Below are 70,708 nucleotides of genomic sequence, written 5' to 3' on the forward strand. Positions count from 1 at the left end.
CCTTTAAATTTCTGGCTTCCTGCATTATCCTTAGTTTGCTTGCATTATGACTTGATTGTGATGTTTGGTGTTGGATTGGATTGGATACCTTCAGACTTGGTACATTTGGGATTAGATGCTCTACGTAGGTGATGACAGATAATTGGAATTGAATGCATTGTCTTATACTTGTTGGTTTATTTGCTTATTCGCTTTATTATCTAATTGTGTTAAATTTATGTAGTCGGCCGATGATGCCTACCAAGATCGTTGTTTGTACCTTCACACTTGCTGCATTCTTTTATGAATGCAGAGTATCAGGTCGGATCCACTTTCGTGACCCATGGCTGATCGACCCTTCGCCCTTTCTGTCGCTTTCTCTCGAGTTTCCAGGGTAAGCATGGCCGTCCGCTGACTTTGAAGACTTTCCTATCACATGTCCTATTTATTTCAGAGACATAGACAATTTATGTATTAGTATTCCAGATTGTATTATTCCCCTTAGATGGTCCTGTATTATTTAGACTCGACCCTGGGGGCGTTTTTGTCATTTCGCACTTTCTATTACTGATATATATCTATATAGTGAGACTTACGTATTTGATCTTTTCCGTTGCTTAATTTTCATCCTTTTTATGTACTTATTCATTATTGGGTTGAGAGTTCGCTTATCGAAGTGGGAAGGTAAGTGCCCGCACGACCTAGGCAAAATGGGTCGTGACAATTTTCCTGAGCACTCGGTGTCACGATCTAACCAGAGGGTCATGACGGGCACCCGGAGCTAACCTACCGAGCACCTCATGACATGCATCTCCTAATCATATCTAGGTGGGCCACAAAGCGAACTCGCGATGCGCGCGCGCGCGCGCACACACACACACACACACACACACACACATACACACATATATATATATATATATATATATATATATATATATATATATATGTATATTTTCCATCAAACTATGCCCATATATACAAGCTGACAAGGCTACAAAAATGATTTAACAAAATGTGGATTGAAAAGGTCATAAAACATCTAACTGTACACATCTGTCTACGAGCCTCAACATGGAGTGCATAACATCATAAGGACGGAACAGGACTGTAATGGTTCACATTTTTTGCTGGCGGGGTTATCGCTCGGAAAAAAGATACTTCGAAATCGTTGGTACTCTTTCGGACTTTGTTTTAAAAGAGTCACCACCTAATTTTTAGGAAATTAGGAAAACCGATTTTGAATGGTTTATTCATTCGCCGTGAAAAATCCTTCGTAATCCAAAGTTCTAGGTAAGGGTTCTGGTGATCCTCTAGAGAAGGTGTTAGGCACCCTAGTATTAAGGATCCGTACTATACGGTTGACCTTCAAATTCCAATGTGTGGGTATTTGCATGAACTGTTTATTTAGTGTAAGCTTCATGCAAAAAAAACCTGTCCTTTTATTGCATATCAAGTTTTTTGGAAGAATTGAGTGTAGTTCCCTTATATATGGGCTTATTTTAGGTTAGACTTATCATATCCAAATGAATGTATTTCCCTTTATATATGAGGATAAATAATTTTTCGAAAAAAAGAGAGTTATCTTATTATAGTAAAAAGTGTTATACATATATATATATATATATATATTTCCAGTTCATGCCTTATCCCACACTTGGTTCGGGTTAGTCATATGTACATCAAACCGCCTTACTTATTACTCTGCAATTACGAATATGTTTCAAATTTTATTAAGGAAAACGTTTTTAACACTTTGCTCTAAAAGTCCAGCTCGGTTCGACCTTGGGGTCGTAAAAAGAATGGATTTGCAGTAAATAACAGGCGACAACACATTTGAGAGCAAAGGATTTAAACCATACAAACTTGTGTCCATTTAAGAGGGGTTGTTACAATAATAAAATGTAATGGGCTTTGGCCTGTAAAATGCATTTTGTTTACTCCGTTTCTTAAAAAAAGCATTCAAGACTGGTCTTTGATAAAAATCTTGACTTATAGCAATTTAGGTGGGCTCTGGCCTAAAACTTAATTTTTTGTTTGTCAGGACTTAATCCAAAACAACGCCAGTTTTTTCCAAATAAATTGCAGCATTTTGGTTTAGGAAAATTAACCATGACTTGCACAAAATCTCTTATTTTAACAACTGGTTTTATAATGAAAACAACAATGCGTTCTTTTAATTTCGAAAAAGCGTAAGCTTAGGTATTTTTTGGTGAAAAACGTGACATACCAACATCTACCATTTTTCTAAAGATCTTAGTTTATTTTATGAAAAAACCAGTTGATTTACCTCTTTAAAATCCCTTTTAAAATAGGAAAACAAGAAAAGTTCTGAAAATTCGCGAAAGGAGCCTAGGGTCAAACTAAACGGCCTAAGTACCCTTTGCCTAGAACATCTAGTTTCAACCATTTGGTTTCCAATAATGTTGTGAGTTTTACAAATACAATTGTGTAGGCAAACCACATCATATTGCAAAAATAAAGCAGGTAAAGCTTAGGGTGTACCAAGCCCCTTAACCATTTTCACCCGACATTGGGCAGCCTCTTACGGACATATATATTGCCTTTCCCTTTATTTCCCATATTCATATAGATTTTTGAAAGAATTGTCACCGGGGCCTAAGGCCAAATAGGAAGGCCGTTTCCACGGCCCAAGGGCATGCGAAGAGGGGGGGGGAAGAAAAGGAAATAGGTTAGATCGAATCCTATGAAAACCCACATAATATACACTCGAAAATATACACGCGTACGTATAAACATCAAGATAAGAATAGCGAAATTGCCCCAGCATGATATTTTTTCATGGTGCATTATAGTGATGTGGGTGCCGAGAGTGTATTGGAGTGGTGCTGTGGTGGTGCCACCATCCTTGTTCCAAGGTCGCACAAGATCGAAGGAGTTCCATCGAACCCCGGGTGCATGGCAGCAATCGGGAAGGTTTGGCCAACCCTGCCGATCCTCCAACCTTACCACAATCAAGCACAAATGCCCTCATTAGAATCAAATATCATTGAACAGTTTAGCCTTCAATCCAGGATACAGAAGAAAAGTGCAAAACATATCTCCTAAGCATAAAAGATAACATATCACTGCACATTATTACTAACACTTAGTCACACCAAGGAACAGGAATATGTTCATCATGCTATGCATTTTCTTTAAGCCAAGGGTGGTCTATGCCAAATAAGCTTATTAGTTACTTTGTAATAAGTGTACAATCATAGCAGATTCCAATGTAGAATTCAGTCACACACACTGCACATATACAGGGAACCTAACAGATCCAAATAAAGGGAAGATATATACTCCAAGTCACAGTTTACAAAGACCAGGTGTAAGCTAAGCAGATAGGTATAACATGAGAAAAGGAACCAGTTTCAATTCAGCTAAACACATAAACATAGCAGCTAGGTGGACTTTCAAGTCCCAGTTAGACTCAACAAGATGAAAACAATCAAGTAGAAGCATACGAAGCTACCATAGCAGAGAATGCATAAAATCACTCATGCTCCCTTGATGGAATTTTAAAAGAAAGGAAGGACCTACATGAACTTAACAATTCTTATAACTCTATTTCTATTTCAATTCCTCACTTATTCAGGTTTCTTGTTCCCCTTTAAGTTCTTCCCTTTGTATTCTAATTCAGTCATGTACAGATGCTCCTAGGTCCACCAGTAAGCTTTCACCAAGCCAATTAACAATGCATGTCTGATTTTAGCCAAGTCTTTTTGGGTCCTAGCAACAAGATCCACATGATTTTGAAAGATTTATACAATCAGCATACACCACCATGGGCTTATGAAAGTACCATGGTGCTTTTTATACATAGGGCAAGAGGGGTTAATCCAACCTTTTTAGATCCCCTCTTAAGGCACTTTTTGAAAATGACTCTTCTAAGCCATGTGTTTTTTAGCTTATCCTCAATCTTTTCCAATCACAAAGAACAGTTGCTACCAGGGATTTATTTACAAACAAATGTCTTAACAAGTTCAAATGCATGGAACATATGAATGGGCAGGATCATTTAGGCCAGGATTAGGATCATTTTCACCACTAGAAGCCAACAAAATCCATATGGAATCATAACATAATTCAAGGTATCATCAACAAGTTCATTAGACTACTTCACAGAACTGACTTAGATCAGCCTAGGAATCCAACAGGTTATGTCATATTGCAAACTTCATTTGGCCAAACCATAGAAAATGAGCATGAGGCAGTCAAGAAGATAAGGCTAACTGGAACATCTAGGTAGAGTATTAGAGATCAAGCCCAAACACAGATTATTCAAGTAATAGACAGCAGACCAATTTCCATCTTTTGTCTTAAGCTAGTTATATTTCAACAGAACTCATGTAAGAAATCTCATGACTAAACAACATAGACTAGACTGGCAGTTTGATCCTAATATGGCATGGTTACTTTCTTTTGAAACATTCAGATCCTTCAAATAGAACACAAAAGGGAATTCAAGCAAGCAAACTGCCAAATGGCCATAAACCAACTCCCATTTTTATAAAGATACTTTATTACCTAAGCAGAACCAAACCTTTAAGTCTTTGACACAACAAGATTCACAGAAAAGGAAGAGAAGAGGAAAGAGGAAAGATAGACATCAACTGGCAAATGAAACAAAATCTCTGAACTGTCATGTAGGTGCGAAGAAACAACATGGCATCTTTATAAACAAATCACATGGCAAGCACTTTAGATCTATTCCAGTTCTGAAAGGACTAATTACTTAGCAAAAGATTGGCTCAAATCCCTTACCAATCTAGTCTCTAGACAGAGTTCTTCTTATGAATAGCATAAGGTTCAAGCTAGTTTGGGCAGTTTCACCCCCCCCCCCCCCTTTCTAGTCACGTTTTAATAAACTGAATTAGCAGAGTAATGTTATTTCAACAACTAAAGGTTCATCATTATCCTAATCCCTTTTTCCTCTAACAGTCTTGTTTCAATACCTTCCGAGACTCATTCTCATTATGGTTCTATCCCTGATTTGCCTATTCAAAAACTCTAACTTAATAATGATTAATTATTAAGGCTAAGTCCACTCAGTACCTCTTAACTTTGAACTTACATTGTCAAACAAACAGCTGGCTATTCTCATTAGTTAGGTTTGATCAAGGGGTCATAATCAAGTAAAACTCCAAGCATATTAATCTTCCAACAAAGGAAAACATCTCTTAGGTTGTTAACCTTGTTTTAGTTTAACTTGCTTTCAAAAGTGCAACAATGAGCCAGACAGATTCTCAGAAAGAGCAGGGTGGTTCCTTATTTAGTGGAATATGGAATTCTTAATTTGCCTGTGTCTCTAGCCCTTTTCACCATATTTACCAAAGTCAAAACGATTCTTACTGCACACTTATAGAGTTTAACAAGCTACTAGAGAAATAGAACAAATCACATAGAGGGTCAACTTAAGGCATTAGTACAGCAATGTAGCATCAACCAAGGAACGCATAACACATCTGCACACACACTCTTTAGGCATAGTTATAAAATGGTTCTCACTTAAGCATGGGAAGATAGGAGTAGGGTCATACTTTAAAAAAAGAATATCACAAATCAACTGATGGCAATCCAGGACATGTTCAATAATGCAAGACAAAAGGTCCTTAGACATAACTAGAAAGGAACTTAAGTCATGAATTCCTTTAGAGATAAGTATTATCACATCATGAAGCAAGTAATGCAATGATGACGCCACAAACATGTCCTAAGGACTTTCTAACACCAAGCAATATTACCAAAGAGTCATACAACCCAAATTAACTGTGACGCCCCAAATTTGGAGCGGCGTGACCGGCACTCGATGCCAAACTAGGCCCCGAGCGAACCACTTTAAATCTGAAACTCTGCTAAGGCCTACCTGCTCACTGACAATATCAACCAGCCGACGAGGCCGTAATCTGGATATATATAAACAAATGTTATCTGTCTCGTCTGAACTGGGTACACACACACCCAAAATATATATACACAACTGAGCAAGCCGACGAGGCTGCTATGTAGGCTGAACAACAAAACTGAGAGCCAACATGGCTACATAATATCCCAACTACATGTTGTCTACGGACCTCAGGTGGAACACGAGCCGGAAAGGACGGACAAAGCCCCGTCGCACCCATATATACATGTCAAAATAGCATACACCAAAGGGACGCAGACTCCGGACCCTAGTGGATTGCAACGACCGGCGGGCGAGTGGAAGGCCTGCGAGCTAAATCGTCTGTCCGACTACCTGAACCTGCGGGCATGAATGCAGCGCCCCCAGACAAAGGGACGTCAGTACGAATAATGTACTGAATATGTAAGGCAAGCAACAATTGAAATGAAATAACAAGCTATACTCTGGATATTTCAAGAAAGCAACTGAAGGTGCTCTACCTGGGTTGCCTCTCATCTCAGGCAAGATAACATCACTCTATAGATATAACTTCGTGACTCGAAGGTCAGGCATAGATAACATAACTCCATAAATAAAATGCCATGACCCGTAGGTTAGGTATAATCAACTCCATGACCCGTAGGTCAGGTATAAGCGACTCCATGACCCGTAGGTCAGGTATACTCAACTCCATGACCCGTAGGTCAGGTATAATCAACTCCATGACCCGTAGGTCAGGTATAATCGACACCATGACCAGTAGGTCAGGTATAAGCGACTCCATGAACCATAGGTTAGGTATAATCAACTCCATGACCCGTAGGTCAGGTATAATCAACTCCATGACTCGTAGGTCAGGTATGCGCAACTCCGTGACCCGTCGGTCAGGCAATAACTCCATGACCCGTAGGCCAGGCGATAACTCCACGACCGTAGACGGGCGTATACATATAATGATAACTCGAAGGCAACATAATAGCCTATAAACAACATATCCACTAATTATACCTCCTGACATTCAATCATCTCATATAACTCAACTATTCTTATACTAGCTCTTAACTATAGTGGAGTACTACACTAGGGTTATGGTAACCCAAGTATAATCTTCGTGAATAGCAGACCTTTGTGCGAATAGTCAAAAAGGTCTCAATAGTAGGAATCTTAAGAAATGGAATCATTATCATTATTGCAATCACAGAAACATCTATCTTTAGCATCACAAGAACTTTGAGAATCGTGAGCTTCGGGCTTCTTGGAAATAAGGATATTATAGAATCCATGTATGCGTTCATAGGAAAAAGAATCATGCCTTTAGAAAGAAAGGAAGTAGTCCTAACATACCTTTTTGGTCGCCTTAACTTTAACTACTCAATGCTTGTCCTCCCAGGCTCGTAAATCTATATTCAAGAAAATTTATACTATTGTTAGACTCACCTTTATACTCTTGTCTTAGTCCTTCAAATAAATCTTTCTAGAATCTGCTGAAATTTCGACAGCATCTCCCCTATTTATATGCCTAGCCCAAAATCTCAATTCAGCAACCAACAACAATAACAACAACAATACCAACATCAACAACAATATTATCAATACCAAAATATTCCATAAACATCCCACACGATGTCTTATCCAATTTCTTGTCCCATAAATTCCTTATACGCTCATTTAGTAATTTTTCCTCCGTAGATAAGCTTAAATCAATACTAATAAGGAAAGATTCATACCTTTCACCTGCTAGAATTGTAATATCTTCAATTATCACCTTGAATCCAAGCCAAGTTTCGCTGCAGTACGATATTATAATCGCAGCTATGCGTTGTCCGAACTTAAATTCAGGGATTTCACTTAATTTGCGCTAAAATTCTATAGATGGAAGTTGGAGGATTATTCTAGAGAATTTGGGAAATTTTGAGAAGTGTTGGGCTGAAAAATGAGGGGTAAAACCCCTCTTATAAGATGCCAAATCCGGGGGGTCACTGTAGCAACACTGTAGCATGTCGGTTACTGTAGTAGTTACTGTAGCACGCGTTTCTGCTCTGTCAACTGAACTTGTAACATCCATAATTCTTTACTCCAATATCGTATCGATGAGCGGTTTGTTGCGTTGGAAACTAGACTCGACGAACTTCATTTTAGGCTTTTGGAACACCTTAAAACTCTTAATATACTAGGAGATATACCCCTCTAAAGTTGACCCAAAATTCTATCAACTTTTTTTAAATTTTCGACAAATTTATTTTCTTCGATTTGCTTGGTCCCGAAGTTTCCCATAACTTATTATATGAACGTAAACCGTCATTACCATAGAATTAGTTCGCATAATATCATATATCCTTGAAGGGAACTCCAGTATCCATACTTAGAACGTCCAATACTTATAAATTTCCACGTGCGAAACTACGGGGTGTAACATTAACATTCTAAACAGCATTACAACAAACCATGTATTCTCTGATGGAACTAAACACCTCTTATTTCAATATGTATATATTAATGGTGCACTGCTGATCTTTATCGAAACTCAAGGTTATATAGACCATTTCCAGTTTCCAACAATCTCAAACACTCTTGCAAAGGATTAGCACAGACCTCGGACATCCAACTTAGTCCAAATAATGAGATAATAGATTAGGCACATAAGATATATAAGGCATCATGTTTTGAAAGGGTTTATCTTAAGGCTCATTAAACAGCACTCAAGTCAACATCCTACTACAATACCATTAATCAAGAACACTTAATAACACAACCTAATTATCAATTTATAAATAAAATGACAAAAATATAAAAGGGGCTGGGTATTACCTTTTTTCGACGCAGCCTTGGTCAAGAATGGATTCAAAGAAGCTCCTTGTGCTTCCACCCTCAAACTCAACCACAAAGAAGAGAAAAATAAATAAATTTTTGACTAAGCGACTCAGACTTGACAAAGAGGTTTTTTTTTTATGAGTCTAAATTATACTTTTTGCTTAAATTTCAAGTTCTTGACTTAAAATTCCAGCCTATCGAGTTTTTAAGTTTCTTCCAACTTCTGAAAAACTTCTTTTATGTTGAAGGTTGGGGTTCTATAGAACCCCAAGACTATGAGAAAACTCAAGAACCTCGATGTGGGATAGATTCGCAAAATGAAGATCTACGGTGGAAATCGATAGATTCAAAAACGTATGGCCAGATAGCACGATCTACTCGATCTGGCCCATTCATACTCAGCCAATAAGAATCGAACAAGAACACGACAATATAAATAGTGAAAATAAAGAACAGATGCAGAAAATGTGTAACAAATTCAAAATTAAAAGAAAAAATCGAAGGTGAAAGTGACCTATACCGTGTTTGGAACGTTTTTTGAGTGAGAAATGTACGAACCATTGATTGTTGCATGCATTTGAATATGCAAAAGCTGCTGAGGTCTGAAACCTCTGCATTTTTTGCCATTTTTGGCGATGAAAGAGAGAGACGAGCATAGACGGTGCTAGGGTTTATCGTAGAAGAGGAAAGAGAAAGGGGAAGGGGGTGTTTGGCCCCCCTTTCTAATTTTTGAAAATGGAAGTGAAGGGTTAATAGCACCCCCCCCCCATTATTTCACTTGGGTCGGGTCAACCTCTATTGGGTTGGGCTCGGTCCACCGATCCCTAAGGAGTAGATGGGCCACTTTTTGTGTATACACCAAGTATATATATGTGTGTATAGTTGGTGTATATGCTAGGCATATCTAGTAATTAATTAATTATAATTAAAGAAGATTAAAACTATGGAAAAAAAAAAGTTGCCACGTATTTTACAATAATAAAGAAAGGACAGAAATATATTCAAAGGTCGGTTTAATTAATTGATGGGCCTGAAACTTTAATAAATTGGCCCAACGTATTTATTTTAATTATGGCCTTTAAATCTAATTTTGATCATATTATTTTAAATTAAATATCAACAGGCTAATTTTTTTAAAATATAAGCTAATTCTTTTAAATGAAAGAATAATTAAACTAATTGTGACCAGGGCAAAATCAAGAAAGAAAAAGGAAAATATATATAATAAGGGGCTCAGTTTTTGCAATAATTATTACTAAATTAATTATCTAGCCTAATCAAATTATTAAAGGGCGATTATACTTATTTTTTTATAAAAAAATCAGGAGTAGTAAATAAAAGCTAAATAATTAATTACCCAAACTATTTAAATTATCCAAATTTTAGAGGTGGAAAATAAACAGGAAATGTCAAACAAAATAATTTTAAATGATTAAACAAAGATTCCTCTTCTCTCTCTTTTCCTCTTTTTTTTTTTAAAAATAATTCAACCAAATATCTTGAAAATCATTTATCATTCTCTAAACAAAACATGATGCATAGAAAAATCTTTTACTGATTTAAAAGGAAGAAATATTGATCTGGGCATTTTTTTGTAAAAATCATTTAAGGCTATTAGAGACATTCAGCTTATTTACTCATTTCCCAGGGACCCCGAGTGATTGAAATGGCTTACGGGAGGTCAAAAATTAGGTGTCAACAAGGACCTCGCCAAGCCCATATATACACAAAAGAATGGTACCGCAGGCTGGCGGCTCCGGGACAAGTGGAGCGCTCGCAGCCTGTCGATGAAGCGGACCTAGAGTCTAGTCCGTCTCCCTGTCTACCTGCGGGCATGAACGCAGCGTTCACAAACAAAAGGACGTCAGTACGAATAATGTACCAAGTATGTAAGGCATGTTAACAACATAATGAAAATATAAATATAACATAAGATAAAAGAGATCAACCTATACTTCTGAATGCCCCTTAAGGCAGATGTCATGCATGCTTGGCTTTTAAAAAAAACATTTTCATAAACATACATATATATATTACCGTACCCAGCCATATAGACTCGATGTTATCATAATATCATCATCATCCCCCGTCTGGGGCATCCCGCGTCCGGGGTAACATCATAATCTGCCCACTGCAGTGGTGTGTACACCTACTTGCCTGCCCGGCCAACTATAGCGCGGCGATGTGTGAGAAAATACATACATACCGGCCGACTATAGCGCGGCGCTGTGTGAGAAAATACATACATACTATATATATATATATATATATATATATAGATATATGTATGTATATAGATAGATATGTATGTATACACCATATATATATATATATATATATATATATGTATGTATATATATATATATATATATATATGTATATATATATATATATATGTGTGTGTGTGTATATATATATATATATATATATATATATATATATTATATATATATACATACATATATATATATATATATATATATATATATATATATATATATATATATAACTCTATCGGAGTGACGTAAGGTCGGTAAACCTCCGATTGTCACTATGGAATTATCGTCATGAACATATCTCACCTTGAAGGAACAATAATCATAAGATGAGATCAATATCAATAAACAAGATCAATAATCATTAATCCTGAGACAAGGATCAATAATATCATAAGAGAATCAAGAACATAAGCTTCTAACATTTCTAGGAATGGAGTCAATAAGGATATCATTCATATGGGTTGTATCAATGAGATCATGCCATAAGAAAGAAAAGCGACAGCCTTAACATACCTTGTCGTCTCCTTAACTACTTAATGCTTATCCTCCTAAGCTTGTAAATCTACATTGAAGATGATTCATACTAGAGTTAAGCCTTGAAAGCTCTCATAAGGTCAAACTAGAGTAATGAGTGAGCTAACGAAAATTGGGCAGCATTTCCCCTATTTCATCTACTTCCATCAAATATCAAAACAACTCCCAAACAACAATAGCAACATCAAAAATACCATAATCAACATATTTTCATTCAAATTAAACTTAATTAAATCAAAATTTTCCTTTTCAAACTCAACTTTTCCTTTTCAAACTCAACCCATAGCTATTATCTTCAACTTAATACCTTGTGACCTCTCTACTATAATTCTCTTCCTTTTTAAGGCTTGCTAAAACTTCAAGACAACTAAATAATAAGAAATAAGATGAAGAACATACCTTACACTATAAGAGCTTCACCTCACTCAACTTCTTCCAAAACCAAATTCACCACAACATTAAGTAGAAGCATGAACAATCATTTTCCATGGGTTAGCTTGATGTTTTGGAGTTTGATCTTCTCTTGTGATGGAATGGAATGTTTTCAATGATGGAGAACCTTCAAGAACACTATTATAATGTGGAGAGAAAAGTGTGGAAAGTGTATATGAAAAAGGGGACCTTTTGGAGCTTAAAAAGTGTTTAAAACCGCCCTTCCGTCTCTACTTGCGGTGGAGATGCGGCCCAGCAAGTTGTAACTTGCGGCCGCATCTCTCCACCTCATCTTGGAGTGGTCTTTGGGCAGTGAGTTCGCCCAAAATGGCAAGTTTGTGGCCAGTTTGCGGCACAGCAAACTCAATATGCAGCCGCAAACTGCCTACAAACTCCAATTTTAGCGAAAATGCGTTCTTTTCGATTCGTTTGACCTCTAATCCTTATGGTACCTGCTTAACACTTATGTAAACTTTCATTAACCATATAAGGAGCCCTATAACTCCCTCTCAAGCTAATGCTAGACAATGTATAGCACAAATGATGCAAACCTGCCAAAAACATGACACCAATTCTAGTCTCAACGAACTTGCTTCCGCCGATTTATTTAACTCCGAAACCTTAAGGCACATACTTAAAATTGTTAGATATCTTCCTTAACTTCGTAAGGGCTTCATGTCCACTTTGCGCTTACGTTAGTTTACTTATAATGCAAACGACGCGAAATTTTCCAAGGTGTAACATTCGGCATCATTTCGTGTTTAACAAAATTCAACATAAATTATTAGAATAAACCTACTTTAAAGAGATAAAGGAAGAAGTGAACATAGAACATAGTACAATCTTTGTGTTTAACAAAATTCAACAGAATTTTTTAGAATAAATCCACTTTAAAGAGACAAAAGAAGAAGTGAACACAGAACATAATACAATCTTTCTGTTTAAGAAAAGAATAAGCCCACTTTAAAGAGACAAAAGAAGAAATGAACACAAAACATAGGACAATCTTTGTAATTTTGTAAGTAATATAAACCCTCTAGATTCTTGAAGCTTTGGCTGGAACTCTAGTAAATTCGATTTTAGACTTAAATAAAATCATCTACATATGCTAGGTTTGCTTATGTTCTTTGTGATGGGCATAAAATGGGGGAAAATATGCAGTTTAACCAACAACAAACACTCGTGATTAAATAAATGTGTTTTACTGTAAAGCTTGTGGAAGAGAATGAGGATAGCGTATTAAAATTAGAGCATTTTGGTCGCTGTGAAAGTAGGTATGGGCAACAGACATTTAAACCATGAATCAAGTCGCATCCATTAATTGTGCAGTAACCGTCTGATGAAAACGTTTCAGGAAAAATAATCAATGCCGAATTGAATTGATAAATGAGGGAAAGAGACTTAAGAAGGAAAAAAAAAAAAAGGAAAAAAGATAAATAGCATTTCTGATCAGTGAGGTGTGCCACGTCACCAGGCCGATATATATATATAAAATCTACTAGCTGGGATGCCAAGTGTAGCTAATTTTATACTATATTTATTTAAAATAAAAACGTCATTAAAAATGTAGCCAATAAAATGCGCAAAGTTAAAGTAATGACTAACTTAGGACTTATAGCATGTCCTAATCTGGTACTAGAAATGTGATAATCGCCTAAAAAGAGGGACAAAAAATAGTAAAATAAACATTTTATCAAGTATGTTGAACTCAAAAAAAAAATTGAGTACAAAATTACCAAAAACGTGACGCTTGGCAGTGATGTTTGGAGGCCGCCTTGCACCTGGATAGCGTCTGTTGGAGCATTTAGTGTAACGACCCGTTTGGTCATCATTGCCTTTTCGGTGCTTTTGATCCTTTATCGAGCCTTGTTAGCTCACATTTGACCTAAGGGGACCGTTGACACACTTCCCGAGGTCTGGTGTTATGATTTGGGTGACTTTGTGGGAAATTTAGGCTTAAAGTGAAAAATAGTTGACTCAAAGTTGACTTTTTTATAAACAAACCTTTTTTGGGAATCCGTCAATTCCGAGATGTCCGAATGATCTTTTAGAACTCGTGTGTATATTCAGTTTTGTTCTCAATGCACTCGGGTGCCTTTTGGGACTTGGGTTGGGAGGTTAGTTTTGAGGTATCGGGGGTTGACTCGGTCAACGAGACCTCCGTTGGGAATTTCGAGGCCACGAGTGCGTTCGTAGCGTGTTTTTATGTATGTCTACATATATGGTTTGTGAGCAGATGGTCTCGGGTGATAGTCGAAATTTCGGGTTGAGTTGATGAAACTTGGGGAATTCTGGTGTCTGGTGTCCCGCTTTAGCGGCACTAGGATGTAACACCTCGTGCATTCGGGATAAGATTTGACTCGTAAGATGGGGATATAATGAAGCCAATATGAGTAGTGTAGAAACGGTGTTTGAAACCAACTCAAGACATAAGAAGAGTCCATGGGCAAACTAAAGTCGGAAGCTACCCTACGGAACGTGTTTTCAAGTGAGTTTGCACTAGGTCTTACTTAAATGAGTATACGGAAAAATATATTTGGAATTTGGGAAAACATCCTTCTTGAAAGTTGTATATCTTTGAAATACCTTTCCAACACTATATTATGGAGGTCAAACATATATCTGTACAAAAAGTTATGCCCGTTTTACTAAAACAGTGTTCTGCCGATTTACGGCAGAATTTAAGGGCCATAAAATTGTCCAAAAAATCCAGCAAACTTTTACATATTTACGGTAGGATTTATGGTCCGTAAATCTGATTTACGGGCCGTAAAATGGGCCTAAGGTGAGCATAAAATAGGTCCGACAGCAACTTTAAAACTTTGTTTTAAGGTTTTTTCACTTCATTCTTCACATCTCCAAGCCCTAGAACGACCATTCTCTCTTCTCCTCATCCTTATACATCAAGGCAAGTCCCTCCCATGTATTCCAAGTGAATTTTAATGATTATACATGAATTCTAAGCGAAATCCTATGTTAACAACCTAGGGTTTTCAAGAAAACCCATCTCAAGGTTCAAGATTTTGGAATTCTTCTTCAAAGATTTAGACTTTTCTCAAGTTTTTGGAGCGATTAAGGTATGTAGAGTTTCTATCTACGTGTGAAAACATATTGTTCTTCCCCATGCCACGTTCTTCCATAAAAGTATGAGATTATACGAAAACTAGGGTTCTAGATATGTTCATGATAACTTTAAGTCTATATACTATGATATACCATGTTTCTATGAATAGTTCGTTATTGTATTCTTGATATTCCATTTTGGTTATGGAGAGTCTGTCTGTAATACATGAAAACCCATACTTTGCATTCCATGGGTTCTTACATGCAAGTTATTAATTACTATGTTTATTTTCATGAAACACTTTACATGTTTACACGTTTTCATCCAAGTATATTATGTAGCTATATCCATGTATAATGCAAGTCATGTTTTATGAAAAACCATGGGCTCAGACGCCACCTATTTTCATGTTCATGTTTTTGGAAGTTGCACTAATTACCGAAAAGGCTTCAAGCAGCCTGAAACTACGTTAGCCACCGTAGGCTAAGGATCGCTCCGCCCAATAGGACGATTCCTTAATATTGATTGGATCCTTTCATGTCATATTAAATCTTATACCCTGGCAAGGTATGAGAGGCTTTGCTAGTAGGGCGCAAGTACCAGACTTCATGTTGTCGGTTATGTTTATGCTCTCCCTACTTAAAACGTTTTTACTCATGTCATACCGATGTATATTCATGTTCATGACCAGATTTCAGTTTCAGTTTCACTTCTTATCATGTTATTTCATGTCCCATGTTATTTCATTCAATCACTTTACATACCAGTACATTCAACGTGCTGACGTCCCCTTTCTATTACCCAGGTGCTTGCATTTCACGATACAGTTACGGATTTATAGGACGACTCATCTGCTCAGTAGGATTCTTCACGTATCAGCTTATTGGTGAGCCCCATCTCCTTCGGAGTTTAGTCATTCATCTATTTCCTTATGTTAGTCATGCATTAAAGGTATGCTGGGGGCCTTGTCCCAGCAGTTATGTTTAGCAGACACATGTTCATGTTAGCGGTTTTATAGACTAGTCAGTTATGTTATGTTAGATACTCAGAGTTGTTTAGCCATCTTTGGCTCGATTAACGATATTTCCGCATTCATGTTTTAAATGAGTATTTTATTAATTATTATGACTTCATGTGTTTTCGTAAAGCCCTTCATGTTTCATGTTATAATCCGCTCATGTATGCCTTATGATGATTTATCAAGCCATGTGGTTCGCTCGGTCATATACAGTAAGGCACCAAGTGTCGTGTTTCGCCCAGGCCATGGTTCGGGGCGTGACATAGGACCGCGGTAGCGGTGCCGCTATAACGGTGACCTTCTTTGCTATAGCGGCCTAGTACATTTGGCATGGACCGCATAATGGGACCGCTGAAGTGCTAGAGTGAGCGCGGAAGCGGGTGACGGGCAGTCAGATTCATTAAATGTGTGTTAAAAGCCCTAATTCTTTCATTCAATACCACTCCAAAAATAGAGCTATTGGGAGCATTTCAAGGCATTTCTTGGGAAAAATCATTGTGCTAAGTCCTTCCATCTTCATTGCTATTCCATATTCCATTAATCACAGCATGAATCCATTAAACATGCTAGTTTCCTTAAAAAAATGGTGGATTGAAAGAGGGTTTTGTGGGTTCTTCATTCTGGGCTATTAAATCTTGAATTATTGATTAGGTTAGCTTCATTAAGTATGGAATTGATGATTAGAAACTATTATTGCATGATTCATTCCTAATTAGTGGCTAAATTATGAAATTGGAAGTTAGGGTTCATACCCAAATTTGGGGTTTTGCCTTAGGTACGAGCATATGTTTGCCATTTCTGATTGTCTTTGTATATATGATTTAACCATCCGCTTTTGAATTTACTTGTTCATTGCATGTTGATACCTCCTCTAGGTTAGTTTGACCTTTTTAGCTCTGATTTTCATTGTCAGATTAAAATTCTAGGCCAGTTCCAAAAGGGAAATCATCAATTATGCAAGTCCAAATTAAGTGAAGTAAAACAAAGATCAGTGTATCTATTTATTACATAAAATTTACATGTATGATTTCAATGAGTAAAATATATTCATTCCCATTTATGTGGTTGTACATGCTTTGGATCCTTCATTACTCTATTGTGTACTACTTTGTATTACACTAGTAATAATAACACACGGCGTGCTTAACCTATTAGTTAACCAGTTGAGTTTTCGCTGAAGTTAAGAGGCATATTTGTTTAAATCATAATATAATGCCTTATCCGAGATTTTTTTCTTATTTTCCACTCTTGCATTAGCTTCTTTTGTTCTGTAACAGTAGGTTCGGACACTTTTATTGAATATTACCATGAAGGCTTGCGGAATGATAGTATTTCAAAAGGGCCGCATCTTCCTAGAATGTTCTATCTTGCAAGTACATTCTTATAATTTGTGTTGCTTCATATTTACTTTGACTAGAGAGAAAAGAGAGCAGGAAAAAAAGAGGAGCAACATGCTACTAATGTAGAAAATATGAGGAGCAACATGCTACTAACCTCACTTATCATTTAACAAAACATGTTAGCTAGCTTTAATCAATTACAATGTATAATACTAACATCATTTAACTAATGTAGAAAATAATTTATATTATCCAAACCAAACACCCCTTATATAGTTTTTGCCCTTTAAATAGTATAGTTCATGTTGATTACAGATTGCAGCTACAATAATAGTGATGGTAATATGAAATAATAAACTACTTTCTCAGATGATAATAATTAATAGTGGTTGAGAAATTTAGCTTATGTGGGGAAAGCTACATATCTTAAGCTCGAGTCCCTTTATTATGTATTCAAATTCGAATGCCAAGTCATTGAAATTTCCGGAAACTCTGGCTTTTCGATGCAAAAAATTTCTGAAATAATTGGCTGTGATCGAAGGACTGGATTGACTTGCCTCATGGTCATAGGTCAATCAGCCAACTATCTGGAAACTTCCATTTTCACAGTTTAAGAATAATATTCTAAGTTTTACTTGAATATACTCTTGATTTATCTTTAAAAAATCCTTAAATTCAGTATTAAATCATAGATGCTTACAGGTGAAAGACCTCTGAAGTCATTGTTTATGAAAGCAAGAAGACGTGGCATGACTCCGACTTCCAACAAATTCTGCAAGAAATCGATCTAATCAAAGGGAATGCTAAAAGTCTATGGGCTATGGCACTGAATAGTGAAGACTTTGAGGTTAGCAGGATTCCTCCTTATAGATTTATTGATTTTTCGTTCTAAATGATTGCATGTAAGAATAAAGTTGCGCATTATTTGTATGTATTAGTTAATCCATTGGTTCTTGACCTTATAACATTTGCATTTCTCTCTCTGCCTCCTTCCTATTTGAACTTGACAGGGTATAAAAGTTCGGCAATATTTTTAGTATTTGTTGAGGAAAAAATAGAACCATGTTTTTTCTTCGTGTTTCCCAGAATAAAACAGAGGGAGAGTGAATTCAGAAGTATGGCTTATCAAGAAGGAAAGTAGGACTTTTCTATCTTGGGACAGAATTGCAGCAATCAGACGTTCAGAAAGTAATCACTTGAATTAAGCCTTTGTTCTATATGGTTCTTGTTTAGCAGTACAAGTGCCGTTTCTTTTAGCATAGACATGTTTAGTCAACTTGATATTAAAAGTTTTAAGCTTTTTGGAATACAGGGGTGCTACCGCTCCTTTACTAACTTGCAGCCTATATATGTCCTCTCTATTTAATGAAGAGAGAAAATCGCTCCGTTTGTATAAAGTAAACCATTGGGATTATCTAAATCCTATCAAATGTACGTGCCTTTCTTAGCATAATTTAACATCCTACTAATGTAAGATTTCCTCTGATATTCTGCTTTGTTCATATTGTTTAGTTTTTCTTCGGGCTTTATGTGTATATAACTATGGATACACACTCCAAAATACACATGCTCTTCCCTTATAAATTTATAGACTTAGCTCTTTGCTTTTTGTGACATTAAGCATGATTATTGATCTTTGTTGCTTTTTGACAGGATCTGATTACCGAGTTGATGATTGATGACATAAAAGTAACTAAGAAACTTAAGGTAAGCACTTAGTTTGCAACTTATGCGTCTTTCCAAGCTTAGCCAAAGTTAGCAGTGGACCCTAAGCGTGTTTGCGGATAACCATCTTTAATTGTAACTTTTTAGGATAGTGTTGGAGAGCTTTATTTGGAGGTATAAAACCAGAAGGTAAATGGAAATGTACACTTAAATAAACAAATAGTTGTTACGCCGAAAATAGTAGTTGTTGATATAAGTGACTGGCTTACAGACAATTCTCTCGCACAGACTACTACTCTGGTACAGCGAGATCATACAGAAACCAGTCAAGAACTCGGCCTAAACTTATTCCGGAGTGTTTGTGTTTAGGCGAATAAGTAATGGTGAAGCAACTTCCTAACCAAATGATTTCCCTCCAACGTTGCTACCAATAGTCTACCCAGCATTGAACAACATTTATTTATTTTGTTTGTCGCCCAGAATCACTTGAAAATGTTGAGGGAAATTAGTGTTGTGTGGAACGTAACAGCAATTCCCAAAGGACAACCAGTGAAAGATGCTGGTGCTGCTGCTATGATTCTAATAATAGACCAAATTGAAGGTTACACTATACCTGCACGCGATTACTTTCTTCCAGCAACACGCATTAGCTATGCAGATGCACAGAATCTCATAGCCTATATAAACGCGACATCCTCCCCTATGGCCAGTGTTTTATTCAAGGTGTACTGTAAGGGGAGAAAACATGCTCCTATGGTCAGTTGCTTTCTTTTCATAGCAACTCCGGATATATTAAAACCAGATATTATTGGGCCCCAGATTCAATCTACTTGCAGCTTGCAATCCCCTGCTTCATAAATTTAATGTAAAGGTGGTGGGGGAAGTCTCATTTTCCTCTTAATTCGAATATAGGCAGTCGAGACTTATTTGCCTCTAATTACCTTGGATCTCTTTTTTTTTTTTGGATAAAGTCCAGCACTCAAAGAAAATTCTATCTTCTGCCGAATGCAATACTAGCATATGACATTGAAAGTCGGTTTAGCATGGTTTAGATCTAGGTTGTTGTTGTAAATGGTTTTCTGCAGATTTGCCCCATTTAAAATCATTGAAGTATACCTGTAGCACATGTCTATCTAGTGGGATCCCTTGGAACAATAAAATGCTTCACAAGGTAGGGTGAATGATGATCTGTCAGAGCTTGGAGGAAAAAATAATCTTCTCCCGTGGTTCGAAATGGTCCTTCAAAGTTAAAATTGTTGCACACAATTCATCACTCGGTGGACTTCAAAATATTTGAATATCTTTGTAGGACTTTGATCCCCAATGCAAGGAAACACTATGCAGTGTTATTATGTTGTAAATAGTGAATTTAGTAGGCAACAATCCTTCCTTTTTAGTGGTTCGATATTGAATTCCTTTTTTCCCAATCTCGTGAAGTGCTAATATACAAAGAATGATGTGGGAAAGGCACGGGCACCAACCATCTAGTCTATGTACGAATGAATCAGATCTATGTCCCAACAAATTTTGCAAAAATGTACCCTTTTTAATCTTCAAATGTTCCCTCTCCACAACCAAATTCCATCCTTTAGTAGTCAACTTAAAGAACTCATCTTCATCTACATCAACACTCTTCCCATTCACATGGAAAACCTCTCCTTCGCCGACAATGGTAACAAACTATGTATTACCGGATCAGATTTGATCAACGAAACAAACTTAGTATACAAAACCTCAACTTCTTGACTTATAAACAATGAAAAAACATCATCAGCTATAACCTGATCTTCTTTTACAGTAGGAAAACTCTCTCCTTCAACATACCTATCAACAAATTCACCTTTCCTACGACGAAAATAAGAATTACCGTTTTTACCAACACTGATCAAAGTATACTCAACACCAAGATTAATCAATTCCGCTATTCGGGTTTCAGCTTTCTTGATGATTGCATTATTAAAACCCCCACAAAGACCTCTTTCACCAGTAATAACAACAAGGGCAACTTTCTTTACTGGTCTTTTTTCAGTTAAGCGTATTTCTGCATCTTCTAATTGAAGTTGTTGTGTTATGTTATATAACATATCAACTAAGTTTTCATTAAATGGTCTAGTGTTAATGACTGATTCTTGGGCTTTTCTAATCTTGGCTGCTGCTACTAATTTCATTGCTTCTGTAAGTTTTTGGGTGTTTTTTACTGTGGTGATTCTTTCTCTTAGTTCACGTACCACAGTGAATTGAAGGAAGGGGCTGTTTGGATGATTGGAAAGTGGGGTTTTTGTTGGAAATGGGAGATTTGATGACTTGAGAAATGAAAGAGAGTGAAGAAGAAGCCATGGATTTGTTATTGTGTATGTGCAAGGGTTTTAGATGGGAATAATGAAATAGCACTAGAAAATAACTTGATGCCTATTGAGATCAACACAGACGCAACAGGGATGACATCAACAATGCCGATTATCTCTGAATGCATATCCTTAATGAGAGAACTAGGACATCCGGTACTAAAGCATAGCTATCGCGATCAAAACAAAATGACAGATCAGCTAGCTAAAAAGGTGGAAGACAACAACTTTTGAAAGGATCAAGATCCTAGCAGTTCCTCTTGTGTTTGTGAATAGCGTATTTTGGACAGACATATTAGGAATTATTTATGAACGTGAATTTGCTTTTTGTAATGAACTGCAATCTGGGATCCCCCCAGAACTAGAAACAGGCTTAAATGCCCTGACATATATATATATATATATATATATATGTATCTATTTAACCTATAAACGATATAATGTATATAAATGGTATATATTTTACACATATTTATGTAATAGTTCTTCTACATTTTTTTTGGGTTTCAATCAACGTAAACTTTTTTCCTTTAACATAATATTATGCAAACTACGTAATACAAATATGTAATCTTGTAATCTCATTTTATTTATTTTTTTTTAACTACTGTAGATGCATGAGTTAACTATTCAGGATCGACATGTTAGTTTTTGGCTTTAACGCTCAACTTGAGGGCATTTAGTCATCTAACATAAGCTGATGTCGCATACTGTTATTTTCTATTCAGCGTGGCTTTAGAACCCACAGCCCACAGCAGGTTTCGTTTTTATATACTTTCTCCTTTATACAATGATATATTTGTTTTTTGAGAATTTTTGGTAGGAGAAGTGACAATTTGGCAGAGGTTTTCTTCCTGCTTTTAGAGTAAAATGGCGTTTTAATCGGCTTTCGATAGTTGTTCCTCATTTAAATGGACAAAGATTCCATTTTTATTAATGTCATTGCTAGGGCTGTTCACGGTTTTGGTTAAAACCAAAACCAAACCGAATAAAAAAACCGACATTTGGTTTGGTTTGGTTTGATTTGGTTTTAAATTTTAAAAACCGATAATATTTGGTTTGGTTATGGTTCTATTAAAAAATAACCGAATAAATAACCGAACCGAACCGATAAATTATATACATAAATTTTATAATTATTTATATGTATAATATTAATTTTTCATAAATAATTATAAATATTTTATACCTTTTAATCATTAATTTGATTTTGCTTCTACTTATCATGTTTTTAAGAATATGTCCAAGCCCATGTCTTTAAGTCTTTTAACTCTTTTAAGTGTTAAGTGTAAACCTACTAACAGAAGCTCACGTTAGAGTCTAATGTCTTTAACTTAAATTTTTAGCTTTTCTTTGTCAGCCATTTGATTTTAGGTTTTTTTTTTCGAATTTATACCTTTCGTTTTTCTTGTTTGAATGGGTCCTAAACTTCTAATATTTTTCATATGAAAAGAACAGAGGTTGTAGATTAGGAGATTCCTATAGAAGATACTTCAGTAACATCAGCATTTGCTGCAACTCAAGCACATGGTAATGCCCTAATACTTCTTCCGTGGGTAATCCTCCTAAAAAGCATAAAAGAACAACTCCTTATAGTCGAGACCCTAGCCTTGGGGATAATGATAGAAAAACATCTGAAGTTTGGATCATTACACAAAGTTTTTTTAATAAAATGGGAGAATTGAGGGCAAAATGCAAGTACGGCTCCAAAGTTTGGGATCATTACACAAAGTTTTTTTATTTCATATATTTTCATTTTAATTTTAGGTAGTCTTTATGTTTAATTAATATGTATGTTTGTAACAACAACTAAAAGCTCCTATGCTCTACTTAATTTCCAGGTATGTGTATTAAGATGACAAAAATGGTGCAGCCACTACTAAGTTTTTAGCTCTATATGTAATAGTTTAGCAACTTTGGAACTTGAAAGACTACACTATCACTAATAATGAAAATATTTCTATGATGTATGTTCCACCTTAAACTATAAATAAAAGTTATCGTTTGAACAAAAAAAAAAAAGACACGTCTTTTTCAACTTTTTAATGTTTTACTCAGTCTCATGGCTGCTAGTCATAAACCGAAAAATCGAACCAAACCCATAATAACCAAACCGTTGGTTATTATTTTATTTGGTTTGGTTATGGTTTTAGACATTTAAAAACCGACTAAATGGGTTTGATTATGGTTTTAATCAATAACCGACCCAAACCGAACCATGAACACCCCTAGACTCATTGCATCTTATTTTGATTCACTTTATTGTTTGATTATTTTGTTTGAAATTTATTTTTGTATCCTGTTAGAATTTGTTTCTATATTTTAATTTTGGCAGAAGTTAGATAGTTAAGTGATTTAAACTCCATGCTAAGTTTTCAGACATGCTATTTACATGTCCATAAGCTCAAACTACCACAATGTAACATTTAGGTTATAAAAAGTAATGTCTTGCCACACCAAATAATATTTCAAATTCTGCACACTCTACTACTTATTAGGTCGGGGATATATTTCACCTCTCATGTGATTTAAGTTTACGAATAATAGAATTTGTTTGAAGAAAAATATTCAACACTTGAGAGATATATTAGCTTACTATTAGTGAGAACTAGAAGAAAAGACCATCAATAAACAACAGAGCATGTTAACTTCTTCATACTCTGAAATTGCTAGAATAGCTTCTGAGAAATGTTTATATGGTCAGATTGGCTGTTCCATTCTGGGAAAAAACTACAAGATTAAGTGAGTGACATCTTCTAGTTCCTCTGATAATGCAAGCATTTTTAAAGCTCTGTAAAAGGTTCATCCTCTCTTAAATCTTTCGTAAAAAGTGCTTTAGTAAAGATGAGCTCATCTCCCATAGAGTGTCTTTTATAGCTCTATATAGCCACGAGCCATAGATGTTCTTCACTTTTTACAGTTTGTTCCATTGAGGGGCTAGGTAAATTTTTAAAAACGCTAAGAATCAAGTAAATACTTTTATCACCTAGATATTCTAAATGATAATTATCCATTCTAAGTAGAGCATCCACCTTTCTATATACCTCTAATATTTTGCTTTTATGGCTGGAGTTTATTGTTGACGTAAATCAAGAAAAAATTATATTCCCGTCTTTTATGAACAACTAACTTTTTAAGGTCTACATACTATCCTCTCCCAGACCTCACTTGTGGAATTACAGTGGGTATCTTTATTATTTTTATTGTAAATTTTATCTGCAGTCTACGAGAGCTATTCATTCCCTTCGTAGGGAGTTTTACTTTCTGCTTAATGATTCGATTCTGTTGACAACATTAGCATTCATAATTATTGGAGTTACGATAAGCATTTCTTTCAAGAAATTATTTGCTATAGGTTGTAACCTGGAATCTGCTCTGTTTTAATAAAATATGATGTCTTTAATCCTCTTCTTTGTATTAACCACATTCGCTACCCAAGTATCTGACAACTACTCCAATTTGAACAACCTGGGAACTACTACCATTTACCCATAAAGATAGATATACAGTGCCATATTAATGAAGTCGTTCTTTAAACGATTCTTAGCTTTAGTATGAACCCAAGGAACACCATATTTTCTCTGTAGTGAGCTTTGAAGTATCCTTGCTTTTAATTGCATTCTTTATATTAATGGTTTTGTATTGCAGCATGGTGAAAAGCCATTTTCATTGAAGATAGCCGAAGATGATCAGGTGTTTTATTGTGTAAATATTGCAACATGCTTATCTTAGTTATCTATTTTTCCTTTGTTCAAATCATATGTGGAAAGGACTATTAAAACCCAAGTTTTCAGACTATTGTAAGCATTGTTGATTTTCGATAAATCAAAGCTCTGTCTTCCATCACTGATTTGTTGTTGATTATATATGGAGAAACCATCTCAAAAGGGAAGTGTTGAGCTCCCATGTTCTCTTATTATTATCCTATATTATGGAGAGGAATTCGTATGGAGGTTAATGGCCCATATATATGATTCACCATTTACATTTTCTCAGTTTCGATGTCAAATCATTTATTATTTGAAGGGCAGTCAATTAAAAGTGTTAACCATGCAATATTACTTCCTTTTAAACCATGTATTGCAGCTCCAAGTCTTCAGGCAAAGGAAGAAAGAAGCCTAGACAGTTCTAAGTTGAACAAGTTATGCTGCACCAACCTGTAAGACAAAGCTACGTAATAACATAATGCTTGCTACAACAAGAAGCATGGCATAAAGATGAAGTAGCCGAGGCTCTAGAATGGTTGTCGGAGAGGCATCTTCCGTATGTCTTTTTGTTGCAGATATTTGTTAAGCGAATAGCCACATTATGCTCTTGTTGCGTGGAAAAATCTTCTGATTTTTTTAAAAAAAATTCAATACAAAGCATTGTGTTTGTCGAAACAAAATGGCTACAATGCAAAGTGTTGGGTCCATGCTTGCACGGGCTAATAGACACAAGCCCATACCTTCCAATTTTCTCCAGACTTCCAGACAATTCTTTGTCCTTTCAAACAAGTTCAGGTATGCTTCTCTTAAGTTTTTGGTAATCTTCTGTTTATTTCCCTTTTGTCTTCTGTTCTATTTTTTTCCTTTTTCAAGTTCTCTTCGATCTCCCATTTTTCGTGTCTGAATTTCATGGCTTTTGAAGGAACCAACCATCTAAGACCGGATTCAATAGCAGCTCCTATACCCATTGATTTTGCATCTTCTAACATCTCGAGCTCGATATTGTACCTTAACCTCAGTATACTTCATAGCCATCCAACCGTGAGAAAATGACGATTCACTAAAAACTTCTCTTTTTCTTTTGACAGCAGTTAAGATGATCCTAATTGGTTGCCAAATGTGTATAAAACGTTTGTGGTTTGGGTGGTGTTTTCCGGGATAAAGCAGGCAACTGGGTCTTGGGTTTTGCTGCAGCAGTGCAACATCACAATGTCGCGCTTGTTGAATATACATTCTTTACTTCAAGGGTTATCAATTGCACAATCTCACAATTTGGCACCTATTGAAATTGACACAAACTTTGATCAGGTAGCACAACTACTAGGGACGAATAATGGTTTACACTCATCTTTGATGGCTGATTGCAGGTACCTCATCAACACGGTAGATAGTCACACTATGCAGCATATCTATAGGAGCAGAATCTTCTGGCAGACAAGATAGCACACATTAGTATGGAATCAGCACAAGCTACTGGGATTACTCTAAAAGTTTATGAAGAACCAGCTCTGCAAGTTTTGGACATACTCCAAGCATATAAGTAGGACATCAATCCATGCGCAAAATCTCAGCAAACATCAGCAACACTTTTTGTTATAAGCATCATAGGAAGCTACTGTTTTGTACTAATAATACTAAATACTAATTCAGTAATACTGCCACTACTTTTGTTAACACGTCCTCCCTCCCTGCTCCCTATATGTAATGTTCAGGCTGGAGTTAATGACCAGCTTTTTAATCTATCGTAGTTTTAATATAAGTTCCAGTTTAGACCCCAATAATTTAAAAAAAAAAAAAAAAAAAAAGAGAAAATTATCAAAATGGTACTCCTTGCTTCCTTTTTGTCCTTAATATATTAAATATGAGGGAAATGACCCTTAATATACTCCCTCCGTCTCATGTTTCTTGTCTACTTTCCGCTTTACACGCCTCTTAAGACATCATAAATGAAACTGTATTTTACTATAAACCCTTATCTCTCAATAAATTGCACTCAAATCAATATTAGTTATTTTCAAAAATAATTAACGTTAAGGATAAAATAGAAAAAAATTAATTAATTCTATCTTGATTTTGTTAATTGACAAACACTTTGGGACAAATATTTTTAGTAATGTGGACAATTAATATGGGACAGAGAGTATTTTAAAAAATGATTAGTTTGATCCTAAGCCATATAAATAAAGATAATTTTTTGTTGTAAAAATAAATAGAATCACTCGGCATGTGCACTGCATGTGAGCCATCAAACTACAAAATAAAGGTATATTCTTGTATCGATCAACCTGATTTCAAAACCCACATCAAAATACATAACCCCTTAAAAAGCTATGGAAAAACTTTCGATGCATGGATAGAATGAAGAAAAATTATAAGTTTATGGTGAATATATTCAATGGAGTAAGAAAGGAAGCCTATAATTTCCTTTGATTGAGCTAAAGCGATAGTATATGGAGGAAGATACAGAAAAAGTAACGATTGTCTGTATTTATACGGCGTAGGATCAAACATTTTTTATGCCTATAAATTAAGGACCAAATGAACCAAAACTCATACATTAAAGATTTTTGATCATTTTCTGGACAAGCAAAAGGTGGAAATTAAGTTTTGGAGGGAACTGCTGCTGCTCCAAAAGAATGAAATATATAGGACTAATGACTTATAATTGAGTGAGTTGAATTTGCAGATCTCTGACTTCAGGAAACAAAGTACCTTAAACATTAGCTAAAATTTGAGGACAGTATTTCAATGAAAATCTCAATACACAATTAGTTGTTCAGTCCCAATAATCTCTCTATCACTCGTTATTGATCAAAGCTCGCAATTGCTTATTCATAATTCAGCCTCATCACTTAAAAAGTGAGCACTTAGTGCTGAAAAGCTACTTCAATTCAGCTAAGCCAAACAGGACTAGATCCAATAGGACATCCAAATGTTGATATTGGAAAGAATATAAGCAAAAAGAGACTAGGATTCAATATAATGAATGAGGCAACAACTTGAACAACGTTTTCAACATCAACAAAAGTAGGATAATTAACCTAAAGTGCTCCCAGGCCTGAGGCAATGAAATATAGTTCCACTGATAACAACATAAGCTGAATCTTATTACTCCTAAGTACCCATATGACAACATAAGCTGAAAGACAGGCACCAAATAAACTCCCTTACTAAGGAACTTTTCTTGTCAATTTTTTCATCCGTATACGGCTAGTGAAGTATGCTACTCCTACAGCTAGTGAAGTATGCTACTCCTGGAGACTCCAAACTTCTCTCTTACCTTCATATACACACTTATTAAACTCAGAAAAAGTACCCCAAACTAAATTGTAGACAACTTGGAAACAGAAAATAATTTGTTGCTTGTGAAGGACACGAGAAATAAACTCAATGCCTTAACCAAGTTAGCATGGACATCATTAGCAGTACCCTCAAAAACTGATGATTCAAGTACAGGCTACAGAGGAGCAAATAAAGGATAGTTCCATGCCAAAAAGATATTTCTTCATGAAAATTTCCTTATCACTAACAAATACTATGTATATTACTAGCAAGCATCCTAAATTTGTAGAAAAACACAGAATGCATTACAAAGAGACGAATCAATAAAGTTGCCATTCCAGCATCTGCTCTTCTTTAAGACAGAATGGAAAGGATTTAATCAAAAGGAGACACGGATTCAATATAACAAATAAGCCAACAGTTCGAACCATGGTTTGTTACATCATGGAAAGTAGGATTCTAGGCTCAAAGCAATGAGATATAGTTCCACTAATCAGAACATAAGCTTAATTTTCTTAATCCTGAATATCCAAATGCACCATGCCATGTGCTAAACTCTGGCAGAAAACAAACTCTTAGGAAACTATCTCCTAAACACATCTTGAGCATAAAGAAATTTCAGCATCTATATCTATAGCCAGTAAAGCATACTACTATTGGAAACTCCTAGTTTAAAGATATTGAGTTCGAGCATTATGAAGAACCTTCTAGTAAAGATTTTATATAGACCTTACAGAACTTGACTTCGAATTTGTTGGGCCAATGTATTTCACCTCTGATTGAAGATGCGTCTTAGTGTGAAACGAGAACAATTACTAAATTCATATGATAGTAATAGCGCATGCTAGCCGCTTTCCGGTCCAGTAATTGAAAAATAGTCACCGTGATGAAACTCCATGACATCTTCGTAAGCCTCCAACAAGCTTCTATTTGCAAAAGGAGTCAATGAAACACACTAAATGATATCCAAATTACAAAAAACAAAACGAGAATCAGCACAGCTACGTAAGTGCCTCCGCTCCAGCAACAATCTCCAATATCTCACCAGTGATCTTCGCCTGCCTCTCCCGATTATAAGCAACCGAAAGGTTCCTCTTCAACTCAACCGCATTATCCGTGGCACTACTCATTGCATTCATTCTAGCTGCAAGTTCACTTGCAAATGACTCTTGAAGTGCCCTCAAAATCTGGCTATTCAAATAAAGAGGCATCATTGCATCAAGAATCTGAGCAGGGTCTTGCTCAAACTCCATATTTTGCAAAAATGTCCCCTTTTTCACCCTCAAATGATCCCTCTCCACAACCAATTTCCCTTCTTTAGTAGTCAACTTAAAGAACTCATCTTCATCAACATCAACACTCTTCCCATTCACATCGAAAACCTCTCCTTTCGTCGACAATGGTAACAAACTATGTATCACCGGATCGGATTTAATCAACGAAACAAACTTAGTATACAAAACCTCAACTTTATCAACTTCTTCACTTATAAACAATGAGAAAACATCATCAGCTATAACCTGAGCTTCTTTTACAGTAGGAAAACTCTCTCCTTCGACATACCTTTCAACAAATTCACCTTTCCTTCGACGAAAATAAGAATTACCCTTTTTACCAACACTGATCAGAGTATAGTCAACACCAAGATTAATCAATTCCGCTATTCGGGTTTCAGCTTTCTTGATGATTGCATTATTAAAACCCCCACAAAGACCTCTTTCACCAGTAATAACAACAAGGGCAACTTTCTTTACTGGTCTTTTTTCAGTTAAGGGTATTTCCACATCTTCTAATTGAAGTTGTTGTGTTATGTTATAACACATATCAACTAAGTTTTCATTAAATGGTCTAGTGTTAATGACTGATTCTTGGGCTTTTCTAATCTTGGCTGCTGCTACTAATTTCATTGCTTCTGTAAGTTTTTGGGTGTTTTTTACTGAGGTGATTCTTTCTCTTAGTTCACGAATACCACAGTGAATTGAGGGGAGGGGCTGTTTGGATGATTGGTAAGTGGGGTTTTTGTAGGAAATGGGAGATTTGATGAGTTGAGAAGTGAAAGAGAGTGAAGAAGAAGAAGCCATGGATTTGTTGTTGTGTATGTGAAAGGGTTTTAGATGGGGATGATGAAATACTAGCTTAGTTTTGGTTTTTTTTTTTTTTTTTTTTTTTTTTTTTTTTTTTTTGGTTTATCAGAAAGGAGTTTTAAATAGGCTTGAGGGTAAGCGGAGCTTGAGAAAATCGGCAACTGAATGTGGTTGTTGGTTATGAAAATGAGACTATTTTGTACTCTCTCCGGATAAAAAAGAGTGTTCACTTAACTAACTATTTATACAGATCTAAAAAAATTACTCCCTTCATCTCATAATAAGTATCACTTTAGCCAAAAACACGCATATTAAGAAATCAATAATATAATGTGAAGTTTACTACTATATCCCTATATAATAAAAATAAATTACTTTTTTCTTTTTAATTAGAGCATGCACAAGTAGTAATCCTTTTGACATTGGAAATCCAACAATATAAAGTTACTATGTGACTTTTTCAATCATCATTTAAATATTACTTTAACTTGTCATTTTTTGTCTAAGGATAGAGTTGGAAAAAATTAGTCAATTTATGTCTTGGTTTTCTAAGGTGACACTCATTATTGGACTTTTTTTTTTGTTTAGGTGACACTTATTATGGGACGGAGGGAGTAACTCTTAATCAAAATAAGTAATTTGACTAAACTGCTTTAATTAAATATGTATTGGAATTTGATGGCATAGCACTTAATAGGGGTAAATCTAAAAAAAATAAGGTTAATTCTCTTTTGATTTGTTAAGTGAACGCTCTTTTTAACCCAACGAAAAAAAGGTTAAGTGAATATTCTTTTTGATCGGATGGAGTAGTTTTTAAGATTTTGAGGCAGGGGTGCAAGTCTTTTAAGACTTTGGGGTGGAAACTATTTTGTAGTTTTCAAGACTTTGGGGCTAGATTATAAGTCTTTTAAGACTAAGAGCTGCATTTGGATAGCTTAAAAAGAAATTATAAGTTGGAAACAACTTATAAGTCAAAAAAAAATAAGTTGGGGTAGTCCAACTTATTTTTTTTGCTTATGTTTTCAACTTATGTTCGCTTTAGATAAGTTAAGCTCAAAACAAACTCAATTAATTTTGCTTATTTTAAGACAAAATGATTTTTGATTTACCCAAACACTCAAAAAAAAATTTGAAAATAAAGGCAACTTATATAAGTTAGGCGTTTGGATGGACTTATGATTTTTGATTTATAAACTAAAAATTATAAGTTAGAAATTCTAGCTTATGACTTATGGGTTTTGGCTTATTTTTGTTGTTTTAGTTTAAAAATAAATGCTTAAAACACTTTTTAATTTGACCCAAACACTCCAAGATTGCTTAAAAACTATTTTAACTTAAAAGCACCTAAATTAAGCCAATCCAAACAGGCTCTAAATCCGCCTAATCATTAAAAATGAGTAATCTCTTCTTTTTTAAAACTTATGGAGTATTTTCTCAATTGAAATTATAAAAGAGGACATTTACCCACAGGATCCCTGACATATACACAATTCCTTTGCCAGGATATAGACATGGTTTGGTGTGTTTGCCAACCTAACACATCTCTTGCACACTACCATATAATTTAAAAAAAAAAAAAAGATAAACAATCATAGTGCTATCATATCTTTTATAAAATAATCTAAAAGATCTTAATCATGTCATAATTCAGATAAAAAAAATTATCATGTTAATACGTGGGAATGAAAATTTATGAATTATCATTTCTTATATTTAATCACCCTCCAGCCTAGCATTTATTCACAAAATCAAGTAATCAAATTGAGCTTGTTCAACTTCAGATTGTGATATTCAACTCCATACGAGTTATAACATATTAGTAGTTATTCACAAATCTTTTTATTTGTCATTTTAATCCAAAATATTAATCATTTTAGAAAATTAAAAAGATATTAGTTACTCCTTTGTACCAATTTATACGACACACTTTACTTATTAGTCAGTCCAAAAAAGAATGACATATTTTTTTAATTTGACAACAATAACTTTAAACTTTACCTTTTACGCTAAACGAGATGATTTATAACCACACAAATACTTTTGACTTGTTTTAGACCGCAAGATTAAAAAATATTCTTTTATTTCTTAAACTCTGTGTTCAGTCAAACTGCATCACATAAATTGGGATGGAGGGAGTATTATTTTTGTCAATTTAATCCTTACTACTCCTAGAAGCTAAGGTAAAATAATCATTAGTCATTAGTGCTATTAAATACAATTTTTTAATGGATGTGCAAAAACCTTAAACAACAGAAAAAATTGAAAACCGTATGAAATAATAGATAACTCTACAATTAAAAAGATAAATTTGCCTTCTCGATTCTGTTAAATGTGAATCCTAATTGAATGTGCAACGAGTTACCAAATATTGTAACTGACCAATAGTTCTATCCCAGCTGCTTCCTTTCCCTTTGAATTTTGATAAATTAAGTTTGACTTGCACGTGTTACGTCTTGTTAGTACTACATTCCAGCGTAAATAATGTTTAAATATTGTACGGACTAAATTAAATATGAATTAAAAAGGGGTCAGTCAATTAAAACTACCAATAGAATAGAAAAAAACACATTAAATCAATAAATGTATATATATTTGTGCACAATTTTTATTACTTAATTATGATTTATTTAAAATATTATTCTTACCTCATTTTTTTATAATTTAATTTACATATGGAGTGCAGGTAAAAAAAAAATCGAATATCTTATTCTCCACGAAATTGAAAGTTGGCTTTTTGATTCGAATATCTCATTCTCCACGAAATTGAAAAAAAACTCGAATATCTCACCTCCGTCCTGCCGACAAAGTCTAGGCCATATCATAGCAAGGACATACTACGGTCTACGGTCAAGGATAAAAATTAAAAAAATTAAAAAAATAAAAAAGGAGAGAGAGTAATATAAATTATCCTTTTCTCTTCAATTTATGTGACTTATACTCCGTAATATGATTTGATAAGAAATTTACGAAAAAAATATAATTTTAAATAAGACATAATACTTATAATATTACTATGAGGTCTTAAAAATTATAATATTAAATACTCTCTCTGTTTCAATTTATGTGAACCTTTTCGCATTTATGCGTTAAACTTTATAATTTTTGTTTAAATTTTAACATAGATTTTTCAAGTTTATAAAAATAAAATTTATATATTTAGAAACTACATAAAAAGTACTATAAGTCATGATAATTCATAATTCAAATAACTTAGAAAAAATGTAAGGAAAACATGATCAAAGAAGAACCTCATAGACTCCCAAAATAGTAATAGATTCACATAAATTGAAATAGGGGGAATACCTCATAATATTTTTATAATCATAGAAAAACTTTTATTAAGAATAAATGGAAAGTATATAATTATTTTAAATATAAGAAATTATTCTTTTAACTAAATTAATTTAAAAAAAGTAGTATAACCTAATCTCAATTGGGAGGAGCAGGGCACAGAAGGCTAGTTCACTTGGTAAATTTCCTAATTAAACTAAAAAAAAAATCCACATTCACCACTTCCAGTAGAGTGTCAAAAGTGAAATGATCATTACCCCAACCCAACCCAAATTTCTAAAGGGTAGAGAGTTAAATGGGCTATGATAAGGTGTTCCTTTTTACTAAAGGGCCTCTAAAATGGGGATTTGGCACTATGTACATTTTGGTACATGAAATTGGCATATATTAACCAAGTTTTAAGAATGTGGCACAAGATGACCCATTTCCACGTTTGGGTTAAAGAAATTGGCATATATGACCCATAAAGTGTTGAGTAAAAATAGGGATTTTGTGCATTCTCTCTTCTAGAAAGTTAAATTTTTGTATACGTATACTTGTTCTCTTTCCTATATTTCTCTAACTTCTTCCCCAAAATTCTCTCCATTAGAACTCTAGAATGATTAATATTCTTTAAGTTCTTCATTAGAGGGTTATTTGTAGTTGAGTTTGTTGTTTTTAAGAAAATAATTGAATTTTTAATTGGGTATATGTATTTTGGTTTTTGAATAATAAATTATACTATTATCCGGAAATCTCTCTCCCTTAACTATGTATGTGTAGATATTTGAAAATCTCATTTGGGTTTTAATTGCAACTTTATTTTGGATACATGTATTGTATTCACTTGTTGGTTTGTTGATTAAGATGTATACAACTTAATGTATACACATGTTTTTTTATTTTCAATTTGGTTTTTGTATACATCTATTGTTATTTGTATACATATATTATATACACTTGCTGGTTTGTTGAACGAATTGTACCTAAAGTATACATATATTGATTGAGATGTATAAACATGTTTTTATATTTTTTCAACTTGGTTTTTGTATACATATATTGTTAATTGTATACATATATTGTATACACTTGCTGGTTTGTTGAATGTGTTGTATACACCTAATGTATACATAAATTGATATACATTTGTTTGCATTAGTATCTTGTATAATTTATAGTAATACGGAAAATATACATACTAAATATGTGGTTTGAATTTATTATTTTTCAATTTTTCTTGTATTTCAGTGAATAAATGAGGGATTATTATAGTTATACATATGGAAAATATGTTTACTAAAAGATATGAGAGTTTGCAGAGATCATGCTTTTGCCTTTATAGACCCACTTAACAAATACAATTTTAATTATACGAAAATGATAGAAGATATGGTGATATTTGTATCCATAATTTTAGGGATATCTAGTAAGTGAATAAATGAGAAATGCCACCCCCACCCCCAAACCCTTCTTTTTCTTCATTTCTCATCTCCCTAGTTTTAGTGATATTCAACGTGGATTAAGAGAAATAATTAATGAGATTCCTAATTTTGCTCCACATCCCTATTATTAAGCCACGTCTTTAGTTGACTGGCTGTCAATTATTTTAGGCCTAAAACATGCTAACATGTTTTGGGTTAAAAATATGCCAATACTATGTATCACTTGTATTAAAATGTCAATTTCCCCTCTAAAAGATAAAAAAAACCCGGCCTTAATTGCGAAGTGGGTAAAGGAACGTAAGTATAGCTGTGAGTATTTTGTAGTCCTTTAAGTTTTTTGTCCCTTCCGAAATAGTATTCTCTAAGTGATTTTTTGTACAATCTGAACATAAAAGTTTTGCAATCTGAAATAGGATTTTCTACCGTACCATTCTTGCACGAACTCACATTACAGAAACAAAATAAATTCAAAAGAACAAATATAAGTTACTATCTTTGTTCACTAATCCAAATCACGTCGTAAAAAATTAAACAGAATATAATTCATGAGACTAACTATTATAACTCTAGTTTCTAATTTACTGCTTGGTAGTTAGTACTTTCTTTCTTTTTTCATTAATTTCTATCTTTTTGTTTAATTTACTCATAATTTTTTAAAATTTAACTAATTTATTATTTTTCCGGCCTTAAGGGCTGGCCTCGGCCCACCCCTTGAGGCCGGGGGTCTAAGAGAGGTTAGGCTTTTGAGCCTCACTTCTAAATAAAGCTTAGCCCTACACTACTTAAATAAAGGACTGGGTTAGGCTGGCCTCACGAGCCAAGCCCATTCTGACAGCTCTACAGTTCTTGGTATGTGCCATTTTCCTATTCAAAAGATGGGAGACCACCCTTTCTCCCGAAGTTACGAAGTCATTTTGCCAGTCATAGTCACTCAATGAAGGTGTCCGGCCTTTATTTGGAATGAAGATGGATGAACAAACACTTGAGGCTGGTACTAATTAAGATAAACTCATTTTTTACAAAACATAAAAAATACAAAGTTTCATAACTTTACTGACCTGATCAGGACAAAAAAAGTTTTTCTATTTTTAATAGTACTTGTTAATTGAGTGAAAATTTAATCAGTTGGTAGCATCCCTTTTCCTTTATCCTTCCCACCCAAATAAAAGAAATTTAAACATTGGGAGGAGTATAAACTAAAATGAAAAAAGAAGTGCTTATGTGGGGTCTTGTATTCCATAATAAAATTCCACAAACTGCCACTTCCTTCTTTCTTCTGCTTCAACCTACTACTACACTGCTCATTCTCAGTTGACACTTCAATAATCCATTAAAGAAGTTCCATAGTCAGAGATTTTTTCTGCCTCAATTATTGTGTAACCCATTTCCATAGTCTCTACTGACATCTTGTTATGTTTGAAAAAAGTTCTTGAAATAGTGTACTGTAGAGCTGGCGTTGACTTGGGATTCTTAAATGGATATTGCTAATTGAATTAGCTATTTTGAGTGGTTTAAGAAATGAAGAATACAATGAGTTGGAAAAGCAAAAGAACAGAATCAGTTTTAAAAGGAGTTGTTTCTAGAAATTTGACCATTTTTCTCTGTATTGGTTGCTTCTGTGCTGGAATGCTCTTCACCGACAGGTTCTTTTTTTGTTTTGGCAATCTTTGTTTCAACTTTGTGCATGTCATTTTTGTGTTACTTGAATATTTTTGTTTTTGATTGGATTATGAAAGTTTTTGAGTTTTATTGAAGTATTTGTCTTCCCATCTGAATCTTGCCATTTATTGTTATGATTAACCCTTGTTTCTGTTTTTGGTGTCTGTGTTTGTTGTAGTTTGCTAATATGGATAATAATGAGTCTTTAGACTTTGTCCATACAATTGAGGAAATCATAGAGTATATGATGAAGCAGATACTTGGCTTTGGTTCCATTTTAACTACTCACCAGTCACTCCGATTCAATTTGTGTTTTAGTTTGCCTGAACACGGAGTTTTAAAAAATAAAGAATACTTTTGAATCTTGTGCATATAATTTACCAAAATTCTCTTTAAGCTTGTGGTCTTAAATATGTCAGGTGAGATGTTGAAATTAAAGAGTTGCCAAATTAGGAAAGAGACATTCTTTTTTAACAGTCTAAAAAGGAAAGTAAGACAAACAAATTAAAATGGAGTATTACTTTTAAGTTTTGAGATGACTATTGTAGCAATGCTTGTCTCTGATTTAATGTAAAAAGTAACTTTCTGACTTTGTAAAATGCAAGTCAGTTGTAACCCTCACGCTTTTGTCCTATGCATACGGTTGTAGTTCTTTTCTTGCACATGAATCAGCAAATGGGATTCAAAGTTTAAGGAAGTCCAAAAAAAATTGTTTTGTATTAACATCCATCAACAATTTATGCACCGCGAGCCAATTGTGTGGTATTGAGACTGTGATTAGAACCTGAATTTGCTAATATCTGTTGTCCTCACATTGATCGCAAAACTTTTATTTTTCGTTGTTGGTCTCATTGCCGGTACATTAGAGTTAAGTTTTGTTTCTTAATGGGAATTTCTCTTTGGTGGTTTGATTAGTTGGAGGTGAATGTTTTTCAAGTTTAAGAAAATTTACTAATTGTATCGGTTTTTTAATGCACTGCAGTTGTCAATGTCGTTAGCCTAGATTTTTGGTTATCTGGAAAGATTTGCGGACATTGAAGTGTTAGAGGCTTGTAACAAAGACTTGTTATTCCTTAATTTTGACAATGTGATGTTGTAGTCATAACGGTTCTCTCCAGCAGCTTCCCCCTTTGCAACTCTATCCATTTTTTTATTTTTATTTTTAAATCAAGGTCTCTGATTGTTATGTCAGAGACTATTTTATTACTCGAGAAGAATAAAAAAATAATATCCGTCAAATGTATATGTGTTGCATTTTAAGTATAAATATATACAATATGTCTATATATAATATACATAATCAGTGTATATGTATATATCTTGGCTAGCGCACGTAATTAATTTGGGCCGTCGTGCCATAAATTAGAAAAGCTCTTTATTCATTATGCTGTGAGCATGTCTCTGCTCACTGTTAACTGTGTTATTATGTTATTATGACTGTAGAATGTGGACAGTACCTGAAGCTAAAGGCATATCAAGGACATCACAGGTTGGTGATCAAAAGGTAAGGTTAGTCTGCGAGGACAGTGATCCTAAAACTTTAAGTATTATGCAATAAAGGCGGACAGAAATGCAATCTTAGGTACTTTGGTATTCAAGTTTGTCGGGCATTAATGATTTTGGTCTTGTTATTTTTAGGGGAATGATGTAAAAAGTGAAGCCAAGGATATTCTTGGGGAAGCTTCAAGGACTCATTATGCCGTACAGTATGTTTCTTATGCTTGATATTCATAGATTTTGTGTGAATCATGCTTTAATATAAGTATTTAGAAGGGATTTTTTCATTTTTATCCGTCGGCCAAATATACACTGATTATGTAAATTAGATTACCGAAAAGGAATTGGAATGTAATTATCTCCGTTTAAAAAGTAAGAGTTGTTAGTAAGAGTTGTTTATCATTTTTTTCTTTAACAAAATGCAGAACCCTGGATAAAACAATCTCAAATCTGGAGATGGAATTAGCTGCAGCAAGGGCCTTGCAGGATTCTATAACGAGTGGCACTCCAATAACTGAAGATTTGAAGAACCCTGAATTAACAAAGAAGAGAAAATATCTGATGGTCATAGGGATAAGCACTGCCTTTAGTAGCCGAAAGAGAAGAGACTCAGTTCGTGCTACCTGGATGCCTCAAGGTTCTTGAAAACTTCATTAATTAACGCTGTGTTCTTACTCTTTTGTGCACATCTATTACAACGAGTTGCCTACTGAAAATTTCGGTATTGATTTGTGGTAAAGCAGGTGATAAGCTAAAGAAGCTTGAGAAGGAAAAGCGCATTGTGATGCGGTTTGTAATAGGACACAGGTATGAGATCACTAGATTAGGTTTGATGTCCTTCTCACTCTTTCAGGTGTTGTTACCAGGCTTCATGTTGTAACTGGTAATGATTTGCCGGTATTGGACAGTAATCTTCATTCTTCATTCTTCATTCTTCTTTCTTCTATTTGTTTGTGTTAGGGAGAGGCTACTCCATGAAAAATATTTCTTTGAATTTACTCCAGAACTTTCTTAAGGAATGTGTTGATGATTTACTATTAACTTTCTCCACACACAAAAAAAAAAAAAAAAAAAAGAGAGAGAGAGAGAGAGAGAAGGGATAGTTACATTTTTGGACGGCTCAAAAGATTATAGCCAACAAAGGTATAGGTTTTGTATATTAAGTATGAACAAACATATAATATACACATCATATACATAAGATATACATAAATGGTATATATAATCACTGTATATGTTTTGTATATTTTGCCTAGCGCCCATAATCAGTTTCAGCCGACAGACCAAAATTGAAAAAATCCCAAAAAGGAATGTATTGATAAAAAAATTCAGTTCATAATTTCTTTGTATAGGACCTCCTTAATTATCAAAGATGTTAGATGGATTATTTGTATGTTTCTCCTATCTATTGTGAGGTGCTTGGTCATTTATATTATTACTCATTCAATTATCATTTCATCAGTGCAACATCAGGCGGCATTCTTGATAGAGCAATCGAAGCAGAAGAGAAACAACATGGAGATATCTTAAGGCTGGTAATGTCAATGCTTTTTAATCTACTCCTGTATGAAATCCTGCCCCTCTTATGGACAGATAATTAGTTGTTCCTCAAAAGCTGATGTGCAATTGAACTTCATTAGGAACATGTTGTGGGATACCTTGAACTATCAGCCAAGACAAAGAGCTTTTTTACTACTGCTATTGCTCTCTGGGATGCAGATTTCTATGTCAAAGTTGATGATGATGTGCACGTAAATATAGGTAAATGCAGCCTTTATGGATTCTAAATAAGGATTTTTTCATTTTTGTCCTGTCAGCCAAAATTCATTACGGCCGCTAGCCAAAGATACAAAACCTATACACTGACTTTTTGTATAATTATATCATATCTGTTTTTTATGTTTATTTGCCTGCTGTTATTTTCTAGAGCGCTCCAAAACTGTAATTCTCCCTTTTAAATACCATGCTGCTATTGCTACAAGTGCACTGTCTTTGCTCGCACTATTAACCTGCATGTATTCATAACTACAGGAACACTTGCAGCAACTCTAGCTACACATCGTTCAAAACCCAGAGTATATATTGGTTGCATGAAATCTGGCCCTATCCTTGCGCAGAAGTAAGCAGAGGGTTTACCAGAACTTGTTTCTGAAGGAATTTCCTATATTTATTCCATTTTTGTCCTCCTTTTACCTGTAGGGGAATGAGATATCATGAACCTGAGCATTGGAAATTTGGTGGGGATGGAAACAAGTATTTCCGGCATGCAACAGGCCAGCTATATGCCATCTCAAAAGATTTGGCCGCCTATATATCTATAAACCGGTAAAGATTTGTTTTCTTATTGACTTAGGTTGTTTGTTAATCAAATATCAATTGCTGATCTCGAAATATATTTCGTAGGCATATTCTACATAAGTATGCTAATGAGGATGTCACATTGGGATCATGGTTCATTGGATTGGATGTGGAACATATAGATGACCGTAAATTGTGTTGTGGAACTCCACCTGGTAATAACTTCCAACTCCCTATTTCTCACATGCACTCAGTCTTAATATTCAAGAAAGTTATGACTTCTTAATCTGCATCGAGCATTGGTAATTTGTCAATTTCAGTGTCATCTGCTTTTATCTGTTATCATCTCAAAGATTAGTAAGAAAGGGAGAGTCGTTGGATCTTGTTCTGTGCTCTAAAGAGGTTTTATTATCATCCTTGAAGTGGACGCTTGATTGATGAGTCAGACATTCTCTAGTAACGCTATTGTCCTTCATGATTTTGTGTAAACGAAAAGGATTTCTTATATCAGAGTTTCTGTGCCTCTTTCTTTGTGTTACCTTCTGTTAAAATGGAAGTGGTATGGAAATGGTAGTTTTCATTAAACATTGGCATTGTCTTACGCCTGAAACATGGATGCCTACCTTTCTGCTAGCTTGGTTCTCTAAATAAGCATCTGGAAGATCCTTGAATTGCTTCTTTGAATATATATCTGACCTCAGTTTTGTTCATCAATCACCTAATCACCCTATTTGGTCTGAGCGAGTCTTGTGAAGTTGTTTACTCTTCATTTGATTATCTATGTTTGAACAGATTGTGAGACAAAAGCTCAAGCAGGCAACATTTGTGTTGCCTCCTTTGATTGGAACTGCAGTGGTATTTGCAAGTCTGTAGAGAGGATTAAGGACGTTCATCGTCATTGTGGGGAAGGCGAGAATGCGTTGTGGAGCCCTGTCTTCTGATAATTCAGCATTTTCTCCAATCTCTGGAGTTTGCTAGTAGATCAAACAGTCCCTGTAAAATCAATGTTTCCAAGTTTTTAGTGTAATCAGCTTGTAAAATATGAATTGTACATTTCTCATGAACGGGTGAGTGCCGTGGTAAATGCTTAAGTAGTTAGTAGGCATATGTCAAATGAAGCGTAAACAACCATTCTTTTTAGATGCTTAGGAATAACATTTGTTAGTTTGTTTTTAAGGGGAAACTAGTAAGTGATATACATCAGCAAGCCTTTGCTGTTTCCATATAGTAGTAGCAAATCTTTCCGTTCAAGTTGGATGACTTTCTAGTTCTTACAGTGCAGTGAACATGACCATGTCAGTTCATCTTTGACCCTGTTACAAATTTTTGCTTTGTTTAGTTTTGGCTGCAGCCCCTTAAAACTTATCTCATTTTTTCATGTAGACACCTGAACTTAACCAACCTTGTTCCTATTAAACACATGAACTTAGTGAAAAATGTGCCAATTAGACACAAGCTGCTGAGATGTACAAGGAGTATGCTTCACCTCCTTTTGAGAGCGTGAAATGCCGTAAAAAAATTATCTTTCTCTTTCTCCCCGCTCTCCCTTGTTCAGTTTGCTATCATCTATTCACTGCCATACACCATCTCCACCATCACAGTAACAGGTCATCGTCCGCCAACAATTGATACCACCGCCCTTCAAACCCATCTTTTGTATTTACCGAGTAGAGGCGGAGCAGGGGTGGTGGACGTTGGAGGTAGAGTTGCTGGGTTTGCATCTCTCGGAGAAGAAGAGCCACTTTTTTTCTTTCTTTGTTTATTAATTTTTGCTGACATGCCTTTTTTCAATTAGTCTTTTTCCATGTCACTGTGCGTTAGATTTTAGGGCTCGTTATTTTCAAAGGGTTCAATACGTACAATTTTCTAACAAGATAAAGTGTTCAATAAGAATAATGTTAAGTTCGGGCGTCTAAATGAAAAAATGAGATAAGTTTAAAGGCTGCATATGTATTCAGCCTTTAGTCTTTGTAATATGATAGGAAAAAAATAACATGTCCCTTATCTTTGTTAGTGATTCAAAATAGTCCCTTAAGAATCAACTAAGCAATTTTGGTCCTCCGTAAGATAGTCCTTTAAGTTTGTTAAAAGGGAGCACTTTTGATCTCCGTAAGATATTTATGAAACTCTTATTGAATTGGATTGGAATTGTGAAAAATAGAAAATATTTAACGGGAACTCATATTAAAAGTACAATTTTTGTAGTTTATGTTATTTTTGGTCAACTTTAAGAGTCTGGTGCAACTTTTGAAGGTGCAATTGATATAGTTTTTTATGTTGCGGTTTCTGAGAGACAAAAACTTCTTGTGTTTCTGGTTTTTTTTTTTTTTTCTACTTTGGTCTACTTTAAGAGTCTTTTTTTTTTTTTTTTCAAAGTTCAGGCCAAATTAAACAATTAGAGTTTGATATCTGACGGTGATAAAAAAGTATTCCTTTTTTATAAACTTAAAGAAATAAAACTGCTGAACTGATATTTAAAGCATTATTTTGAACCTACTATCCAAAACAAATGTGACCATTTTTATTGTTTTCTCACGTGATATTGTGGCCTGAAACTAAATATCTTATGTCCTATCAGTTAGGGGTGGGCGTTCGGTTTTTCGGTTCGGTTTTTTCAAAGTTCGGTTCGGTTTTTCGGTTTCGGTTTTTTGAAAGTGGACACCGAACACCGCACCGAATTAGTTCGGTTCGGTTCGGTTTTTTGAAGTTCGGTTCGGTTCGGTTTCGGTTTTTTAATTCGGTTTTTTTAGCAATTACAAATCTCTCCATTTATTTCCATTTTTCCTTAGTGATTTTTGAGTTACGGAGGTTTACGCTGACTAAATGTTTGAAGGTTTGATGACTTTAGAATCCAACCATATTGATCATCCACGCATACAAGATAATATCTTCTATATACAAAATATAATGTATTATACAACGTATAATAAAATCATATAAAGTATATAAAATTTTATATAGTGTATAATCAAATTATGTGAGTTATATCTAATTTATTATAATAGGTGAAATAAATTATATGAATATTATTCTATGTATAACATTTTTATTATACTATATATAATAAAAATCAACACTCAAATTATTAGTATCCTTGTATTCAATATCTTGTAGTGTTAAATGAAAACTGAGATTTTATTTTTATAACAATGAAAGAAGTTGGGAATAAGGAGGAAGTAGAGAAGGTAAGAAAAAAAGTTTAAAAAAAAATCTTTGCGTTAATAAGGAGTAAGTATGAAATTGTATAAAAGCAGGTTATACGTTACGAACAATGAAATAGGTGTTGGAGTTATTCACGTCTATATAGCAATTTGATTTACTATAAAACATTTAACTTGTCATGTAATGTTTAATAACATTTAGTTACTAAGAGTATGTAAATATTATAATATTATTGTCTACTTATGTTTTTTTTCCCAAAAATAAATTGCATTCATGTAAAAAAAAAAAAAAAAAAAAAAAAAAAAAAAACTTCGGTTTAACCGAAAAACCGGTAAACCGGAACCGAACACCGAACCGAACACCGAAATTGTTATTAAAACGAACCGAAAAACCGAAACCGAAAAACCGAATTAATTCGGTTCAATCCGGTTTTTCGGTTATCGGTGTTTATGCCCACCCCTACTATCAGTTACTTCATTTCACTGTCATTGATGAGATTGGTGTTGCCACAACAATATTTTCTGAAATTTATCGACCCGTAAAGTACAAGTGCAACTCCACTTTTGAGATTTCGAAAGTGCATTTGTAAAACTTGGCAGTGGTTCTAGAACTTTCTCCCTTTGTGTTGTTTGATTTTGTTATGTTATTGCCACATAGACCGTAATATAAGCTGTGCTTTTGCAACACATATGTGACAGAATGATTACGCATATAATGATGCAACATTAAAGTTTTTTTTTTTTTTTTTTCTCCACCCAGTGTCCGATATCCGGATTGGAGCTCGATTATATCCGGATTCGCGTGGCGTAGGGCCCCATTTAGGGGGAAGAGCTCCCTACCAAGAAATTTTTTCATATTCAGGGCTCGAACTCAAGACCTCTAGTTAAGAGAGAAGTAGCCTCATCCGCCGCACTATATCCTTTGGTGGTAACATTAAAGCTTTCTTTACGCATTATAGCTACTTAGAATAATTTTATTTTAAAAAATACATGTTAAAATATCAATCACAATTTATATAATTTGAGTGTCGAAAAATAAAATGTGTCACATAAATTAGGACAAAATGAATAATAAAAGATCATTTTCACAAAGATCTTGAAATAAATAACAATTTAATAATTTTAAATCTATATACGAATGAATCAGATCTTTGTCCCAACAAATAATAATAGTAAGGGATCTGAATAATTCACATATAAATATCCATCAAAAACAAAGTAGCCTTGGTCACAAAATTCAACAACACAAATAGTCATCTTTCACGGGTGTAAAGCCGAAAGCAAACAATTAATTCACCCATCTCCACACGATACCAAAACTTATCCCAAATGTCTGACAGGTGTTTGAGAGTGTTTAAGGAATAAAAACAGACATGCCTCAATACTATGTGGACCAAAGTCAAATTTGTCATTTGCCTGTGTTTGTGGTTCTTTTAATTTTATTTTTTTCTATGATTCTTTTTTTTTTTTTTTTTTTTTGGTCTATGTTTGTGGTTAGAACCAGAAAAGAAAGGCACAGCCGTATGGATTCAATTATGCCATTTTTGCTTGGCTCCATCTGTTAGATATTAGTGATGGAGTTTAAGTTTTATATATCAACAATTTAAATAAATTTTTATACCATTAGATTATATAAGTGATATCTATAGGTAAGATTAAAATGTGACATTTAAAATTTTGAAATGAGACATATTTCCTTCTACAATAGATAAAGATGACCTTAATAATGTAAAATTATTTACACAGACAGTGTATATTACTTAAACTCTCATAGATATATATATGTTTCCTGGTACGATAGAGATATTGGTTTCTTTTTGTTTCTATGTTTTTGGTTAGCTTAAGGGTATTTATGTGAACTTTTTTACTAAAATTGCAATAAATAATGATTATTAAATCATAACTTTAAAAAATTTATATGTTCAATGTTAAAAACCTTGGTAGTTTAATCAGTTTAAATTTTGAATTCGCATTTGATTCAATTATGGTGTTAATTTCTCATACGGTCATTCAACTAACAGTTTTTATCTCAAAAAATCACTCAATTTTGTTTTGTAACACAAAACCACTCAACTAATGGTAATTCTCAAAAAGTCGGTTTGTTATTAGAAAAATCACTCACCCGTTGCCATTTCACCTACAAAATCACTAACCCGTTGCGATTTCACTTACAAAGTCACTCAACCAATTCAAGCGATATTTCCAATAGATATTGCTGAGACGGAACATTTTTTTGAGTTAACTTCTTAAAAAATAAAAACCGATTCATTCTGGTAAAATGAAAAGCGATCAATTTAATTATTAAACAAATAGTTTTTAAATACTCCCTCCGTTCACTTTTACTTGTCCATTTTTTACTTTTCACGCTGTTTAAGAAATAATAAATGAAGTGTGTATATTACCATGATGCCCATATTAATTGGTATATAATGGTATTGGTTTTGGAAAATGATTTGGAATGAGTAATTAATGTTAAGGGTAAAACAGAAAAAAAGATAAACAATAAAAATGAAAATCTATTTTAGGAATAGTGGATAAGTAAAAGTGAGCGGAGGGAGTAAAAAACTGGCTTAAAAGAATTGAAATTAACTCTTCAATTATGCTATTTTTGGAGGACTACATGTGTTAGTTATTACAGATATATCACCAACCAAAACTCACTAATCCTTGCCATGATTTCTCTTCTGAAAAGGCCAACCCATTTCTTCTCTTTCTTCCCACTATAGATAAGCTACCTGGCTTCTTCATCATTATTTCCATTTATCTTTTTTCAATTAAAAAGATTAAAAATTCCTAAGAATAACATAAACAGATTCACCAACTCTTTCTATATATATATATATATAAAGAGTATATATGTATTCCTTTGTAAGTTCTTCTACATTTTGACAGAGCAAAATGGGATTTCTTGAAAATGATGCATCAAATCTTAAAGTCCTTGACTGTACTCTAAGGCTGTTTGTCATTCCCTTGTCTATTGCATCCGTATGGTTGTCTGTCTCCAACCAACAGGATAATACTAGTTATGGAAGATTGGAATTCAGCAATTTCACAGGACTCAAGTAAGAAAAATCATTTCTATCTTCATCCTTTATTTTTTTTCACTAAAAGCTCTCCAATTTTGTTGCTAATCCGCCGTTAAATTGCTCGTAACTAATAATTTTTTGTGATAATCCGTTGTTATAAATACTCCCTCCGTCTTGTCATGTTTCCCTTTTTGAAAGTCAATTTAACTCATTTTCAAAGTAAAATTAGATCAACTCAATATTATATTACAAGTTGCAACTTTTCTCATGTTAATTTGATAAAAAATATATTCAAAATGCTAGTCAAAGCTCATATATTTTGACTCTCGAAAAGTGAAAAATGACAATTAATATGGGATAGAGGGAATAGGATTAGCGTTGAATTTTACTATTTAGCTACAGAATTTATCGTCGCTAATTCTTGTTTTTTTAGTTCTGCCCCTTTATTTGGTGCATGTTGAAGTAACAATTCAATTTGAACAGGTACATGGTTGGCATTAGTGCTGCATCAGGTGGATATGCTCTTTTAACTGCTATATCTTTGTGGGTCAGGAATTTAGTCACTAAAGCATGGTTCTTCTTTGTTTCTGACCAGGTAATTATCCCACTTCCATCTCTTTTAGTTTTTGATTCTTGATTTAAATATTTGGGTTTTATGAAGAAATTGAGACTCTGGATTCTTGATGGAGCAGTAGAGGCACTACTCATTTTAGAAATAATTTTACCTTTTTCTTAGTTTTATCTCATTCTTTAATGAGATGATATATAGTAAATAGGTTTAACACCCCCCCCCCCAAAGTTTCAACATTTTACGAATTTCACACTTAAACTATTGGGTGTTTCGTAGTACCCCTAGACTATAACTCGTTTTAGATTAAAACATCGCCTATTAAATATGTGACAAAATGTTTGAGATAACTTGCTGAGTTGCATGTGGGAGATGAAATAATCTTTAAAATGAGTCCACCTGGGCCTTGACACAACGAGTTCATGTAGGGGTTCAGTGAACACCCAATAGTTCAGGTATGGAACTCGCAAAACGGTGATAGTTTAGGGGGTTTTAACCTATTCACTCATTTTTTCCACGCGTACTGCAACTTGAAACTCTTCGGAAGAGCTTTTGGAGCGTAAAGTTCACGTAGCATGTCATATTCCTCCGGGGTATTTTAATATGAGTTTATGGTAGTTCAGGAGGTTCTGTGAAGGCCCAATAGTTTATGTATGAAACCAGCAAAACTATAATAGTTTAGGGGCGTTTTTAACCTATTCACTCATATCCATGGTTTGCTTAGGTCACAAGTTTAAAAAGTCGGGTTTCTTCTCTTAAATTTCGTGTCCAGTCAAGTGCATCACATAAACTCAGACATAGCGAGTACTATTTTCTTCCATTTTGAGCTTTTGTTTTCTCTGATGCCTTTTCCATATTGTTTTCTACAGGTTGTAGCATACTTAATGGTTACATCATTGGCTGCAATTTGGGAAATTCTTTACTTAGCCTATAATGGTGACCAAAAAGTGTCATGGAGTGAAGCCTGCACTTCCTATGGAAAATTTTGCAGTAGATTGAAGCTGGTTTTGGTTCTCCATGCCATTACCCTTTGTTGTTTCCTTGCATTAGCTGTGATTTCAGCTTATAGGGTCTTTAGCAGATATCAGCCTCCTAGTATAGAGAATGAAGAAGAAAAGGAAATGCACACCTGATTTCTTTTCCCTGTTTTCATAGTCAAGTTGTGTTTATAGTTTTAGTTACAAAAAAATCACATACATGGATTGAACCTCGGTCAGTCCAATTTAGTTGACATAATCTGATATTGTTGCTACTTTGTGAGATGGGCAAGGATTGATTATTGTCCCTAGTGTTGATATAGAGTTTGTTGAATAAAAGCGTTTTGTCTTCAGGGGTGCGTTAATGTTTTCTTAGAAAATAAGTGGGCTTTTATTTATTTTTAGTGTTAAAATAAGCAAAAAAAATATTTTTCAAGAGCATTTATATGTTATTTAAGAAACGCCTAATGGGGGTGGAGTGGAGTGGGTGGTGGGGGCATTGCAGGGTGGGAGGAGACACTGAGATTTGATACTCTCGTGGAACTTGTTTTTCCTACTTTCAATATGAAAGTCATTTTCCTTATTTTTAAGCTTGTTTTCGCAGAAAAAAATATTTTTCAAATTATTTTAACCAACCAAATACGAAAAAATTGGAAAATATTTTCTTCCGTGCCTAACAAACCCTAGATCTCTGTTTTAGATGGTTATATTTTAGAATAATCCAAGATTACATACCACCAGATAATTTGTGGCACACAAAGAAAAAAAGGAAAAAAGAAAGATGAGCGGCTACAAGGATGAAACTACAAGACCGAGGAAGGAGGAGAAAGGGGAGAATTTTTGCCACTAGGTAGGTAAATGGACTTGAAAATTTTTGCCACTTGGTAGGTAAACCGTAAATGGATTTGAAAATTTTTGCCACTTGGTAGGTAAATGGATTTGCTCAGATAAGCTGGTGGTGAATCTAAATATGATTAATACTCCCTCCTCTCACATTAGTTGTCATATTTTGCTTTTCGAGAGTCAATTTGATTAATTTTTGAAGTTAAATTGAATTAGATTAATTTAATATTTTAAAAATTGCGATTTAGATATTTCAAAACTATATAAAAAGTACTATGTCACGCCCCGAACCATGGCCTTGGCGAAACACAGCACTCGGTGCCTTACTGCATGTGACCGAGCGAACCACATGGCTTGTTGAATCATCATGAGGCATACGAGCGTAATATAACGTGAATGCATGATAAGCCTTTATAAAACGTAATAAGTCATAATACTTAATAAAATTACTTGTTTAAACATGAGTGCGGAAATAACATGAATGAGCCAAAAATGGCTATACGATTCCGAAAGTCTGACATAACATAACCGACTTGTCTCAGTCTATAAACCTCTATCAGCGAGTCCGACCGTAAAACATGCTTGTCCGGGACAAGGCCCCCAACATACCTTAGATGCATAACTAATTATAAAACAAAGAGTTGACTAAACCTCGAATGAGACGGGGGCTCACCAATAAGCCGACATGAAAGCTTTGTCCACCGAGCAGATACGTCATCCGTAAATTAGTACCGCATCGTGAAACGCGGCCCCCGGCAATAGAAAGGGACGTCGCACACATTGAATGTACTGGTATGTAAAGCAACTGAATGAAATAACATGGGACATGGGATAACATGATAAGAACTGAAACTGGACATGAACATGAATACATACATATATATAACATGGTAAAAATATCATAAGTAGGGAGAGCATTTCATAAACCGACCATGTGATATCACCACGTGGGTACGCGGGAGTCCGGTACCCATGGGACAAGAGAGCCCCCATACCTTGCCGTGTATGAGGTGGTAACGTGCTCGATGGATCCATTCAGTGTAAAATTAAGGTATCGTCCTAACTGGGCGGAGCGATCCTTGTCCTACGGTGGCTACGTAGTTTCAGGCTATCTGAGCCTTCTCGGTAATTCGTGCAACTCCCAAAACATGAACATAATATAGTTGGCTAAGAAGCCCATGATTTTCGTGAATTAACTTGTACTTGTCTTGTAATCATGATTTCACGAAATAACTTGTAAACATGATTTCATGAAATAACTTGTAAACATGGTTTCATGAAATAACTTGTCTTTAGCATGTGTGTATCTTGAGTCATGGCATGAACATAGTTATAAAATACAATTGCATGAAAACTTGTAGACATGTAGGATATTCATGAAATAAGCATTTTTGTTTAAAAGCATGCATGCAAGAACCCATGGAATGCAAGATATGAATTTTTATGGATTACGGACGGATTCTCAATAATCATAAAGAAATATTAAGAACTCAATGATGGAATTATAACAATTCATACATAATATAATCATGGACATGGACCTAGGGTTATCATGAGCATGGTATAGAAACCCTAGTTTTAGTAGAGAATCATAATTTATGGATTATGAGGCGTGGGGAAAAACAATGATGTTCCCACACGTAGATAGTAACTCTACATACCTTAGTCGCTCCAAAACTTGAATTAAAGACTTGAGCTTTGAAGAGGATTTCCAAAATCTTGAATTCTTGAACTTTGAGATGGATTTTCTTGAAAACCCTATGTTAAGAATGATGGATTCTTGCTTAATGATCATGAACGTATGTTGGAATTGACTTGGATTGTATGGAATAGGCTTACCTTAAAGTTTTTTAAGGTTGGGAGAGAAGAGCTTAGTCCTTAGGCTTGAGAGACTTCTTTAGGGTTCTTTACCTCAGAAAAATTGGTTTAAAACGAAGTGGGAAAGAATATAACGAAGTTTGGCTCTTAGAATGTTGTGGTCGGTGCGCGGTCGCGCAGCTGGAGGTTACTTCGCGCAGGTGATCGCGCAGCAAAGGCAATGCTTTGCTCCGGTGCGCGATCGCGCACTCCGAAGGGCACTTCGCATGTATCGCGCAACGTCCAAAGAAAAACGGTCATAACTTATAGCACACATATCTGTTTGAGCTCCATAATATATGGTTGGAAAGGTATTTCAAAGGCCTACAACTTTCATGTTTTGAGTTTTCTCAAATTGCTAACTCAAATACCAAAACAATGGTCAAAAAACTGCATGCCTCGTACTTAGACGAATTTAGAAGGCCTTAAGAACTTCACTTTTTGGTTTGACTTCAAAACGACTTTTTATCACTCGAGTTCATCCCGAATGGATCCGTATATCTAAAATATCACCTTTATACTAGATTCATGCATTCACACCTATCTCGAATTTACGGGATGTTACATACTATAACTTGCGATTCTTGTGAAAAATATATCTTAAAATATTAATAAAATTTTATATAGTTTGACTCTAAAAAAAGAAAAGATGACAAGTATTTTGAAACCGAGGGAGTACCATCTCTGTCACACTTGGTTGTATGATTCGAATCGTCTTAGGAATTTGATATTAATTGTATTCCTTGGACTAATAAATTATACCCAAAATGGACATCTTCACATGCCCAAAGTTTAAGGGTCTGTTTGGAAAGCCACCTGATAATTGGAATTGGTGTAATTACTAGGGTAGTAATTACACAGTATTATAATTACAACAACATATTTGTTTGTCATCACACTATTATAGTGTAATTACAAGCATACGGTTTGGTTGCACAAGTTTAATTTACAGTGAATTTAATTTAAAAATAAAAATAAATTATAAAAAAAAATTAATTAGAAAAAAATAAAAATTAATTTAAAAAATATGTGCCTTTATAAATGGAGTACTAAATTATGTATTTATCAACACATTATTTCTTGAAAATATATAAATTAACAATCATATATTTGTAACTAAAATTGTAAACAATAATTGATTATTTTTCAAATTAATAATATTTTATTTTAATTAATTATAAAATAAAAAATACTTTTTTTGTGAGAACATCATTGAATGGATGTTTGAAAAAAAAAAATTAATATTTATAAATATAATGCCATAGCATTATTCAAATGTTTGACAAAAAAAAAATCTATTAATTGTAAGTGAAAAATAAATAGTATGCAATGTGAAATAACAACTCAATAGTACTAAAGAAAATATATCCTAAATTCAAAAACCAAAAAAAAAGTTTAACATAATACTCTTATGTCAAATTCCAACATTACATAGGTAAGTTCCAACGTAACTTAAACAAATATAATTCAAAAGAAAGGGAAAATATAAGTCTATAACGTCATTAACAACAAAATTTACTTTAATAACATCATGTTATACCCCATTTTAATCGAGTTAAATTAGAGTACAACGTATTGGTGATTCCTAAATTAATTAACTAACTTAAAGAGTCGCCACCTAAGTAATTTAGAGATGAATTAGGACACCTATCAATTGCTAATATTAACTCCGTTTAAAGTCTACTAAACCTGAAATTCTAGACAAGGGTTCTATTAATCTAAAGGACCGGACTTAAGATTACTTAAGGCTAAGTGACTGATAAAAAATTGACACAAAAATGAACCATGTAATCAAATATATCACTGTTAAAGAAAATCATTTTTTTTGGACAACAAATCAATTTGCTTGCAAAAAGAATTAATTTTAATATCCTTTGGAAACTAATTCTTTTAGAATTGAGAATTTTGAAAAGAATACATACGATGGGCTCATGAAAAATTTGTCCCAATTACCCCTCTAAATGGTTCAAATGTCCTAAGGCTAATTCTCTTAAATATCCAAACAAGCATAGGCAAAACAAAAGTAGCTAGTACAAGATATGAGGAAATTGAAGCAGAATTAATAATTCACCCAAAAAAGTGAATCACAAGTAACTAAATATTTCCAAAGATTGAAACTTTGATCCGATATGCTGAACGTCAAAGTATGGGAGGGATGCAATAACGTCCCAATTCAATTATGGGCCGAAATGGGAGTCTCGTCTAAGACTCCATATGCTTCCACTGGAGCAGTGAACTGAGGCTTTGAGGTTTTAGATCCACCACTACTCCACCAACAAAATGAGAACTAAAACTTGTAAATAAACTAAAGGAGATAAACAAGAGTTGAGAGATTTTTTTATGGTTTCAAAAGCTTGGTTTTTGCCTGGGTTAAGAGGAGTATTTATAGGCAAACATTAGGGTTTTCAAGCTTGAAATTTAAACACACAAAGGGTCACGGGTTGGTATTTTGGCTCCAAAAGAGACGTTTGAAAATAGAGACAAATCTCTGAAAAGTTAAGTTTCTCTGAACTTAGAGAATCAAAGATCAACAATGACTTAGCCCCTTTTGTTTACTTAGTCGATGAGAGAGAGAAAACGAAAAACGCAACAACTTCACGGAAATGGTGCGGCAATTACTGTACTATGAAAGAAAAGAGTTGGATGTTTGTCTAAAAGGGGAAGGGGGAGGCCGCTGGAAAGAATAATGCTAGAGAGATAAAGAGACTTAATTTTAGGGTTCTAGAATTTGGTATGAGCTAGACGGACTGGGTTGTTATTTGGGTTAATTTGGGGTATATTGGTGGGTGTCTGAAATATTTTCCTTTTTGGGCTTAGTTGATAATTGTGTGAGCAAAAATGAGTGGGCTGCGAAAATATGGTCTTTTCGTACCTCAAAACATTTCTTTTTTGGGCTTCCTCATCTTAATAACCTAAACACTTTACAATTATAGCACATACTATTTACTACTATGTATATTCATATTGTATAGCCAAAGTACATATAAAGATACTAACCAAATAATACTAGTAATATGAAGGTCAAACCCATCGACAGACATCTGTGGTCGTCCATTTTTTTCACTTGAGCACCTAAAGTGACCCTTGTTCCATTTAGGCACTTGTGTGGGTCATTTTTATTCCACTTAGACACTTTTTACACCGTTATCTGAGCAAAACCAACACCAAAGTGGGGCGCCACCTCATTGCACATCCAACTGTACGGCCAAAAGCCCCAATTTTTAATGGTCAAAACTCCACGAATTTACAAGTTAGTGAATTTATAATTAAAATGAGTTGACACAATTTAATTGAGTTGGCACAATTTAAATGAGCTGACACAATTTAATTGGCCACTTAATCCACGTAGTAGACGACTGGTGTTGGTTTTGCTCCGATAACGGTGCAAAAAGCGTCTAAGTGGAATAGGAATAGCCCACCTGAAGTGTCTAAATGGAACCAGGGCCACTTTAGGTGCTTAAATGAAAGAAGTGGACGACCACAGGTGTTTGTCGATCGGTTTGGCCTAATATGAACTATAATGGTAGTAATTAACATAGTGACTATTATTATAGTACTAATAATACGCAAGAGTGATGAGTAATGTAACTAAAATAACAATGCTACTATTAATAGTGATAGTAATCATAATTGCACTATAAATATAAAAATATTTATAATAATAGGACAAATAGTTTATTATTGACTAGGAAGTGCAAAGAAATTATTTAGAGGAAATTGGGACAAAATTGGGTGTCAACACATCACTCATTATATGCCAAGTTTGTTAATGACTCATTCTTCTAATACTAAGAGGTGTAGTTTCAAAAATTAGAATAATAACACAGTTACGCTAATGAATAAAAAAATTAAAAACGAGCAATTATATAGAATCACAAGAAGTAAAGATTAGGAATGAGAAAAAGAAAAAGAAATGAAAGATAAATAATATAAAAAGAAAAAAAATAAAAATAAAAATAATTAAAAGGTAAAAATAAATAAGAAGTTAAAATAATAGAAATAAAATAAATTAAAAAAGAAAAGAAATTAAAATAAAAAAAAGAAAGAAATTAAAAAGTAACTCTGTAATTACACCCATTTCTCAACCTCCCTTGAGAATTGCAGAGTGTAATTACATTATCTCAATTACACCCAATTCCCACCTAACCAAATAATTACTTGGTCAAACAAACAGGTCAAACTGTGTAATTACACCTAATTACACCAATTCCAATTACCTGGGTGGCTTTCCAAATTGGCCCTAAGTGAAGTGGAATTATTTGAAAATCAATTTTTTTTTTCATAATTTGAAAAGCAAATTCCACTTATTAACACTAGACCTTTTACAAAGCTAATCCTTACTCTTTGAATTAACATTCAAAATGCGTCTTGAAATGGAGGACGCATGTTTGAAAGAATTCGAGGATAAATTGTACAAAAAAATTAAACAAACTCACAGTTTCTATAGTAGTAGATAGGGCCGTACAAAGAAAATCGACAAATTGCACCAAATTGATAATCCGAGTCAAATCGAGAAGAAAAAAAAATCCGACTAGTGGTTTCGTTTAACTTGATTTGGTATTGAAAAAAAAAAAAACTCAACCATAATTGATTTGGTTTGATTTTAACTAAAAACGTCAAACCGAATCAAACCAACCAGACAATGCATATATACAATTTTTAAGAATATTTTATACATAAAAAATATTTATTTGTAATGTGATTTATAAATATTTCTTAAATTTTTCATAGTTTTTGTCTTTTAAGATATTATTTCAAGCTTGGACTTAGAGTTTTGAATGGTCCAATAAGTTTTATAGCCGAAAGATTGTTAGCAATTCAAATGAAGTTCAAACCAAAACCAAATCAATAGTAATGCTAACAAAAGAAATTCAATTCTATAACTGAGAATGACAATAATGTTAGATATCTATTATTTACTTTTGCATTGGTTTAAACAGCGAAAATACATAACTTTATTTTGTTTTATTTTTGTCATGTAATTAATACTTATTGGCCATACTTATTTTAGCATAAGTTAGAATATTTGGATTATGTTCATTTTCATTATGGCTTAATTAGCAATATCCATTTTATGCGATCTCATTATCTTTTTTGTTGAATATTTTATTACAATGTCATCACTCGTCTCATATTTTATGTTATTTTCTTAAGATGCACCTTAATTATATAGTTGTACCTTACTATGACTAAAGAAATGTTTGAAGTAAAAGTTATACGTTCAATTTATATGAAGACTTTTCCAAAACAAACAAACAAAACAAAAACCCGAATAACTCGAGGTCGAAAAACCCGACGTATGTTGGTTTGGTTTGGTTTAGATTTTAAAACCCCACACAATTGGTTTGGTTTGGTATTTGAAAAACCCGAATCAACCCAGTCCATGTACAACCCTAGTAGTAGAAACATTGGTTTCAATCCCTTGTATTGTATTATTCAGTCGTGTTTATGTATTATTCAACTGAGCACATTTAACCTTAAATTAGTCAGAAATGTACATTCGTATCCATGTAACTCTTGGTGTTAAGCTGGTCTAGAAATACTCAACACAATAATTATTTGATAAATCTATATATAATATAAAGCTAGGCATAAATACGGTGATGTGGCACCTCTCTATGATTATCATTCCTATTTATCTTTTTTCTCCTTTTTTTGCCATTTTTCCTCTCTCTTATTAACAAAGATGTACTAATTAATGGGATTAATAAAAACCTCACAAAGTAAATATTCTGTTGCAACCATACATAAAACTTTGCAATTAAGCAACTTCGCAATAAAGTTCAATTACTCATTCAACCCACGTAGAAGAAATATTAAGTAGTCAATACAGTCACTTATTAATATATGAGAGAATTACATTTTCCCTTCCCCTAGTAAAGTCCTATTAATGTCTTTAATTTGTCAAAAAAAAAAAAAAAGGTTAATAGATCTTCTCCCTTCCCTTTAATTAATTCATATTAATGTGTTAATGTGGTAAAGATAGGAGATAAATAAACAACGAAAATCTGAATGAATTTTTTATTGCAACATTGCAAAATCTTATACTTCGGTCTCATTAGATTTAAGGCGTAAACAATCTCTATTGTTCTTTCATGGATCTGACTTAGTATTCATCTGCCAATGAAAATCAGACAATATGCATGTGGCGCACAGGTGAGTGTAAATCTCAAATATATCATATCTTTCAGTTGGTATATGAATGAAATTATTTATTTTATGAGCTTTATATGTTATTGGATATTTTATCTTGATTGAACTAATTTCTTTATGTGTTATCCTCCCAACAAATTCAAATGGGCCCACTTTTATATAGGCAAAGATTTGCCAATATTATGGTAGAAAAGTTTACACTTTTGGGTTTGTTAAATTTTGGTGATTCGTGTAATGCCATCTGCATCGAGGAGTCTGGTATACTTTCGTGATTTATAGCTCAATGTTGGATGCATTTCTTCTAAGGTAATTAAATGCACTCTTTAAATTGATAAAAAATTTTACTCCTATTAATTTATTTTAATTTCTTTTGCAATGCATAACTTTTTTGATTAGATATGTTCAGGAATCAGGAATATGATTAGATCTGTTTAAAAATTGATATGGTATAGTTTTGAAAACTATTTTGAAACTTAATGATTTGAAAATAGAAGCAAACTTAACTTTTTAACAAGAAATGATGATTTGTCTAAAATTTACTGTAAAATTGAAAAGAAGTTGTACAACAGGACATTTCTTTGATGTAAATGAGTTTAATTTTTAGCGGTAGACACTATTTGCTAAAGATAAATGGATGAACTTTTGCTGAAATAGGAGTTTAGAGTTATATAACTTTTAAATAGATCTATAGGAGAGTGGTATTATGTGTAAAGATGAAAATATCAATTAGAAGAAAAATATTATTTTGGAGGAATCTTAAAGATAAAAATATTGATTTGAAGGAATCTCAACCTGTCTTTTGTTGTAAAGCTAATTGCAACTTGAGAAACAAAATAATAATAATAAAAAAAAATCTTTTTACATTAGCTTCACCTAATTGCTCTACTTATTTAGGCTCTCTAATATTTTTTCTTGCAAACAAAACTACATGCAATTATTTTTTGATTCTATGGTTTAATTTACATCTTTATCTTTTTTTATTTTTGTGTGTTGACAAAGATGGTAATGTCTTCAACAATAAGGTGAAAATTAAGGTATCAATCCTTAGGCGATTAAGATCTGCGATTAAGATCTTCCACAAAGATTGAAATCTCACACTAAATTATGCCTCCATTTAAGTTTTTTCATTTTTTTTTGACATCACGATACCATGTGATTAATCATGGATTTTTGGCCTTTGAAATTTTCTTTGTGAATGGACGTGTAATTTAGTGGGACTGTTTCTCGGATCCAAAATGCAAATGAATTAAATTTTATTTTCTTAAAATTATCCTTTGAAAGACAAACCAACGATTACTTACTTAAGGTTTCGGAAAATACACTTTGTTATTATTTCAGTATTCAGATAACTGAAAATTTATATTATTCTTACGACCGCGCGGCGTGTGGACAATTTCACTGGTTAAAAATAAAAGGCGAATGAAATGCTAACCCTGCATTAGATAGACACAGTACTGAGGCTATATTAAACCTGTTAACCAGTTTGAACCGGACCGGACCGGTAACGGGTTAACAAACAGGCCGGTTCCGGTTAAAAAATCGGAACCGGCCACCGGTTCTGGTTTACCGGTTAAAAACCCGAAACCGGAACCGGTCCGGTTCAAACACGTCCAAAATCTCTTTTTTGTTTTTGTTTTTTGTATAGTATATATATATTATAGTATTTATTAGTAAATGTCATACCCTATTTTAACCGGGGTCAAAATAGTTTATAACATCCGGGTAATTCCGGGGTTATTTAAAGTACAGGAGTCGCCACCTAATTATTTATGGTGAATTAGGGCACCTAAGGTTAATTAAAGTAATTATCTAAAGTTGATTTGCTTTTAAAATCTACGAAACCAAAAAGATTCTCGATACGGGTTCAAATAACCTAGAGGGAAGGTATTAGGCATCCTCTAGATTCCATTAACAATAGTTAACCGACCGAACTCGAATTTAACTAGGCTAAGAATGTGGATGTAGTATTTTATAATATGTAAGAAAATATCTTATAAGTGTCGCCAAGGCTATAGTGAAAATATAAGTATGCTATTTTAAAATAAGGCTTTTAGAAAAGATAATATTCTTTTGCATAAAAGACTTTAGTTATAAGTAAACTAAAAAAGTGCAGGATGTATAATGTTTTGTAAATATTTGGAGAGAATAAGTTATGCCAACTAGCCAATTAAAGAGTTATTTAATAAAAATCCGAAGGCTTATGGAAAGACTGTTAGTTCAACGTAAACTGTGCGAAGATTGTTTTAAACAAATATGTATTTCTAGTGTTAGAAAGGAACTAAAGTGGAAGAGTTATCCGCTGAACTAGTTTGTCCTTTATTTCTTAGAATAAGCTAACGTTAGTGTGAAATTTATAACGTTTTAAATTTCTAAAGCAATAAGCATAAATTATGATTCCTTTAGCCAAAATATGTAGCCCTACTATTTTAAAAATCAATTATTTTAAAATATTATAGATGCCATAAATAACTATAACACAGAAGGAGGATGGAATCTATGAGGCTAATTATGATTTTCTCTTAAATTAAACTACCCATTATGCTAAATTAGGTGCTCTAATGCAGTTAAACGATCACACATAAGAAGAAATTAACTAAGCAAGCATAAGATTTGCTAAAAAACTATTCTCGTCCTCTCCCCTCTCTCTCTTGCTTCCGCTCGGACTGCTTTTAGGAGAGTGAGAGAGAACTGAAGCCGATATGACTTCAGGATTTCATCGCGATCCTCATTGTTTGCATTCGGATAAGTTTAGAGGGGACTAGGGACTCAAGGTGAAGTCGTGACGTTGTTTTGATCTAGCGGCGGAATCGAGTCTCATTTGAGACTCCTTGCAACTCCAGATGTCATGCAAAAAAAGAAAATTAGAGCAGAGACATACTTTATGATAATCAAGACTTTATAATAGACAACAAACATAAATAAAATACAATAAAGATCACTAAGGTACCATAAATTAACCAAACTTAGACAAGTATTTCATGCATGACAGTAGCTCAATCACGAGCAGCTGCAACAAGCAACGTTGCAGCCATCAAGAAGTTAGTGGTGTCACGCCCCGAACCATGGCTCGGGCGAAACACGGCACTCGGTGCCTTACCGCATGTGACCGAGCGAACCACATGCTTCTTTCGAATCATCATGAGGCATAACATGAGCATAATATAACGTGAATGCATGATGAGCCTTTATAAAACGTAATAAGTCATAATACTTAATAAAATTACTTGTTTAAACATGAGTGCGGAAATAACATGAATGAGCCAAAAATGGCTATACGACTCCGAAAGTCTGATATAACATAACTGACTTGTCTAGTCTATGAAACCTCTATCATGAGTCTGACCAGAAAACATGCTTGCCGGGACAAGGCCCCAAAGATACCTTAGATGCATAACTAATTATAAAATAAAGAGTTGACTAAACCCCGAATGAGACGGGGCTCACCAATAAGCCGATACAAGTCTTTGTCCCCACCGAGCAGATACGTCGTCCGTAGAATTAGTACCGCATCGTGAAATGCGAGCCCCCGGCAATAGAAGGAGACGTCGCACATCGAATGTATCGGTATGTAAAGCAACCGAATGAAATGACATGGGATATGGAATAACATGATAAGAACCGAAACCGAAAACCGGACATGAACATGAGTACGTATATATATATATATATATATATATATATATATATATATATATATATATATATATATATATATATAACATAAGTAAAACATGATAAGTAGGGAGAGCATTTCATAAACCGATTACGTGATATCACCACGTGGGTACACGGAGTCCGGTACCTCGCCGACCAACATAGAGCCCCCATACCTTGCCGGGGTATAAGGTGGTAAATCACCACGTGGGTACGTGGAGTCTGGTACCTCGCCGGACCAGCAGAGCCCCCATACTTGCCAGGGTACCTGATGGATCCATTCAGTGTAAAATTAAGGTATCGTCCTATCTGGGCGGAGCGATCCTTGTCCTACGGTGGCTACGTAGTTTCGTGCTATCCGAGCCTTCTGGTATTCGTGCAACTCCCAAAACATGAACATAATATAGTTGGCTAAGAAGCCCATGATTTTCGTGAATTAACTTGTACTTGTCTTGTAATCATGATTTCACGAAATAACTTGTAAACATGGTTTCATAAAATAACTTGTATTTAGCATGTGTGTATCTTGAGTCATGGTATGAACATAGTTATAAAATACAATTGCATGAAAACTTGTAGACATATAGGATATTCATGAAATAAGCATTTTTATTCAAAAACATGCATGCAAGAACCCATGGAACACAAGATATGGGTTTTCATAGATTACGGAGATTCTCAATAATCATAATGAGTATCAAGAACACAATGATAGAATAATAGCAACTCAAACATAATATAGTCATAGACATGGACCTAGGGTTATCATAAGCATAGTATAGAATAGAAATCCTAGTTTTGTAAAGTTTCATGCTTTATGGATTAGGAGGCGTGGGGAAGAAACAATGATGTTCCCACACGTAAATAGTAACTCTACATACCTTAGTCGCTCCAAAACTTGAATTAAAGACTTGAGCTTTGAAAAGGATTTCCAAAATCTTGAATTCTTGAACCTTGAGATGGGTTTTCTTGAAAACCCTATGTTAAGAATGATGGATTCTTGCTTAATGATCATGAACGTATGTTGGAATTGACTTATATTGCATGGAATAGGCTTACCGTAAAGTTTCTTGAAGGTTGGGAGAGAAGAGCTTAGTCCTTAGGGCTTGAGAGACTTCTTTAGGGTTCTTTACCTCAGAAAAATTGGTTTAAAACGAAGTGGGAATGGATATAATGAAATTTGGCTCTTAAAACATCGTGGTCGGTACGCGGTCGCGCAGCTGGAGGTTACTTCACGCAGGTGATCGCGCAGCGAAGGCAGTAACACTGCCTCTGGTGCGCGATTGCGCAGCACTTCGCACAGAGTAAAACGGGTATAACTTCTAGTACAGAGCTCCGTTTGAGCTCCATAATATATGGTTGGAAAGGTATTTCAAAGGGCTACAACTTTCATGTTTTGAGGTTTCTCAAATTCCTAACGTCACTACCCAAAAACTGGCCATAAGTACAATTGTCTCAGACTTAGACGAATTTAGAAGGCCTTAAGAACTTCACTTTTTGGTTTGACTTCAAAACGACTGTTTATCACCCGAATGGAGTCATATAGCTAAAATATGATCTTTATACTAGTTTCATACGTTCACATCTAACTCGGATTTATGGGATATTACCGATATGGTTTAGTATGAAAGTACGAGGTGTTACAAAGGGAGAGCCGCAAATTCAACTTAGACGAGATTATAAAAACATGTATCAAGGTTTAATGACTTTCATTTAGCTACGTTATTAACTTCTAAAAATACTATCATGCTTAGTTGCAAAAAGAGGGAAGCTTAACACAACATTACTATAACAAAGAACCTCGACGGTTGTATTCGAGCAAACGATAGAGATAGGTATGGTCGTCATATAGAACTTTAATATGCTTACACTTAACCACAAAAGGAAATAGAGGAACATTGACTCATTCTCTGACACAATTAGCCAAGACAAGAATTTCAACCCACATGATATGCCTTAACAAATGGCAGTCAGATCATTAGGACACATCAACTTAATTAGGCTGCTTTCAAGAGGTCAGTGAATCAAAGCCTTGTTCAAAGATCACCATGTGATAATGCCAAGGCTGAACAAATCTTAAGAACTACAGATTAGACCCATTAACTCATTAAACTAGTTTCTGAGACAAGAATTGTAGAATTAAATCATTCCACATGACCGAACGAACACAGTTTTTTTTTAATTTGAGTTCATCAAACAACTCCAAGGCCTACAATATGACTACTATTCAACATTTTTCTTAAAACCAGTTTATGAACCATAGCAAGGAGAAATTACTTCATGTTCTACATACGCAGAAACCACGGAAAATAGTAAGGATTCAAACTTATGAATTTGAACTAACCTATAACATAACGACACTGGAAACAGAACTGATTAAAGGAAAATTACTTCATGCTTCACACACAAACCAAATAGAGGCACAACATCTCACAAAATTGAATTAAACTGAACAGCACTAAAACGAAACACTTGCCAACATGCTTTTTATCAACAGTACTATCAAGTAAAATATGTAACAAATCAGAACATTTGACCATCTAAACAATTTGGAAAAAGCTGTTTATATCTAAGCAAATTATCTAAAAAAAAAAAAAAGCGTGTGAAATCTCAAGAAGAAACAACGACCAAAGCTGGGCATTATAACGTCTAGGCAGGTTCTTGTTTTAACACGAAAGAGATGGCTTAAGAGACACGTCAGGCATGTTTCTAGCTCAATACACTTTTCTATTAACAAAACAACATACCACTGATTGTAATTAAAATATCGAATTGGTTTAATTAAAGTTAAAAGTGCAACTAGTCTCAACAACAAGTGAACATAGTGAACAAAGACAAAGGCAAGGAGTTGGAAGATTCCGTTAAACTATTTTAAAAGACATACTTAACTGAACATGTACTCAAAAGATAACTTGATCTCAATCAATATCTTAGAGAAATAATAGTTAGCTGCTTAGATTATTTCATCAAGATGAGAGACAGTTTGGAACTAAAAAAAGAACTGGAAGGGTTCAAACATTTAGGAGACATACTTTAGATTGAATACTTCTTGTAAATCATTTGACTCTATTAGAGGTGACAAATCAGTTACCACTTAAGCACAAAACGAAGGAAAACCGAGTTCCAGGTCACTTTGGCATTACACTGAGAGAAACAGAGAAAGGGAGGCAACTTTTACAGATTACAAGCTATAGCTCAACCTCGTGAGTTTGATTCTCACTTGGATAGAAACAAAAGATTTGAAGTTTTAAATAGCTTTAGAAAACTTATTTGACTTTAAAACTTTTGAAGAACACTTAGTTGTTTAAATAATAACAACAACAACAACAAAGAGGCAGGCAGGCTTTTAACTACGGCGATTATCAATGATTTAAACAGATCTGAAATTGAGGATGTAAATACTTAAACTCATTTGCCATGCCAAAACGCAATAGATTAGGATTACATTTTGAGGATGAGAACTACTTTATCGAATGGAACATCCTTAAACCAACAAAATAAGTTAAGCTATATATTCCGGAAAGAAGCGACCAGTTTACAGAAAACTTTCATAAACATGTTTGGAAGTAAAAAAAAAAAAAAAAAGACGATAAATAGGGCGAAACAGAGGGGGATGCTTGAACACTCGATGATCCTTTTACATCAACCAAGAACGAAAAAAATAGAAGTATTTTATCAACATTTCATTTTATAATCCGGATCCAAAGCACTGAATAATTCTCCTTAATCCTAACTAAACTAGATCTAGAAATAAGCGAGCAAACTCGAACATACACCAGGACACATTTTCACCCCTAGAGTACTTAAATAAACCAACAGGCTGAACATACATATTGCACTAATAGGTAAAAATCATCTCCAAACAAAAACTCAACCATACTAAACCAACAACATATTTTTAACAAAGCAAACACAGAGCTGTGAATAAAAATAACACACAACTGGGAACATTCAATAAAATAGGAAAACTGAAAACAGAAAAAAAGAAAAACTGCAGAAATTAAAAGGGGAAGGGAGAATTACGGACCTTTTTCAAGCGCAGTGAACCGAGTGCAGGGGTCTTCGATCTACGCTTGAACGACGACGACGCGGGTCTGCTTGGACTAACTAAGCTTCAGACCCAAGAAATGAAACTAGGCTATACTTTGCTTTCTTTTTAATAAGGCTACCGTAAACCTCTTTCTCTCTTTTCTTTTTGATCTCCCTTTTTTTTTCTTCGGCTGAAGACATAACGATGTATATCTAGGAAAAGGTTAGGGTTTCGATTTAGGAAGGATCTTTAGTATAAGATTCAAATTGAGTCAAATGTACCGTTCAAATCTGAACGTTGAAAGTGCTTTTGGGCAGATGGTCACATGATTCAACTTCAGTACACCCGAAAATGGTTTGATTCTCTGTCAACGACAGAGCTCAGCTAAAGCAAACATATGGACAACTTGTGTATGAAAACGGGTAGACAGAGGCTGTTCGCAGTTAAAGGGAGGTGTTTTGTAACTGAAAATGGTGAAAGAGAGAGGAGAAGATGACGAGAGAAGAGTGTGGCGTGAAGAGAGAGAGAGAGAGAGAAAAGAAAAGAGGGGTTAGGGCAGATGATGATTTGTTTAAGGGGGTGGGCTGGAGCGGATGAATGTTGGGTGGAGAAATGGGCTGGTGGAATTGTGTTTGTATTTTGAGCCATTAATTTGGCTGAAAAACATTGGTCCCTCTTCCTTTATTTATTATTTTTTGGGCTTCTAATTTAATAACTAGTACAATATATACTATGATAAATTATGATTAATAATGATATTAATAGTAGTAGAAATAGTAGTGAAAATAAAATACTTAGCTCGTCAATAAATTTAGATGCCCGAAGAAATAAATTAGAATAAATGAGGGACAAAATTGGGTGTCAACAGTATATTGTATGTATATTTACATATGTTATATAAGTTTATAAGTAAAGTTTATATATTTACTAACTAACAAGCTAATAAAGAAGTCACAAAAGATATACGTGTGTGTGTGTGTGTATATATATATATATATATATATATATATGTGTGTGTATATATATATATATATATGTATACTATATATACTTATAGCTTATATATTATAACTTAAGTTATTTATAGCTTAATTTTTTTCTAAGTTTATAAATTCATATATACGTGTGTGTATATATGTATATATGTGTGTGTGTGTGTATATATATATATATATATATATTAAGTTATATGCTTAAGTTATACTACATATACCTAAAATATAGTAAGAATATACTTACATATATCAATATACTTAGGTTATATATATATATATATATATATATATATATATATATATATATATATATGTATGTATGTATGTATACTATATATTATAAGTATATTCTTAGTATATTTTAGGTATATTCCTAACTTAATATAAGTAAAAATATGAACACAAGTAAATAGAAGAAAGCTCAATGAGCCATATATTTTATTCATTCTTAGATAACATTTATTTGTAAGTTGTAGTTTTTTTTAACTTGCAAATATTACATGAGTTGCAAAGAAATGGAAGAATAATAAAATCACCAATTGTCAATCATTTGGTTAATTTCCCCCTTATCATATTCGGCCATGGAGATATCTTCAAAGTCTTCCATTTGGTCCGGTCCATTTGCTATCAAATCTTCAATCTCTTCCTCTTTGCCTTCCTCCGCTTCTAAGTTTTGGTTGCGTCGCTCCGATTTAATCCAATCGCGAATGCACACTAGTACTTGCAAGCTAAAGCCGGATAATGAGTGTCTATGGTCTCCAATTTGTTGTCTTCCTTGGTAAATGCACTTTCCGAAGCCACGGTTGATACTTGAACCGTAAGGATATCTCGAGCCATTCTTAAGAGTATCGGATGACTTGCCTTGTATTTCTTTCACCATGCTAAGACGTCCAACTCATCTAGTTCCTTGATATCCACATTTGGCTGCATCAAATAAAAGTTATATTCATCAAAGTTTGCACTACAAGAAGGAGTTGGCTTTGAATGTAAAACTTTTAAATGGGACAAACCCGACAAGCCCTTTTTGCTACTTTGAGAAGTAGTAGGACGTGGAGCAACGGGTGTAACATGTTCTTCCAAATTAGAATAATGAGTAAAAACCTTTCTAAACTCGTCATCAATAGCGAGTTCGGCTTCAGCTAAAGATGGTTGAACTCCCTCTTCAATGTCTAAAAATGTATAAATTTAACCAACCAATGCTCTAGTATAAGACACTTTTAAACAAGGATTTAAAAGAGAACCCAATATAAATAAAGTTGGGATGGAAAAAAAATACTTCTTAAATTTTGTTGTCATATCAAAAATAGCTGCTTGATAACCGGATTTATATTTATACTCTTGTAAATCTCTAGCTATTTTCGCTAAGTAGGCTAAAATTTTGATTACCGTGGGATAGAATTGTTTAGAAAAAGCAAGAGTTGCATTATAAAAAATTTCTAAGAGTTCAACACATTCTTTAACATCTTCCCAATGCGTAAAATTTAACCAATCATTATTATTAATATTATATTTATTGTGAACTTATTGTATAGGAATCCTATACTCATATGCTTGTTGTAGCATAATGTAAATGTAGTTCCACCTAGTCTCAATTTCTACTTGAACTTTTCTAGGTCTAAGGTTATTTTCCACACAACAATTCTTAAAATCTCTAAGTCTTCCCCTATTAGCATTACAAAAAAGAAACGCAACCGCATCTCTAACTTTTTGAATAGAATCGTCAAAACACACAAGACCATCTTTAACAAATAAGTTTAAAATGTGACAACTACATCTCACATGAAAAATATTTTTTAGCGGAGGTTTTAATTCTCTTTTTAAAAGACCAATCGCTTTTGTATTATTAGAAGCATTATCTAAAGCAATACAAAGTGTTTTTCTATAAATGTTAAAAAATCTCATAATAGTAGACATTGAATCAGCTAAAAATTTTCCATCGTGACGACCTTTTCCTTCATCATATAAAAAAGATATAATTCTTTTTTGCATAACCCAATTGTCATCAACCCAATGACATTTAATAGCAAAAAAATCTAACTTGTTAAGACTAAGACCCAAATCAGCGGTAAGAGAAACATTACAATTTAAAGAATTAAATACATGGCACAATTCAAATGTATATTTTTTATACAAATCTATAACATCCGCTCTACAAGTACTTCTAGGAATATCCTCAAATAACGAATTATAACAACGTTGAATGTAAGTAACAAACTCCAAACCCAAAGGAAAGGAAAATGTTTAACAATCATAAGCTACCATTTTAGCTATTTCTGCACGCTCTTTTTTCTTGTCATACTTAAAATTTTTACCGGTTCGTGGGTCTATCGTCATTTAAACATCCCCACATTTGAACCCGTTTTCTCTCCCCAAACATCCATATGTTTCTTTCTCATATGACCATTTAGTGTACCCGTTCCACCATTCTTACTAGTTCCTTGCCTAAAAGCAAATACTTGTCCACATAGGGTACATTTAGCTGTTTGGCTTTCCTTATCCTTAGTCATAAATTTCTAAATTTTAGGGGCTGGCTTACGAGTTCTAGGCGGTTTGTCTTGTGTATGTGATTGTGCAGGACATCTATCTCCTATGGGATTTTTGGGGGCTTGTGTTTCATCATCATCATTATCATCATCAATTTCATTAAAGTGTCGGTATAATGTTGTTGCATTGCCTCATGACCTAAAAGTGGATTATTTCCACTAACATCAATATCAAAATTAGGTGTTTCTTCCACAAATGTTTCCTCATTAAACCCACCCCTAACAATACCACTACTACCGGCACCACGCCTAAATCTCTTCGTCATTATTAAATAGAATTAATTTAAATCACACTCAAATAAATCACAAGAAAATAAATTGCAACAAATTAAATTGCTAGAATTAAATTACGAAAAATAAAGATAGAGTTGGAATGAAGGTACCAAACTGCCGGACTAATTTCTAACAAAGTGAAGGCGGCTAGAATTGCAAATCCACCAAAGCTACTTCGGATTGTTGCAAAATCACCAACTCCACCAACAATATTATAATTGCAAAATTAATAATTGAAACTATAATAAGACTTTATAATATTTATTTGAGAGAAATTTAAAGTGGCTAATTGTTGCCAAGTAACTATAATTGAGAGATTGAGATTTGAGAGAAAGAGAAGAGTGAATTGGTGTGGATTAAAATGAAAATGGAGCGGGGTTTATATAGGGGTGGTGGATGGGTTAAAGTGTTAAAAAAAAAGTTTGGGGGGTTGGTTGGGGGGGGGGGGGCAAAAAATGGGCTTGGGACCGTTGCCCAACGGTCCAAATTAGCAGCCCAACGGCTACAATTACAAAAAACTTTTTTTTTTAATTCGATCGGTTTTACCGGTTCCGGTTCCAAAAAAATAAAAACCGGAATCGGTAGTTAATATACGGTTAACCGGTTCAACCGGTTCCTGTTTTACCGGTTTGAACCGGTTAACCCGATCCGGTTGACGGGTTTAGGCTATATAGCTAGTAGGCTGTGCATCGAATTCGTCAATCAAAGCTCGTTCTAGGATTTATCTTCCAACAGTTTGTTAGCAGCCCCTTGATACAATTTTACACTAGTCAGTCAAAGCTATTGACCGTTAATTTACAACTTTTTTCCTCTTTTAGCTGCGCTTTTGCCGGGTAATTTACAAGAATGTCTTTAGAGGTGGGTGGTCTTGAACTTTTGATCTCACTAGCCCATAAAACTTTAAGTTTAACTAGTTTTGACTTTTGATTTTGAAAGTTTATCCATGGAGCAAGCGGGCATCAAAAATTGAAGGACCATCTACTTTCTAGGTCATTAGATATGGAGTAGTATTTTGCATTTCGGCGACTCCGTCATGACTCATGAGAGGCCTGTTAAATAAGTCCTTACCTAGTCCATTCACTTGCTCCATGTACACGAAAAAACCAAGTTAAGGACTTATTTAACAGGCCTCTCTTGAGTCATGACGGAGTCGCTGACATGCAAAATATTACTCCATATCACAAGTTGTCCTTGCATCAAGCACATACCTTAAGAGCCAGCAAGCCTGCTTTGGAGTTTGCATTGTCTCTAAGTCATTTGACTTTATGTAGAATGTATGAGCCCAAGTCACTCATAACTAGTCCTTTTTCTGTTCGACAACCCATAGTGGCATACATATTGCTGCCCTATTTCAAGTAAGAATGTCGATTATATTTAAGCCATCAGCAGGTTTAGGTTTGAAAATTGTCTCCCATGCTACAAAAGTCTTTCTCGAACAATTATTACTCCCAGTCCAGAGAAGAGGTCTAGCTACATATAGTGGTTACCATGGAAATGATCTTCTTTGGTAGTAAGAATATCTTTGCCCAATAAGTCTGCATTTCAAAAAGCACACTCTTGACCTGCAATCTACCACTATAAGAGAGAAGTTTTGATGATCAACACTTTTAACACTTAATTCTGGCTATCATTTTTTCTACCATAGGCGGGCATTGATGAATTGTCAGCTTCCTAGTTGAGAGTGACACCCCCAAATATATTTAAATGAAAGTTCACCCAATGTAAGATGAAGATAATTTAGCATCTGGTTCTTAAACTCATTTGAGACTCCTACGATGTACAGAGAGTTTTTCTCCATATTGGCATGTAATCCTAAAACATCTGAGAAGTGTTTAAAGGTGTTGAACAACAGGTTTATAAATATTGTATCAACTCTGAAATTCATCAACAAAGCAAATATGAATAACACCCAACTTATCATATCTGGGATGGTAATTGAATTGAGGATTTAACAAAATATAAAGATCCATGGGGTTTTTCTCCCTATGTCAAGCTTATGCATCACCCTGTTTTATATAAAAAAGCTTTT

The 70,708-nt window shown here is 34.1% G+C and overlaps 3 protein-coding genes and 1 pseudogene across 4 annotated transcripts; 2 read left to right on the forward strand and 2 right to left on the reverse strand.

Annotated features, from left to right (window-relative positions):
* Positions 1-20,296: 20,296 nt before the first annotated feature.
* LOC132032097 (ATP synthase gamma chain, chloroplastic-like) lies at positions 20,297-21,349 on the reverse strand (annotated as a pseudogene).
* Positions 21,350-29,198: 7,849 nt separating this feature from the next.
* Positions 29,199-30,529, reverse strand: LOC132031370 (ATP synthase gamma chain, chloroplastic-like). Its single transcript, XM_059421306.1, has one exon. It carries the CDS (start codon positions 30,425-30,427, stop codon positions 29,348-29,350), a length of 1,080 nt encoding a protein of 359 aa, XP_059277289.1. The 5' UTR covers positions 30,428-30,529; the 3' UTR covers positions 29,199-29,347.
* A 5,815-nt stretch (positions 30,530-36,344) lies between these two features.
* On the forward strand, positions 36,345-41,822 carry LOC132031372 (probable beta-1,3-galactosyltransferase 2). Of its 2 annotated transcripts, XM_059421307.1 has the most exons (11): positions 36,345-36,788; positions 38,248-38,308; positions 38,443-38,510; positions 38,727-38,938; positions 39,045-39,108; positions 39,764-39,836; positions 39,942-40,062; positions 40,333-40,420; positions 40,501-40,626; positions 40,705-40,814; positions 41,392-41,822. In XM_059421307.1, the coding sequence occupies exons 1-11, from the start codon at positions 36,664-36,666 to the stop codon at positions 41,538-41,540; spliced, it is 1,197 nt and encodes a 398-aa protein (XP_059277290.1). In that variant the 5' UTR covers positions 36,345-36,663; the 3' UTR covers positions 41,541-41,822. The 2 variants fall into 2 exon arrangements, with proteins under 2 accessions (XP_059277290.1, XP_059277291.1); XM_059421308.1 differs by lacking the exons at positions 38,248-38,308; positions 38,443-38,510.
* Positions 41,823-46,479: 4,657 nt separating this feature from the next.
* On the forward strand, positions 46,480-48,690 carry LOC132029405 (CASP-like protein 2D1). The gene is made up of 3 exons (XM_059418683.1): positions 46,480-46,822; positions 47,270-47,381; positions 48,224-48,690. Exons 1-3 carry the CDS (start codon positions 46,659-46,661, stop codon positions 48,485-48,487), a joined length of 540 nt encoding a protein of 179 aa, XP_059274666.1. The 5' UTR covers positions 46,480-46,658; the 3' UTR covers positions 48,488-48,690.
* Positions 48,691-70,708: the final 22,018 nt, after the last annotated feature.

The sequence above is a fragment of the Lycium ferocissimum genome, chromosome 9 (genome assembly GCF_029784015.1).
Source record: "Lycium ferocissimum isolate CSIRO_LF1 chromosome 9, AGI_CSIRO_Lferr_CH_V1, whole genome shotgun sequence".
In the NCBI taxonomy this organism is placed as follows: Eukaryota; Viridiplantae; Streptophyta; class Magnoliopsida; order Solanales; family Solanaceae; genus Lycium; species Lycium ferocissimum.

Bases quoted from the DNA above. Each gene is read 5' to 3' on its own strand.
- LOC132029405 (XM_059418683.1), top strand. From the start codon at position 46,659: ATGGGATTTCTTGAAAATGATGCATCAAATCTTAAAGTCCTTGACTGT. The intron at 46,823-47,269 runs GTAAGAAAAATC...CAATTTGAACAG, and splicing joins AGCAATTTCACAGGACTCAA to GTACATGGTTGGCATTAGTG. The intron at 47,382-48,223 runs GTAATTATCCCA...TGTTTTCTACAG, and splicing joins TCTTCTTTGTTTCTGACCAG to GTTGTAGCATACTTAATGGT.
- LOC132031370 (XM_059421306.1), bottom strand. From the start codon at position 30,427: ATGGCTTCTTCTTCTTCACTCTCTTTCACTTCTCAACTCATCAAATCT.
- LOC132031372 (XM_059421307.1), top strand. From the start codon at position 36,664: ATGAAGAATACAATGAGTTGGAAAAGCAAAAGAACAGAATCAGTTTTA. The intron at 40,063-40,332 runs GTAAATGCAGCC...TCATAACTACAG, and splicing joins TGATGTGCACGTAAATATAG to GAACACTTGCAGCAACTCTA. The intron at 40,627-40,704 runs GTAAAGATTTGT...TATATTTCGTAG, and splicing joins GCCTATATATCTATAAACCG to GCATATTCTACATAAGTATG.